The sequence below is a fragment of the Dendrobates tinctorius genome, unplaced genomic scaffold (genome assembly GCF_039654945.1).
Source record: "Dendrobates tinctorius isolate UK_male_01 unplaced genomic scaffold, ASM3965494v1 ptg000075l, whole genome shotgun sequence".
In the NCBI taxonomy this organism is placed as follows: domain Eukaryota; kingdom Metazoa; phylum Chordata; class Amphibia; order Anura; family Dendrobatidae; genus Dendrobates; species Dendrobates tinctorius.
This window is the reverse complement of record NW_027361743.1, coordinates 7,071,306-7,143,394: the sequence shown is the minus strand read 5'-3', so window position 1 is coordinate 7,143,394 and position 72,089 is coordinate 7,071,306. Positions and strand designations below refer to the sequence as shown.

General features: G+C 45.7%; 1 protein-coding gene across 2 annotated transcripts; it reads right to left on the bottom strand.

The window, feature by feature from the left end:
• Positions 1–14,295: 14,295 nt before the first annotated feature.
• On the bottom strand, positions 14,296–61,860 carry CCDC82 (coiled-coil domain containing 82). Of its 2 annotated transcripts, none has more exons than XM_073582948.1 (8): positions 61,743–61,860; positions 51,509–52,061; positions 47,865–48,033; positions 47,271–47,363; positions 46,826–46,950; positions 28,112–28,282; positions 25,962–26,141; positions 14,296–17,990 (listed from the first exon to the last, which is right to left on the bottom strand). In XM_073582948.1, the coding sequence occupies exons 2-8, from the start codon at positions 52,028–52,030 to the stop codon at positions 17,913–17,915; spliced, it is 1,338 nt and encodes a 445-aa protein (XP_073439049.1). In that variant the 5' UTR covers positions 52,031–52,061; positions 61,743–61,860; the 3' UTR covers positions 14,296–17,912. The 2 variants fall into 2 exon arrangements, with proteins under 2 accessions (XP_073439049.1, XP_073439051.1); XM_073582950.1 differs by lacking the exon at positions 14,296–17,990 and adding an exon at positions 18,038–19,442.
• Positions 61,861–72,089: the final 10,229 nt, after the last annotated feature.

The window sequence follows — 72,089 nt, the reverse complement described above, 5'->3', positions numbered from 1 at the left end:
CCAACACTGATTGCAACACCTGTGACTCTTTTATAGCAGAGCCAGCAATCACACCTGCATTATAATCATGTGCACTTAACTAAAGAAACAAGAGTGCAATGACGCTCACCACCACCGGGGGCAAACTTAGAACAAACAACACCACAGTTCAATAATCCTAATGGCCACCGGGGGGCAAAAACCAACCTTAAGCACAGCTTAGAAAAAAAGAAGGTTACCTGTGCTTTTATCAGTCCTGATCCACCATGGATCATGACAAGATCCAGGTGGTGGGTGACTTCTCCTCTACCCTGACCTCAGGGGTTTTTATATTCAGAGAAGAGATGGCAATGGACTATGGAAAGACAAGCCAGTGTTTGATGGGGCCATGATCTGCACTAAAACACCTATCCATTATTAATCCTATAGTTCTATTGTACATAAACACACACCCAGAATAAAGTCCTTTATTTGAAATAAACACATTTTTACTTTATTTAAAAATAACAAACACACATATATATAGTCACCTAATGCCCATTCTATTGAAGCCATGGTCTCCTGTAAAAAAACAAACAAAAAATATATACATCCATATCCCACACCTGTCCGTCCTTCTGTCCCATGGCGTAATGCATGTCTGCGATAAATAGGTTTCAATCTTGATGATGCCAAGATGCAACCGTCCAGACTGAGAACCACTGGGAAGTGAGCTGCTGCGAATGCAGCATCAGTGAGCAACGGTGACCTCATTGCGGTTTTCCACCGGTCACTGAGACTGTGTTCCCAGCCGGGCCCCTGAACTGTGGGGACCTTGGTGAGATCACCGTTAACACCGTGAGAAAAAGTCTCATGGTGCAGCGCTGAGCTTTAGGCATCTTGGCACCGTCCATGTTGAAAACTATTGATCCCAGACATGGATTACAGCGTGGGATAGAACGACGGACAGGTGAGGAACATGGCTGTTTTTTTTTTAACCATACTTTTTATTGAATTTTTAACATCTATAATTATACAATAAAATTATATACACTTTGTTTACAAAATCTCAGATTTAGTTTCATTCATTAGTTTCTTCCATTCTCAAAATGAAAGGATCACAAATAGAGTAACTAAAAAAGAAAAAGCAAACAAAACGTATAATTTCCAAACTACCCAGACATGCAGGATGTACTATTTTTATTTCCAGTGTCCACTTCTATCCTATCATTCTCTTGACCTAAGCAACCCCTCAGATGTTGCACTTCTTTATTTAATCTCTATACAATGTTGTTAGCTGGTATCTCGCTCCACTTTTCCCTCTCAATTATTTTTAGCTTCCCCAATGTTCCACCCAAGTCTTCCAATGTAGACCAACGGGTCTGGGCAATGGGCTTCGTGATGTTATGAAGTTCCTCCATCTTATAATAATTGAGTAAAAAGCCTTTCCATTTTATCATAAGCGATTTTACATATCTCTCCTTATCACGTTCTGCTTCCATCCTTCCCAAATGGAATATGACCTTCACTTGACCGATTATCTCTTTTCAATTTGGAATAGATGCAGATAACCAATGTTTTAACCCCTTTAAAACCAAGGGTGGTTTGCACGTTAACTCCCGGGCCAATTTTTACAATTCTGACCACTGTCCCTTTATGAGGTAATAACTCTGAAACGCTTCCATGGATCCCGGCGATTTTCACATTGTTTTCTCATGACATATTGTACTTCATGTTAGTGGTAAAATTTCATTCATATAACTTGCGTTTATTTTTGAAAAAAAACGGACATTTGTCGAAAATTTTGAAAATTTCGCAATTTTCCAACTTTGAATTTTTATGCTCTTAAATCACAGAGATACGGCACAAGAACAACTTAATAAGTAACATTTCCCACATGTTTACTTTACATCAGTACAGTTTGGGAACCAACATTTTTTTTTGTTAGGAAGTTATAAGGGTTAAAAGTTGACCAGCGATTTCTCATTTTTACAACACCATTTTATTTTTACAGACTACATCACATGTGAAGTCACTTTGAGGGGTCTATATGATACAAAATACCCAAAAGTGACACCATTCTAAAAACTGCACCCCTCAAGGTGCTCAAAACCAGATTCATGAAGTTTATTAACCCTTCAGGTGCTTCACAGGAATTTTTTGAATGTTTAAAAAAAAAATGAACATATAACTTTTTTTCACAAAAAAAATACTTCAGGTTCAATTTTTTATCTTACCAAGTGTAACAGGAGAAATTAGACTGGAAAAGTTATTATGCAATTTGTCCTGAGTACGCTGATACCTGATATGTGGGGGGGGACCACTGTTTGGGCGCATGGCAGAGCTCTGAAGGGAAGGAGCGCCATTTGACTTTTTCCACTGCAAAATTGGCTGGAATTCAGATCGGATGCCATGTCAAGTTTGGAGAGCTCCTGATGTGCCTAAACAGTGGAAACCCCCACAAGTGACCCCATTTTGGAAACTAGACCCCCCCAAGGAACTTATCTAGATATGTGGTGAGCACTTTGAACCCCCAAGGGCTTCACAGAAGTTTATAACGTACAGCCATACAATTAAAAAATCATATTTTTTCCACAAAAATGATCTTTTCACACCCAATTGTTATTTTCCCAAGAGTAACAGGACCCCAAAAGTGAGTATACTGATACCCCATATGTGGGGTTAAACTACTATTTGAGTGCATGGCAGAGCTTGGAAGGGAAGCAGCGCCATTTGACTTTTTTGGTTGGAATTGAGATCAGACGCCATGTCGCGTTTGGAAAGCCCCTGATGTGCCCAAACAGTGAAAACCCCCCAATTCTAACTCCAACCCTAACCCCAACACACCCCTAGCCCTAACCCTAGCCCTAACCCTAGCCCTAGTTGGAAAATGGAAATAAATACATTTTTTTTAATTTTATTATTTTTCACTAACTAAGGGGGTGATAACGGGGGGTTTGATTTACTATTTATGGCGGTTTTTATGTTTGGCAGCTGTCGCACGCTAAAACACGCTTTTTATTGTAAAAATATTTTATGCATCACTACATTTTGAGAGCTATAATTTTTCCATATTTTGACCCACCGAGTCATGTGAAGTTTTTATTTTTGCGGGACGAGTTGATGTTTTTATTGGTACCATTTTCGGGCACGTGACATTTTTTGATCGCTTTTTATTCCGATTATTGGGACGCAGAATGAACAAAAACCAGCGTTTCATGAATTTCTTTTGGGGGGTGCGTTTACACCGTTCCGGCTGCGGTAAAATTGATAAAGCGGTTTTATTCTTCGGGTCAGTACGGTTACAGCGATACCTCATTTATGTCTTTTTTATGTTTTGGCACTTTTATGCAATAAAAGCAATTTTATATAAAAAATAATTATTTTTGCATCGCTTTATTCTGCGAGCTATAACTTTTTTATTTTTTTGCTAATGACGCTGTATGGCAGCTTGTTTTTTGCGCGACAAGATGATGTTTTCAGCGGTACCATGGTTATTTAAATGCGTCTTTTTGATCGCGCGTTATTACACTTTTTGTTCGGCGGTATGATGATAAAGCCTTATTTTTTGCTTCGTTTTTTACTTTTTAAGGGGTTCAATAAAGGGGTTAACTAGTGGCACAGTTTTATAGGGCGGGTCGTTATGGACGCGGCAATACCAAATATGTGTACTTTTATTGTTTTTTTTATTTTCAAAAAATGGATTTATTAGGGAATATTTTTTTTTTATTTATTTAGCGATATTTTATAAATTATTTTTTTTTTTTAACTTTATTACAATGTCCCTGAGGGACATAACTGTCATGTGACAGATCGCTGATCTGTCACATCACAGATCGCTGTGACAGATCAGCGATCTGTCACAGGCAGTGCTGCAGGCTTCCTCATGTCGGCGCTTTGCAGGCCCCCGAAGGTCCCCGCTGCCATTTTGGATTCGGGGACCTGCAGGGAAGGAGACCCCCGTAGCAGCGCTGCACATCGCGCTGCTGTGGGGGTCTCAGGGAAGCAGCCCCCTCCCTCCCGATGCTTCCCTAAACCCCTGGTACACTGCGATCGTGTTTGATCACAGTGTGCCAGGGGTTAACATGTCGGGGGCGGTCCGTGACCGCCCCTGACACATAGTGCCGGGTATCAGCTGTGATAATCAGCTGACACCCGGCCGCGATCAGCTGCATAGTGCTGGGTGTCAGCTGCGATAATCAGCTGACACCCGGCCGCGATCAGCTGCACTCCCCCCGTGAGCGCAGCTGATCGCGCTAGACGTACTATTCCGTCCTTGGGACTTAGGTCCCAGGTCACATGGACGGAATAGTACGTCTAATGTAGGAAAGGGGTTAATAAGCTTCTTTTGGCTATTAAACAGATTGTATGGAATTTTGTGGTTAGTTTTTCCTTCTCTTTTTGTTGTACGCTTTCCTCACTCCTCCAGGAATGGTAACGATATAGAGGAACATTGACACTCGTATTTTCCAATATACGCATTATGTCTTTTCAGAATTCTCGTATTTTAGGGCAACTCCACAACCCATGTAGTGAGTCTGAAACTTTAAGTTTGCATTTTGGACAATATGTCAGACGATTTCTCATATTTTTCGACATTGATATTTTAAAGGCCAAGATTGCTCTATGCATGATCCTAAACCGTGTGTCCCACTTAACCTCACTCAAAATGTTCTTCCGTACTATCTTCTACCCTACTAGGATTTTTTCCCCAATTTGCCTTTCCCTCTATTTTCCTATCCCATGACCTAAATACTTGTACTGTTTCCAATTTTCCCAAAATTTCTTTGAATCCTCTGTATAGCGTAGATATACTGTGTGCCTCCTCCGCTTAATAATAGAGTACCCATTGCGTTTCTTTTCGTTTCTTCCCTTAAACTTCTCAGATATGCCATAATCATTCCTCTGATTTGTTCGAATTTTAGAAATTTTTGTTTACTTAGTGTAAATTTTGATACAATCTCTTCTCTCGTCAACCACCTACTCTCTTCTTCGTGCAATATATTAGCTATTTTTAGTATCCCCTTCAGCCTCCATTCCTGGAATACTTTGTTCTCCCCCTAATTGCCATAACGCTGGATTCACCCACAATGGGAAATCCCTTGAAAATCTCCACGATAACTTTAGTCTTTTTCTCATTTCTTTCCAGGTTGCTATCGTGTTCTGGTATACTATTGAGTTTTTAATTTTGCTAGGCATTAGAATTTGTGGTGTGTGTAATACTGCAACTAGATTCCCCAGATTTGCATAGGATTCTTTCAGGGCAGTGTGGCGCCCCTGAGGGTTCAGTCGACACAGAGGTACTGCACCTCATCTAGAGGTGTGGTATCTCACTTCCCAGGTAAGGTGGAGGCACCTGATAGTACTCTAACACCTGCACCCAACACACACCCTATAGCAGCAGGACAGCCTGGATGGACCCTACGGGAGAAGGATCTCAACCCTGCCTGGGTAGTAAAGGGTGTTGGGAGGTGGGTGGAGCTTGTAGGTTCAGAGCGGAAGAGTAGAGTTTTAGTGAGGTTAGTCTTCCCGTAGGGGAAGAAGTGGACAAACGTGAGTGGAGTAGCTCCTGATCAGAGGAGCTGCTGGAAAGGCAAAGACAGAAGGAAGCTCCCTGAAAGAGGGAAGGGATCCTAGAGGCACAGCGCATCGGCCATACTGCCCGTGGGGCTTGTTCCACGCCGGTTGACATCGGGTTCAGGGATCGGGTTGCAGAGGGGTACTGGCCCCCTAGCCTAGTGGAGATATCATCTGACTCAGCTAACAAGCCGGAGGTAGGAGCACCTTTAGGTACCTCAGCCACAAGCCACAGTTATCTTCACCGGAATGGCAGCCATAAGGGAGCAAGGGAATGCAGTGAGGACGTTACCCGACAAGGTCTGCTGCTGCTGGTCTGGGACATTGACTGTGAGGTGTTGGGAAGGAAGAGGCGAGAAACCAACACAGTGAGACGGCCAGGAAAGGCATACACTGAAGGGAGTTCTGGAGAGGTGTTCTCCATCTGCCTGGGAGTTGACTGAGCCCCTCAACTGGAGGATGCAGCACCAAGCGAGCACCTGTGCGCACCAAAACTGTGAGTAAAGCTTTGGAACTGCACTCAACTGTGTCCTCTGAATCCTTTCCACAAGTCCTACTCAGCACTGCTACATCTATCATCTATCTTCAAACAAAACATCTTCTCCATCACCACTGCCCCGGGACTCAAAAGCTCTGCCTGTGGAGAGCTATTCCAACTCTGCTGCATCACACCATCAGTCCCAGAAGATCTGCACTGCAGTGCTGGTCACCTCTGATCAGAAACCACAGGTGGCGTCGCGTGCACTTTGCAAACTTTATTTTTCATCCCTTGTAAATATCCCCCTATTATTGGATGCACAGGGCCATGGACCGGGTCACCGCTGCGGTGACATTGCCCCTTCGAGAAGTGGCCCGGTACCGAGTATCCCCACTGCCCTGGCGGGCGCTCCAGTGGTGTCAGAGAATTTATTAGTATCTTGCAACCAGTCTATTATGTGCCGGGAGATACACGCCAGGTTGTATCTTCTTATGTCTGGTAGCTTATGTCTGGTAGATTTGCCCCCTCCTCTTTTTGTTGCCATCTGTTGCCATCTTTTTGTTGACAATTGTAGAATTTCGCATTTACTTTTATTTAAGGTGAAGCCTGAAAATCTACCAAAAACTTCTAAGAGATCTGACACTTCTGATAAATCTCTCTTCACATCTGCCATATAAAGTATGTCATCCACAAAATACGAGACTTTGATCCTCATGCCCTCTACTCTTCTCCTTTCAAACACCTCATATTGTTTCAAGTAGCATGCCAAGGGTTCAAGTGCCAAATAAAACATAAGTGATGACAAAGGACAACCCTGGCACGTCCCTTTCTCGAGTGGGAAGTTTAACGAGAGATGTTCAGGGGTTTGAATTTTTGCCATGGGATTTGTTCAACCTCTATCATTCATCTTTGCAGCATATATAATGGTATTTAACTCTTTCCAGCAACTTCACTGAATCCTGCATGTGTTCAACCTCTATCATTCATCTTTGCAGCATATATAATGGTATATAGTTATTTCAACTCACCCTGCTTGTCCCCTTATGCTATTGAGGTCAAGTAACTTTTCAAAGTGGTTTATGATCCATGTAGGCCTGGACACTTGTTTATCTGCTAAATACATTTATTGTGTCCTGCTGTCCTAACTTAGTTTGATTGATTGCTAACGAGTAAGGAGAGGAAAAAAAAAAGGAAGATCTTAGAAGTGGCCTTCTATAAATTCAGAGCTAGCCTGGGGAAAGCATTTATGCAGGGGTGGCATTTATGTACATGTAATCAAAGTACATGTATCTAAGTACGCTGGCAGTTATAACATGGCAGTTCATGTATCTAAGTACGCTGGCAGTTATAACATGGCAGTTCATGTATCTAAGTACGCTGGCAGTTATAACATGGCAGTTAGACAGGGCAGGAGACAGGTAAGACACATAAATATATCTCTTCCCTGTACATTTGGGCAACCCGAAATATTTACCATATGCATTTGTATAATTTATATCCTGGCCGCTGCATTTATACACATTCACAGCCCTGGTATTAACTCTCTACACTCCATCCATATTAGCCCCTCACTCCTTTCCTCTCCTATGTATAGCACTCACGCTCTTTTCACTTTGCTAAATTGCACAGATCCATTCAGTCCCACCATTCAACATCAGAGACGCTCTCACAAATCACTTAACCATCTGCTCACTCTTTCTATCCTCCTTCTCCTAGTCGCAGGAGACATTGCTCCCAACCCTGGTCCCCCATGTTATAGAAAGTCAAACCCCCCAACTGCTACACTCAGAAATCCCTCTAATCTTATTAATATTCCCTGCATGCCATCTGTCTCTCTTAATTGTGCAATTTGGAATAACAAACTCTCCTTCACTCATGACTTTTTCCTTTCTAATTCTCTTAACCTTCTGGCTCTTACTGAAACCTGGATTCAGCAGTCAGACACTACCGCTGCTGCTGCTCTTTCATACGGGGGACTACACTTCTCTCATACCCCAAGATCAGACAATAGAGCAGGTGGAGGCATTGGTCTGCTCCTATCATCAAAATGTACCTTTCAGGTTATCCCTCAAGTACCCTCACTTGTCTTCCCTACTTTTGAGGTCCATGCAGTCAGACTCTACACCCCCTTCTCCATGCGAGTGGCGGTGGTATATCATCCTCCCGGCCCCTCCCATCAGTTCCTGGATCATTTTGCCACTTGGCTTCCACATTTTCTCTCCTGTGACATCCCTACCCTCATCATGGGCGATTTCAACATCCCCATTGCTCTTCCACTCTCCCCATCTGCTGCTCACCTTTTATCTCTAACCTCCTCGTTTGGCCTTTCGCAGCTCACTAATTCTCACACGCATGAAGACGGGAACTCCCTCGACTTGGTCTTCTCTCGGCTTTGTGCAGTGGATGATTTTGCAAACTCCCCTCTCCCGCTCTCTGACCACAACCTTCTTTCATTCTCTATCAAGAACAGCCTGCTCAGGTCACCCCCACTGCCCATATTTATAGAAACATACAGGCCATTAACACCCAGAAACTTATGAAGAACTTGCAGTCTTCATTGGCCCCTATCTCCTCCCTTTCATGTCCTGATTCTGCATTGAAGCATTGCAATGAAACACTTCAAAGTGCCCTGGATGAATTTGCTCCTCCTATACATAGAACACCACAACACAGACGGCGACAACCCTGGCACATCCTGCAAACACGTTTCCTGCAGCGGTGCTTCAGGTGCGCCGAACGTCTGTGGAGAAAATCCAACCTACCCGAAGATTTCATCCATTATAAGTTTATGCTTCGAACATACAACACTGCCCTTCACCTCTCAAAACAAACCTATTTTAACACCCTCATCACCTCACTGTCCAATAACCCTAAACGTCTCTTTGACACTTTTCATTCTCTACTCAACCCAAGAGTGCAGGCCCCTACCACGGAGCTTCGAGCTGACGATCTGGCCAATTACGTCAAAGAAAAAATTGACCAGATCCGACAGAAAATTATCTCCCAATCACCTCATACTATGCACTGTCCTCCCTCCCTCACTGCATCTAGCTCACTCTCTGACTTTGAACCAGTCACAGAAGAAGTAAGCAGGCTCCTTGCATCTTCTCGCCCAACCACTTGCACCAGTGACCCATTTCCGTCACATCTACTCCAGACCCTTTCCCCTGCTGTCACCCCTCACCTAACTAAAATATTTAACCTCTCTCTCTCTTCTGGTATCTTTCCCTCCTCATTTAAGCATGCCATCATACATCCACTACTTAAAAAAAATCCCTCGACCAAAACTGTGCCGCTAACTATAGACCTGTTTCTAATCTTCCCTTCATCTCTAAACTCCTGGAACGCCTGGTCCACTCCCGTCTTATCCGCTATCTCTCAGAAAACTCTCTTCTCGACCCTCTCCAATCCGGTTTCCGCTCTTTAAATTCTACTGAAACTGCCCTCATTATTGTCTCTAATGATCTACTAACAGCTAAATCAAATGGTCATTACTCCATGCTAATTCTCTTGGATCTCTCTGCAGCATTCGACACTGTGGATCATCAGCTCCTCCTCCTCACTATGCTCCGTTCCATTGGCCTCAAGGACACCGTTCTCTCCTGGTTCTCCTCCTATCTCTTGGACCGCTCCTTTACTGTATCTTTTGCTGGCTCCTCCTCCTCCTCTCATCTTCCCCGTACTATTGGGGTTCCTCAAGGATCAGTCCTAGGCCCCCGCCTCTTCTCTTTGTATACTGCCCCTATTGGTCAAACAATCAGTAGATTTGGTTTCCAGTACCATCTCTATGCTGACGACACCCAATTATACGCTTCTTCTCCTGACATCACGCCAGCCTTTCTAGAAAACACCGGCAATTGTCTAAACGCTGTGTCTAACATCATGTCCTCACTATATCTGAAACTGAACCTGTCAAAGACTGAACTCCTTGTGTTTCCTCCCGCTACTAATGTACCTATACCCGACATTGCCATTTCCGTGTGTGGTTCTACTATTACTCCCCAGCAACATGCCCACTGTCTTGGGGTCATGTTTGACTCTGAGCTTTCCTTTGTCCCCCACATCCGATCACTGGCTCGCTCTTGTTATCTGCACCTCAAAAACATTTCTAGAATTCGACCTTTTCTTACTTTTGACTCTGCAAAAACTCTTACTGTTTCTCTTATTCATTCTCATCTCGACTATTGTAACTCCCTTCTAATCGGTCTCCCTCTTACCAAACTCTCCCCCCTCCAATCTGTCTTGAATGCAGCTGCCAGGATCATATTCCTCGTCAATCGTTACACCGATGCCTCTACCTTGTGCCAGTCATTACACTGGCTACCCATCCACTCCAGAATCCAGTACAAACTTATTACCCTCACCCACAAAGCCCTCCATGAGTCAGCACCACCCTACATCTCCTCCCTTGTTTCAGTATATCATCCTATCCGCGCCCTCCTTTCTGCTGATGACCTGAGGTTAGCATCCTCAATAATCAGAACCTCCCACTCCTATCTTCAAGACTATACACGTGCTGCACCAATTCTTTGGAATGCACTTCCCAGGTCAATACAATTAGTCCCCAATCCCCACAATTTTAAGCGTGCCCTGAAAACGCATTTATTCAGACTGGCCTATCGCCTCAACATATTAACCTAATCTATCCCTGTGTGGCACAGCCAAACGTTTTTTACCATAACCAGGTTCCCCGCATCATGTTCCCACATGCTTTATGCATCCATTAGCCCTCTGCATCCGTACTGTTACACACTTAACATTATGGCTGGTCCATACAATCAGGGCAACTGTTACCACCCACCTTTCGTGTCTCCCCTTTTTTCCTCATAGATTGTAAGCTTGCGAGCAGGGCCCTCATTCCTCTTGGTATCTGTTATGATCTATGTGATTATTGTTATGCTGTTATGTATATTGTCTGTACAAGTCCCCTCTGAAATGTAAAGTGCTGCGGAATATGTCAGCGCTCTAGAAATAAAATGTATTATTATTATTGTAAAAAAAACATTTGCAAAGTTTCTGAAATGAGCCTTCTCTGCATCTAATGTAACTAACGCCGGTCTATCACTCCTATTCTCTCCACTTTCTATTGCGTCTAAGGCTAATAATGTCCGTCTAACATTTGTGACTGCACTTCTACCCTTCACAAAGCCCACCTGAGCTGATGACACTAGAGCTGAAAGTATCTCTGTCCACCTGTTTGCCATAAGTTTGAAAATTATTTTAATATCCTGGTTGACCGGTCTATAGTAAGCTGGATCCTCTGCATTTTTCCCATCTTTTGGCATCAAACCCTATGAGCCATATTGGTGCCCCCCAACAAGTAGTATGTCATTACACCACTTAGTTAGAATAGGAGCTATTTGTTTGGTCATGGCTTTAAAGAAATCAACCGTGAACCCATAAGGTCCGGGAGCTTTTCTAGCCGGTAGCCAATAGTGTGTTGTGAACACTTTAGACCTGGCTTCTGAGATTGGGCTCCCTCTGGTGGTTGCTGCTGGTAATGGAGCTGGTCTGGCTGACAGAAGTCAATCACCTGAGGATGATGATAAGAGGTCAGGTGTTACAGACTGGAGAGATTTAAGTGAGCAACCTTCCCTCAGTTGTTGCCGGTGATTTGGTTTGTTTCCTGAGCATTTTGGAAGTCTGCTTGCCTCCTGCTCCGTCCTGCATCTTTCAGATAAGTTATTTGTCTGCTTTAATCTCTTTGCATTTGATCTATTTTTTGCTTTCCTGATTTCTGCTTTGCTGGTGTGAGTACAGCCTTGTCCCCTGCTGGGACCTGTGCTGGACTCTGTTTCATATGTCACAGCTCATGTCAGTCTTTTCCGTATCTCTAATCCCCTATAATATCAGTATATTTGTTTTGCATCCAATTCACACCAGAGTTCTGATTTAGTGGGGGAGAGGTCGTGTGGCCTCAGTATTTTTGAATATCAGACGTGTTGCATTTTTCTTAGGGTTTTTTACGTGATTGCAGACAGTATACTTTCCTGTCCTGTTCTATCGAGACAGTTTGGGCCCCATCATTTGCTTACTCTATTTTCTGCCTGTGTTTTGTGCCTCATCTTGTCTCACCGGCAATATATGTTGGGGGCTATCTATTCCTTTGGGGTTCTACTCCGGGGCAGTTCAGCTTTCTCATTTCTCTCTTTAGGCTTAGTTAATTCTTTGGCTGTGCCGAGGCGTCTAGGGCATCATAGGTACGTCCCATGGCTAATTCTAGTTGTATCGTCAGTTTAGGGGTCTGCAATCCGCTAGCTACCATCCTCTCTGGTTATCTAGCCTATTCCCTGCTATCCTCCTCAGTTACCTAATCATAACATAGTGCTCTTCACCTATTCCTCTGTAACAGGGGCACTTAGCATAGTCAAATGTGTTTCTGTGACATTAGGCATTGAAAGTTTACTCAACAAATCTCCGCCTCTGTCCTCCCTCTGTGACTCTTCTAAGTATAAGTATTTTTTTAAAAAATCCCTCTCTTTGAGATTAAGTTTCAATATATTTTCTTCCCTTTCTACCTCTTGCCAAATTTGCTAGTAGCCTCCCCGCTTTATCCCTAAATCTTCTCAACTCAATGCCCATCTGTGTCTTCCTAAACATTTCTCTTATCTCCGCCCATTTGTCAAAACTTTTTTGCTTTTCTAGTTTTTGCTGTTGGAAGGCTACATATTTTTCCCTTAGTTTATTGCTAAACTCTTCATACTTGATGGTCATTTTTTTTCTTTAATATATGCAAATACGTTATTAATTTCCCCCTCAAAACTGCCTTTCATGCCTCCCAATACGTTTGCGCCTTTAAATTATCTGAAGAATTGTGAAACAAGTATTCTTCCAACCATTGTTACAATACCTCCATAAATTGTTGGTCTCTAAGAAGAAAGGCCGGGGACCTCCATATATAATCTGTTCCTTTTTTATATTGCTCTAATAAATTTAGTAATATTGGTTCTTGGTCTGAAATCACCATTTCCTCTATTTTTGCCTCTTTACTCTTTACGTCAATCCAATAATTCTGTACTCACGAATCAATTCTGGACTAAGTTTGATGTGGGTGAGAGAAGTGTGTGAATTCTTGTTCATTAGGCGATTCCATTCTCCACACATCTGATGTGCCCGTGTCATCTATTAATTCTGCTAGAAGAGTTTTGGATTTCTGCATCTCACGTGTTGTGCCTCCTGCCGGGATTTTACTGCCGCCGTAAAGATCCATCAGCTGGTGAGAAATTTCTCACTTCTCTCCACTTCGTTTCTTGTGGTTTCGGCTCAGTTATTACTACTGTCGGGGGGGGGGGGGGGGGGGGTGTGTGGAGCGCTCTTCTCTCACTCCTCTGCAGCAAGCACAGGAACCGGAAGTCGATATGGTTGTTTTTTAATTTAGCCTTTTTTTTTTTACAGGAGACCATGGCTTCAATGGAATGGGCGTTCGGTGAGTATAACTGTGTTCGTTATTTTTAAATAAAGCAAGTGTTTTTTTTATTTCAAATAAAGGACTATATTCTGACTGTGTGCTTATTTACAATATGACTATAGGATTAGTAATGGATAGGTGTCTTATAGATGCCTCTCCATTACTAAGCCAGGGGTTTGATGCCACCTGACAATACAAAGGTGACATCAACCCCACAAATATGAACCCCACTTTCCACTGCCACAGGGTATGTGGGAAAAGCCGGGCAAAGTGCCAGAATTTGCTCATCTAATAGATAAATACTCCGATAAGCTACCGCCTGCTCTCGCTGTTATTAGCAGCAGCAGGCGTAGGCTAATTGCAGTAGTAGTCCCATCAGCTGACGCCTGTGATCGGAGATAAACATTGACAGCGAGGGAGCTGCAGCTCTCTGATCAGCGGTAATAATCTTACTGCCGATCAAAGGCAGTGTTTGCCACGCTGTCATGCACATGTGTGCATCGCAAACATTGGATGTTCAGACCCCCCATTCAAGTGAATGAGATCCGGGTACTGTTCTGGTACCCGAACCAAAAACTTTATTTTTAACTGTTCGGCCAAAGCCAACCATCCAGGGGTTCGCCCATCACTACTAAACACTTATTAGAAGGCTGCAGCATACTGTAGTTTGTTTCTCTTAATCTGTTCCGCTCACTTTCTCACTTCCATAGAATTCAATAGCTGTGATCTGATCTCTCAGTAATATGGCAGTTCAACCTGCTTTAACCAAAACTAATTTCTAGCTCTTTTTCAGAATAAATGCAAAGATCAAGAGATAATGGGAGAGAAAGAAGAGGTTCATAATTGGAGAAAGAAACAGATAACGTTCATAAGATATATTACAAAGTTTCTTTTATTAGTGTGTACAATGGATTTATGCAAAGTTTGTTGATATAACAGGAGCAGGAGTGTTCTTTCACACCTTTAAAAGATAACAGACAAGAGTGCATTGATGGAGAAAGAAAAAAAAAAATCATAGGAAAATAATGGAATGGAAGATTATGCAATGGCACGTTGTACACAGCATAAAAAAACCCACATTGTACATACTAGATTTTATTTAAACTAATAGATTATATCACTGCAGACTACACACGTACCTTAAGAAAAAAATCATCTATTATTAAAATAAGGCTTTTGTATTAAATGTAATGTATTTTTCGGTTTCTAAGCCCCCCCCATCACCATCCTGGTGTACAAGACCCCGTCATCACCATCCTGGTATACAATGCCCCCACCCCATCCTGTTATACATGTCCCCCATCACGCTGCACACATAAAAACAAACCGTTCTACTTACCTTCCCTCTGCTTCCTCGTAGCGTCCTGTTCTGATGCCAGCAGCTGATTTCATCTTGTAAGCAGTGCATGGCAGTGATGTCACGTGCTGCTTATAAACCGAGGACAGCTGACGGAATACTCACTGCTCCCCACGCCCGGGACTATAGGATAGGAGAGCAGTGAATATTCATTCACTTTAATAGTGGGTACACGTGATCACCCTGTCGCTGCTGGAAGGCGGGTGTGGCTAACACTGTGCCCGCTTTTAAAGAGGATGGATATTCACTGCTCCACACGTTCATAGTCAAGCCCACCTATCGGCGCTGGCTTAAGCGCATAGAGGGGGAAGGGACGATGGGAGTGGGGAACAGTGAATATTCATTTTCTTTTAACAGCGGATACAGGGGTTAGCCACAGCCGCTGGTTCCCGACACCTGCTCATCCACCGCTGCCGCTCCCAATCCACAGCAACATCAGGTCCATCTGGACTATAAGACGCACTCCCATTTTCTTCGAAAATTTTGGAGGATAAAGTGAGTCTTATAGTCTTAATAATACGGTACTTTTTTATTGCCAATGGTTTATTATTATTCATATCACAATCTGTATTAAAAATAAAAAAAGCTTCAATTTTCACTATGGCCACTGAGGCTTTTTTAGATGCTAACTTCCTGTTTCAGGGAAAAAAAACACATGTACACTAGGAGCAATAAAGAGACTCTGGCTCTATCGATTCTTTTGAAACAACTAATGAGCTCATTGTGATAGGAGGGGGAGGAGGTGAGCTGTGAATTGTGGATCCTGTGTTACTAGCTGTCTACAGAGGAGTTACCTGTCATTCTCATCCTGCCTCTGCTGATAATGAGACTGTTGAAAACTCTTCTTGAAAGAACAGAAAGGATAATGATAATTTTATTCCTATAGCCCCAACATATTCAGTAGCACTTTACAATTCAGAGGGTACATTTACAAACAATATCAGACATTACAAAGTAATACATAATTCAACAATTAACAAGAGGAGTGAGAGCCCTGCTCGCAAGTTTACGATCTACAAGGGGGATATTAAAGGTATAAAGTGCTTGTCGTGTACGGTCCAGCCATGATTATAATAAATTAGGGGATTCACATAAGCTACATGAACGGGTCACCAGCCAGTATCTGTATGTATCCAGATGCAAAGTGCTACTGAATGAATGGAGGGCGTGGGGAACAAATGATATAAGGGTCCAGACTCTAAGTAAGATTTAGGAAGGGAGAACAGAGATAAATTAGATTTGAGAGGTGATGTGATGGGCTTCTCTTAAGAGAGGTGTTTTTATGGCACACTTGAAAGTGTGGATGCTGGGATTTAAACAGATTGCCTGGGGTAATAAATTCCAGAGAACTGGTCCAGCATGAGAGAAGTCCTGGAGACAGGTGCGTGAGGCTCGGATTATGGAGAATGTCAGTCTTGGATCATTAGCAGAAAGGAAAGCACAGGTAGTGTGGTAGACAGGGATGAGATGTAGGGTGGTGAAAAGCTTTGTGTGTGAGAGTGATAAGTTTGCTAATTATGCAAATTGTCTCTTCAGAGAGGAAGAGGACTAGAACTCTAGTGCCACCTATTGGAGGTAGCAATCCTAAAAGTCAATGTTGACCCTTTAACGAGCCTAGTTACATGACTTAGGATAAAAGCCAAGCCAGAATCTCCATTTGCAGACACTGTTTCGGGGTACTGCCCCTCATCAGTGCAAAGTGGGAGATCTGGTTTGGCTGTGAGAGAGGCGTCTGACCGATATCCAAGAAGTATCATTTCTCCTTGCGGAGAATGACATGCTAAGCATGTCGAGGTGAGGAAACTTAAAGCCGCAATGCTCCTCCAATAGGTGGCACTAGAGTTCTAGTCCTCTCCCTCTCTGAAGAGACAATTTGCATAATTAGCATATTTCCCAGAGGAGCATTGCAGCTTTAAGTCTCCTCACCTCGACATGCTTAGCATGTCATTCTCCGCAAGGAGAAATGATACTTCTTGGATAGTGATAAGTTTATATTATACTCTATAGCGGATGGGTAACCAGTGCAAAAACTGGCACAGCGTGGAGACATTGGTGTAGTGATTGGACAGAAATATGATCCTGGCTGAGGATGGATTGGAGAGAATTTAATAATTGGGAAACTAATTAAAATACAGTTTCAGTAGTCCAGATGAGAATGAATCACGGTAACAGTAAGAGTTTTGTAGGATGAAAAGGTCAGATTCTGGAGATGTTATTGAGGTTAAGGTGACATGGGCGAGCGAGTGACCAGATATGGGGCGTGAAGGAAAGATCTGAATCAACCTCAAGACAGCGAGTACGTTGCTTGGGACTTATGGTGGAGCCACCCACAGAAATGACAATTTTGGGTTAAGTTGGTTCATAGAGGAATGAAACACATGGAGTTCAGCTTTAGAAAGATTTGGTTTGAAATAGAGGGAGGACAATCCCTGGTATTGAGAATAATCGGGTGTCATCAGCATAACGATGGTACTGAAAGCCAAATCTACTAATGGCTTGTCCAACATGGGTTTATGAGGTCATTTATGAGTCTAAAAAAGTCCCAGTAGCGGGTGTGAAAATTACTAATTTTTTTTTAATAAAGATGGTGATATATATATAAAAAAAAAAGAAAGTTGACAAAGTTTTTATTAAAAATGCATGTAATGCAAAAAAAACCCAATAAGTCACTCTCTGATAATAGCTTCCTTTTAACATCAGTAATATTACAAATTATAACGTATAATACTTTAAGATACAAGTTCAAGTTAAAAAAAATAAAAATAAAGTGCATTTATTTTTTTATCCTAGAAACAGCACCACTTTAGTCCACTGGTTGGATATGGTATTACAACTAATTTACTCGAGTGTGGATAAGCTGGATCACCATATACGCCCGAGGTAAGGAGTGGCGCTGTTTCTTGGAGCAAAAGCAGACTCATGGTCCCTTTAAAAAAAAAGCATTTGAAGGGTAAAATATTTCTGCGCAGGAAAGTAACTGCTTGTCAGGAAGGAAACGTTTCTTCATTAAAACAATTAATCCTATGAAACGAAAATCATCCGCAGACACAAAATACACAAGTGTTCACGGACCATATCCAGAACAGCTGGAGCAGGCACGAATTACATATTTACAGGACTTTCAGACTTCTAATTTAACTTAATAGCCAGTCTTTATTTTCCTCCTGGAAATAATCTGCTTCATTCAAGTAACTTTCAAGATATGAAACTTCCTGGAAGAAAATATAAAGAAATGTGATGAGCAGAAATTGGAAAGATCACAGCAAAAAAATAAAAAGCTTGATTTCCAGTAAAGTAAAACTATAAAATATAGATCTGGAAAATACACATTTAAAGACATTTTATAATTTAACCCCCTCCTGTCATGGACAATTTTCCTTTTTTCCCTCCTTCCTCCTGACATTTTTATTGATACCATTTTGATACCACTCTTGTAGAAATTTCTGCCACAAAAAAGGTCAATCATATTGATTTTTCTTTTCCAGTCTTGTTACCTCTGATAATTTTGGCAAAACCAGGCATGCTATTTTTTCGTTCATCTGTACAAACAATTATATGCAGGTACAAACAAGATGGGAATGTCCAGCCATCATACCGCTCAGGATGGAGATGGGTTTTGTGTCCCAGAGATGAAAGTGCTTTGGTCCGACATGTACATATCAACCCAAGGACGAAAGCAAAAGATCTTGTGAAGATGATTGCGGAAGATGGTAAGATTGTTTCAATATCCACAGTGAAACGAGTACTGTATCAGCATGGTCTGAAAAGCCACTCTGTCAGGAAGAAGCCATTACTCCAGAAGAAAATAAAAATAAAAAAGCCAGATTAATGGTTGCAAATGCACACAGGAACAAAGACCTTAATTTTTGGAGACATGTCCTGTGATCTCATGAAACTAAAATTGAACTTTTTGGGCATAATGACCATCGTTACGTTTGGAGGAAAAAGGGAGAAGCTTGGAAACCTAAGAAAACCATTCCAACTGTGACGCACAGGGGTGGCAGCATCATGTTGTGGGGTTGTTTTGCTGCAGGAGTGACTGGTGCATTTCACAAAATAGGTGGCATCAAGAGAAAAGAAGATTATGTGGCAATACTGAAGCAACATCTCAAGACATCAGCCATGAAGTTAAAGCTTGGGCGGTGATGGAGTCTTCCAATTGGACAATGACCCGAAGCATACTGCCAAAATGGTAAAAAAGTGACTTAAGGATAACAAAGTCAATGTTTTGGAGTGGCCGTCACAAAGCCCAGATCTCAATCCTATTGAAAATGTATGGGCAAAGCTGAAAAGGCTGATGCGAGCAAGGCGACCTACAAACCAGGATCAGTTACACCAGTTTTGTCAGGAGGAATGGGCCCAAATTCAGACCAACTATAGTGAGAAGCTTGTGGAAGGAGATCCTAAACGTGTGACCCAAGTCATTCAGTTTAAGGGCAATGGTACCAAATACTAATGAAATGTATGGAAACTTTTGACTTTGCAGTAATAATAAAAATGCCTTAAAACATTCTCTCTCTATCTCATTATTCTGGCATTTGGCAAATATTAATAATTATGGTAATCCTAATTTACATAAAACTGGAAAATAGGTATTAGACCTACCGGTAATGATGTTTCCAGGAGTCCATCCTGACAGCACCATGGAGCACGTCCTCCTCCTCCTTACAGGGACAGGAAAAGCACACGAGAGGTTAAAAGGTTCCGTCCCACCCCATTTCCCTCAGTGATTTAACAAGTACCACAGCGTGGATAATGCACGTAAAATTTTAATGATACAATCATATTACAATATATGACATAACGTAACATAACCTAACATAAACAGGGAGGGAACTACCCGTGCTATCAGGACAGACTTCTGGAAACATCATTACTGGTAGGTCTAATACCTATTTTCCAGGACGTCCCCCTGACAGCACCATGGAGAGTACCAAAGCACCTCCCTAGGGTGGGACTACCGCCTGGAGAACCTTTCTCCCAAATGCGGTTTGCTGACTAGCCAGCACATCAAACTTGCTGCTGTACAGATTTGATCAATCGAGGCTCCCGCCCGTTCGGCCCATGAGGCCGATACTGCCCTTGTAGAGTGGGCCCTTAATCTATCTGGCGGGTTTGTGCCTTCAGCCTGGTAGGCGTCAGAGATTACTGAGGTAATCCATCTGGCGATGGTTGCCTTAGAGGCTTTTTTCCCCTTATTTTTACCCCCAAAGAGGACAAATAGATTTGGGTCAATACGCCAACTGTTGGTGGCCTCTAAATAGTCAATAACCGCACGTCTCACGTCCAGTGAACGAAGACGCTGCTCCTTCTCATTACGGGGATTGTCATAGAAGGATGGTAACACTATCTCCTGGTTTATATTTTGACAAGAGGCTACTTTTGGGATAAAAGCCGGATCTAATCTCAAGATTATACGGTCTTCTCTGATCTGGAGATATGGGTCTCTAGAGGACAGGGCCTGGATTTCCCCTATTCTCTTGGCCGTGGTAATGGCTACAAGGAAGGCCGTTCTGTGAGTGAGAGTTGAGATGGTCATTTCCTCACTGGGGACGTAGGGATCCCTACATAGGAATCTGAGTACCAGGCCAAGGTCCCAAGGCGGGGTGAGCTGCCTAATCGTGGGGCGAAGACACTGCGTGGCTTTTACGAATCTTGCAACCCAGGGAGAGAGGCTAACGGGTAATCAAAATAGGAGCTTAAGGCCGAAATCTGGACTTTTAAAGGCTGGGCTTAAGACCTTTATTAAACCCTGACTGTAAGAAGTTTAAGATACTAGGGAGGTCAGGGGTACCCCCCACGAGGTCGGACCTGCCACCGTCCAGACAGAATCTCTTCCAAATCTTCCGGTATATTGCGGACGTAACCGGCTTCCTGCTGGCCTGTAGGGTAGATATGACCTGATCTGATAAGCCCTTTGCCTTCAGGATGTTCCTTTCAGGATCCAAGCCGAGAGGTGAAGCCTTGCTAGATTCGGGTGGTGGATCGGGCCCTGGTGGATGAGGTCTTTCTTCAGAGGTAGTTCAACCGGACTTCCCACTGCCATAGCTCCTAGTAGGGGAAACCAGCTTCTCCTTGGCCAGTATGGAACCACCATTATCACCTTTGCGCGGTTCTCGCGGATCTTCCTTAGTACCGCCGGTATAAGCGCTAGTGGTGGGAACGCGTAAGAGAGGGGTTCTTCCCAGGTCTGGCTCAGGGCGTCTACGCCCTCTGGGTGGTCTGCCGGGGTTCAGGGAATAAAATCTGGAGACCTTTGCGTTTCTTTGATTTGCAAACAGATCTATACTGGGGGTCCCCCAACGCTGACACAGTTGATGAAAAATCTCTTCGTCCAGTTCCCACTCTGTCGAGTAGACCTGTTGTCTACTTAGGTAGTCTGCTACCGCATACTGGGACCCCTCTAGGTGGACTGCTGTTACAGAGAGGACTGTTCTTTCAGCCCAGGAGAATATTCTTCCTGCTAGAGCCTGGAGTGGTTGGTGCCTCGGCCCTCCTTGGTGCTTCAGGAATGACACTCCTTTTATGTTGTCGGATAATACTCGGACGTGTTGATTCTTCAGGATCGGTCGGTTCTGCCGCAGAGCTTCCCACACCGCGTAGAGCTACCTGTAGTTGGAGGATTTGTTCCCGATTTCTGCCGGCCATCTCCCCTGGAAGATCTTCCCTTTTACGTGGGCTCCCCATCCCCACGTACTGGCGTCTGTGTTGAGTACCACGTATGGAGAGGTTGTCCATAATATGCCCACCTGGAGATTCCTGGCCTGTGTCCACCACCGAAGTGATTCCTTCACTAGTCCTGACAGCCTTATGGGTCTGTCGAGTGAAGACCGACTTCTGTCCCATACTGCGAGGATCTACTTTTGTAACAGTCTCGAGTGGAACTGTGCCCATCTGACACATGGAATGCAAGCCTTCATTAAAACCAGAACCTCCATTGCCGCTCTTATGGAGGAGCGGTGCTTTAAGAGGTCCCTGGCTCTGTCCTGAATAGTCTTCTGCTTGCGTCTTGGTAGCAGGGATATCCTGTCTTGTGGTTCTAAGAGAACCCCAAGGAAGACCTTCCTGCACTCTGGTCTGAGGTCTGACTTCTGCCAGTTGATCACCCAGTTGAGGAACTCCATTAGAGTAGTTGCTCGGTCCCTGTCTCGGACGAGCGCTTCTTCGGATCCTGCCACCAGGAGGAAGTCGTCTAAGTTCGGTATGATGACGATACCTTGACTTCTCAGGAAGGCCACTACCTCCACTACCAGCTTTGTGAAGATTCGGGGGGCCAAAGCCAGCCCGAATGGAAGGCATTGGAACTGGAAGTGGAAGGTCCGGGTTGGTAATCTGACTGCAAATCTTAGTAGGTTTTGGGATGAGGGATGGATAGGGACCTGATAGTACGCACTCTTCAGGTCGAGGGTGCACATGACAGCGTCCCTGTCTATTAGCTGTATTGCAGACCGAATAGATTCCATCTGGAACCTCTTGTACCTGACACAGGTATTCAGAGGCTTTAAATTTATAATAGTCCGGGCTTCGCCAGATGGCTTTGCAATGGAGAACAGGGAGGAGTAGTGTCCCTTTCACTTTCCTGACAGAGGAACCGGTACTATAACCTTTGACCTGATCATGTCTTGTATATCTGCCCACATTGTGGAGTCCGCCAGGACTACAGTGGGGGCAGTATATTTGTCGGGGGGAGGTGAGTAGAGCTCTATACTGTAGCCCTCCGTGATGGTTCTGAGGACCCACCGAATGTGGGTGACTCGGGACCAATTTGTTGCGAAGCGGCGAAGTCTTCCCCCAATACCTATGGCGTCATTGCCTCCTAGACCTGGAGGTTGACGAAAAAAGGGAGCTTTTGTTTCTCCCACCCTGGTCATGGGGGCTTCTGTATGAGCCTCTATTGGACCTGACCTGGGCCCTAGAGTCGGTCTGTCTCCTATAGAAGGGGCCTCTTCGAAAACGCTGGGGTCGCTTAGGTTTTTCTTCCGGGAAACCTTGATTTTTGTCGGACACTAGCTCTAAGATATTATCCAGGGTTGGTCCGAATACTCTTAAGCCTGAGAAAGGAATGGAGCAGAGCTTCGCTTCTCCTGACCAAGATTTAAGCCAGACTGCTCTCCAGGCCGCATTAGAAAGGGAGCTGTTTCTGGCTGCAAATCTCACAGATTCGGCCGACGTATCTGATAGGAACGCCTTGGCCGACTTCATGAGGGGAAGGGAAGCTAAAATCTCGGACCTAGGAGTCTTGTTGGTAAGGTGTTCCTCCAACTGCCCCATCCAAAAAAACATAGATCTGGCCACCGAGGTGGCTGCTATGTTAGCCCTGATAAGGGCCGCCGACGTCTCCCAAGTTCTTTTTAACAGAACGTCCTCCTTTCTGTCCATCGGGTCCCGGAGACTTGATGAATCCTCGAACGGGATGGCGGTCTTTTTGGTGACCATGGCTACAGGAACGTCGATCTAAGGGACTTCCTCCCATGATCATGTTCCTCAGGATCGAAAGGCAGTCGACCTTTAAAGTCACGGGATAGTACAAGTCGGCGTTCCGCCTCCTTCCACTCCTCGCGGACCATTGTCTTGATGTATTCACTTACAGGGAGCACTATCTGCGTTCGAGACACGAGTCCCCCAAACATCAGGTCCTGTCTAGATTGCGGCTGAGGAACTTCCTCAATCTGCATGGTGTTCCTCACCGCCTGGACCAATTCGTCCGTGTCCTCTAGTCTGAACAGGTATTTCCTGCCCTGATCCTGCTTATCCGCGGGGATCTCTCCTTCTTCCTCTGGATCCGAGTCCCGGAAGTCTGACCCCTCATCGGAGCTTGGATTGGATAACTCTGCCTCCCACCTTGGACACTTTCGGCTTGGCCCTGGACTGGGGGACTGCCGCTGTGCAAAGCTGACTCTGGAGGCCTGAACTTCCTCCCGTATCAGAGATCTCATCTCGGATAGGAGGGACGGCTGCTCATCTCCTATCACCCGTGACGTGCAGGGCCCACAGAGGGTTTTGGGTGTCTGGCAGCTTTACCTTGCATACTGGGCATCTGACCGACTTAGATGTGGCCTTGGTCGAGTCTTTAGCCACTGTCGGGGGGGCTGCTGGGGTTCCCTTATCCTATGACAAAGGATAGGGTAGTCAGGCCCTTGTCCTGGGCTGCGGAGGATGGTATGGGGAGGGTAATTTTTCGCCAGTCACACTTACCCCTCCATTCGCCGGTTCGGTATCCATCCTGTTGTCCGCGCTTCCAGAGAGACTTAGGGCTCATGGAGCGCGTGCCAAGACTCAAAACCGGCGCGTGACATCACCGGAAGTGACACATATCCTTCCACGGTAGGCCGGGAGTCGCTCCAGCCACTTCCGCCTACCCCGACGCTAGCCCCGCCTCTTCCTGAGGTCGGCGCGGGGGACCGGCCCTCGCCACTATGGCGGTCACGACTGGAGCCGAGAGCCTCCCACCGGGAGGAGCGACTCCCTCCAGGAGCATCGTCCCGCTCCTGGCCTTTGGGGCAGAGGGGACTCCCCACGGGAGAGTTTCGGCCCTGGGCGTCTTCACAGGGGGAAGGACTGGACTGGCCACTCGATCCCCCTGGCCCCGCTAAGCACTGCTGCGCTTCTTCTCGCATGTCCCTCCATGCAGGGACAGGAAAAACACTGAGGGAAATGGGGTGGGACGGAACCTTTTAACCTCTCGTGTGCTTTTCCTGTCCCTGTAAGGAGGAGGAGGACGTCCTCCATGGTGCTGTCAGGGGGACGTCCTGGAAAGGTTTATTCTGATTTCATGTCAGATATTGAGAAAAACATGCAGATGTGTCTTTTTATAAACAGTAGTGTATGTAAACTTCTGGTTTCAACTGTAGATATATACTTTTATACATTTTTTAATGGCAGACAGATTTCATGTGATAAGCAAATGTTGCACGGGGTGCTGATGACTATTAGAAGTGATAGCTGCCATGAGGAGTTAATGAAATGACGGTGATACTTCAGAACTAATCACCCAGTCAAAAATGGCATATTTTGCTCTTATTTTATTCCTGTAGCTCTTTTTTCTTCTGTAATCCATCATATGGTTCCAGAGATATAAGCCCTTTCATTTGGAACTATTTTTTTTTATGGTCTTTACTAAGGGGGTGTTGTTCACAGAGTAATAATGGAGGGCAGCTTAAAGACACGCCCCAGAGGATCCCCTTAGCTACGCCCCCTTTTAAAAGACCATCAAAATTAGCACTGAATAAAAGGTTCATATTAGTTAATACTGTTCCAGCTTTGCTACATCAGCATGGCATCATATCGACAGCCTGACTTCCCCTAACGAAGCTGCACCCAGCAGCAATACGCGTAGGGCTCCCCACACTGCCCTTGTCCCGGGACTATCTTCCTCTGACTTCCTGACCCTTGACGCTCCATGCTGGACTGCTCTCTATGGTGATTCCACTTTTCCCATTTATATATTTTGGCATATAATTTCTGCCTCCTGCATTTTCCTCCAGTTCAGCCCTCCTCCCTATCCTTATAATGGATGTTTTTTTGCTCCCTCTCTACCAGGGTTACCTACAGTGCCCTTTGGCCTTCATTAGGTCTCTTGGAGTGAGTGTTGGTATATTATTTTCTCTTATCCCTATAGTGGATGTTCATCTCACTCCCTCCCTTACAAGACCACTTACAGGGCCCCCTGGTTTTTTCTGAGGCCGCTTGGAGTGAGCGTTTGTATGTTATTGTTTTTCTGGGCACGCCCAGATTTGGGGTCATGTCTTATGTATTATTATGTACATTTAGGCTAACATCTTGTTTTTTCAACCATGTGGTTTCAGTCTGTTAGTACTTATTGTTACACTTACTTGGGACATCTGGGGGTGTGCTTTGCCTTTTAAATGCTTTTATTGTGTTTTTTTTTTTGTCTTCCAATAAAATTTATATACACTTTTTCATATACCCCTATTGTCTTTGGTGTGCGCCTAATATGCTGGGTTCTTTGTTCTCCTTTTTGAATTATGCTTCTACCTGTGCATTGTGCAGCACCCCTTACATATTTTTGAAAATTGATCATTTTGCCCTTTAGTGGTGCCCCCTACCCCCCCCTTTTTTTCTTCATATCGACAGCCCGACTCCTCCATTCTGCTGCACCAGCCCAAGCTCTATGTGCACCTGTGTCTGCTGTACAAAATCAAGATGGGTTTTTGGTCACTTACCGTTCCCAGAAAGTTCTCAGCTTCCATCTTTGATAAAGCCAACTCTACAATTTCATTTGCGGACTCTCCCTTAGTTTCTTCAATAAAAGGAATGCAGCGCTGGTACAGGAAATATTTGTAATGTCTGAGTTGGTGATAAGCTTCAGTACGATTGGCACAGACTTTACCAATCACCAGTTTCTAAAAGGAGAAGAGAATATTTATTTTTCAGAGAACAAATAGGTAAAGTTTTACTAAAGCCATCTACAGCAAAAATGGAGAAAAGGTCGTAGTCAGCGGATGCACCATAACTATCACGGTGGCGCACACTGTTGGGACAGATGCGGCGCTGCTGCCTCTTTTTGACACTTTTTCAAAAGATGCAGCAAGACACAGAGGGTCTGATCATTATTTGCAATTTACTGGAGTCAAGTTTCTTTGTCTTGTGGTAGTTGCTGTTATTTTGCACCAAATTTAGAAACATGGTGCACATGGGTTCATGAATTTGTTGCAAAATCAAAATAGCTCTGATTTTTTTCTTACCAGTCTTTGCTACTTTTAAGACCAAGAAATCACAAATCCATTAACAGATTAATTACCACGAAGAAAGAAGAAAATTCGGCACCACTGCTGCTACCTTGATGTGTGCACTATAGTGTGGCACAAACTCACACACCTGGGCTGCACGCCAGCTGCCCACAGAACGGGTGCTCAATCCAAAGAAAAACATGCATAACTACGTTGTATGAAAAAGAACAAAAGGGATGGCATTCACCGTTCTGAAGAAGTGAATTTATTTTCAGATAAAAAGCATAGGCTCGGGAGAGATGTGTGAACTGTGGACAACGGCCGTTTCACGCCAACTGCGCTTCAACGGGACCTGTGAAACGGCCGTTGTCCACAGTTCACACATCTACCCCGCTTCTTCCATGGGGGTATCAATACCCCCAAGGAAGAAGAGGGATAGTGAAACGGCGTATCGATACCCAAATGGAAACGGCGAAACGGTGTATCGATACCCCCATGGAAGAAGCGGGATAGCGAAACGGCGCTGTCGGGGTGGGAGCACATCTCCAGAGGCTTTATGCACACGTCACTTTGTAAGTAATGCAGACATTTTTGTTTGCTTTCTTTGCACAGCTAATTTAATTTTGCTTAATCCACACATAGCGTGGTTTGCACAAATTATCTGGTGAACTCTGCAGATTCATCTGAGTTCCTTTTTTTAGCACATTTACTATAAGGGCGTCTGTTTTCACACATGATTCAATCACGTGTAACTATGCAACATAGGAACATTTCACTCATGTCCTTTTCAATTAGGTGTGACTATACATTTATATTTATTTCTATGCTATCGGTTATGATTTATCATACAGTGCACTTTGCATAAGATTATTGTAATAATAATTTCATAATCGTTACATTTGTGTATCATAAATTACTATTGTCTCCTGTCATATACAGTTGTGGCCAAAAGTATTGACACCCCTGCAATTCTGTCAGATAATACTCAGTTTCTTCCTGTTGGCCACAACTGTATAATATAAAAAAAAATTTTTTTGCATATATGTCATGCATTATTTTTATCTGTGCATTTTTCATCTACATTCATGATATTTATCTAGTCCTGGATTTTTGAATGCTCCTTTTTTGTGTTCCATTGCTTGGAGAATTACTATTTTTTTTATATATATGCTCCTAATAAAGGTGTTTTACTTAAAAAAAAATTATTTTTGGCAACATATCGTCTCTCTCCTTGGTCATAATCTGAGGTTGTGTGTTTCGATTTCTAAATCCATTAACAGGTAGCAAACCTAACTTGAACACTCCTCCACAAATCATACTCCAGGGAAACAACACTGGGTCAAGATTTGCCAAATTTTATTTATTTTTTTTTTTAGATATTTCCTATTTTTAAGTATGGTAAAGTGATTTGTGGAATTTAAAACTACAACTTATGCTGTAAAAAAAAAAAAAAAAAAAGGCTGTGTAGACACAAAAATAACAATGTCATGCCTCCTGGAAGACGCGCGGGGGGGGGGGGGGGGGGGGGGGACTAAAAGTCCAGAAATGAAAAATGGCCCGGTGACGAATTGGATAATGTTCCCGGACGCCCACGCGGTCTGTCGCTTCAGTGGGATGTAGAATATTTGGCTTTATACTGTTACCTGCCAGTCGTTCTGCAGGAAGTCGTCAGATTCTAGCGTCTGGTTGTCGTAGGCTTGTCCCGATAAGGTCACCAGGTGACCGCAATATCGGTGTAAGTCGCAGGCTTCACAGCTCATTTCCTCGGCCGTTATCTTCCTCACATGAAATTCGGGATAGCTGTTTATCCTCTCCTGTAGCAATTAACGGAGTTTTATTCATTCAGAAGGTTTTATTATCGCACAGGGACATAGGAAGTAATTTTGAATTTATTAAATACATTTTTTCTGTATTTGTTAATGCTATAGACACAGTCAACATTAAAATTGCCATATCAAGAAGGAAAAGCCACGGAGTTATGAAAATCACAAAACTGATTCACAGGGGGCCGGCTGGCAAATTTTAGCATGGGGAGGGCAAACACACATCAGTGGCCCGACAGTACTGGCGGATCCTTATGTGCCCATTTGCTGCATACAGGATTGCAGTTGCGGGCGGCCGATGCAGACGGTAAATAGGGTTGAGAGCGCGCCTGCACTGACACTGTGTGCACGCTCTCGCTGGACTCCTGCAGTGTCAGTGTGGACGTGCAGAATCAGAGAGCCTCGTCAACCAAGCTAAGGGGAGGCCTGTGGCACGATGAGGGTAATACATGACTGGTAGGGGATATACTGACTACAGGCATCGGACGGTATATACAGGATACTATGTTGTGATGATATACACCATGTGTACAAACATCAGACAGTACGGCAGTCACATAGCATCTCTGATGTCTGTGTACATAGAATTATTATTATTGGCCTTCAGCTCGATCTCGAGCCACAGCGATATGATGGATGAACGATCTGCAGGAAGACCAATATTGTGGAAGCCTAGATGGATCCACCAGGTTGTTCTCCGCCATCATCTTGATAATATCAAGCCATCAGGCTGCTGGTCTTCCTCTTCACCTTGTTTTTTTGGATCGTGTTAGTATAGATAGAAAAATATTACAATTTCGGAGTCCTCAGTGACGGATACCTTTTAATAGTTAACTCACAAGATGGTAACAAATGGCAGCTTTCCAGACTCCTCCGCTCCCTTCCTCAGTAGGACAGGGAGAAAACAACAGTAGCAGTAAATATTAGTTCAGAGATAAGGAATGTGAAAGTTTTATGGTCCTCTAATCCCGGCTTGGTCCAGGGCTGCGATGATCCCAAATGGTCTGAGGAGCACACTCCCTGATATAAAAAGACATAAATCCATGCCACATATTCATTCCTGCTCTGAATGTGTCAAAGGTCCTGTTTTCTCCCCTTCCCACAGATAGTTCTGCTTCCTGTCACTTGTCTTATTAATGCACCGCTCTGTGTCCTGTGATAATCTGGATAGTTATAACATCTGATGTCGGTATCACAATATATCATCCAATCATATGTTATCCTGTATACTGGATATCGTGTGTGTGTGTGTGTATATATATATATATATATTATCTACTATATAATTGTCTACTTCTGTCTATCTCTAATGGAAATCCCACCTCGCTGATTGGTCGCGGCAGTTAGGCCGCGACCAATCAGCGACAGTTGCTTAGTCATCGCGGAAACACGGCTGCATTGCTTATTGTACAGGCACATTACAGCGGATAAAGGCATCACTGCTGTGTCGCTCATTAACCAGGCACAGTCCTGTACATATTCTGGAGTACAATACATTAGGTAACAGTGACTGCAGCTCTGGGTGTAACTGGAGTACAATACATTAGGTGACAGCAGAAAAGTGAATGCAGCTCTGAGTGTAACTGGAGTACAATACATTAGGTAAGATCTGAACAGTGACTGCAGATCTGGCTGTAACAGGAGTATAATACATTAGGTGAGAGCAGAACGGTGACTGCAGCTCTGGGTGTAACTAGAGTACAATACATTAGATAACAGCAGAACAGTGACAGCAGCTCTGGGTGTAACTGGAGTACAATACATTACGTAACAGCAGAACAGTGACTGCAGCTCTGGGTGTAACTGGGGTACAATACATTAGGTGACAGCAGAAAAGTGAATGCAGCTCTGAGTGTAACTGGAGTACAATACATTAGGTAAGATTGGAACAGTGACTGCAGATCTGGCTGTAACAGGAGTATAATACATTAGGTGAGAGCAGAACGGTGACTGCAGCTCTGGGTGTAACTAGAGTACAATACATTAGATAACAGCAGAACAGTGACAGCAGCTCTGGGTGAAACTGGAGTACAATACATTACGTAACAGCAGAACAGTGACTGCAGCTCTGGGTGTAACTGGGGTACAATACATTAGGTGACAGCAGAAAAGTGAATGCAGCTCTGAGTGTAACTGGAGTACAATACATTAGGTAAGATCTGAACAGTGACTGCAGCTCTGGGTGTAACAGGAGTATAATAAATTAGGTGAGAGCAGAACGGTGACTGCAGCTCTGGGTGTAACTAGAGTACAATACATTAGATAACAGCAGAACAGTGACAGCAGCTCTGGGTGTAACTGGAGTACAATACATTACGTAACAGCAGAACAGTGACTGCAGCTCTGGGTGTAACTGGGGTACAATACATTAGGTGACAGCAGAAAAGTGAATGCAGCTCTGAGTGTAACTGGAGTACAATACATTAGGTAAGATTGGAACAGTGACTGCAGATCTGGCTGTAACAGGAGTATAATACATTAGGTGAGAGCAGAACGGTGACTGCAGCTCTGGGTGTAACTAGAGTACAATACATTAGATAACAGCAGAACAGTGACAGCAGCTCTGGGTGTAACTGGAGTACAATACATTACGTAACAGCAGAACAGTGACTGCAGCTCTGGGTGTAACTGGGGTACAATACATTAGGTGACAGCAGAAAAGTGAATGCAGCTCTGAGTGTAACTGGAGTACAATACATTAGGTAAGATTGGAACAGTGACTGCAGATCTGGCTGTAACAGGAGTATAATACATTAGGTGAGAGCAGAACGGTGACTGCAGCTCTGGGTGTAACTAGAGTACAATACATTAGATAACAGCAGAACAGTGACAGCAGCTCTGGGTGAAACTGGAGTACAATACATTACGTAACAGCAGAACAGTGACTGCAGCTCTGGGTGTAACTGGGGTACAATACATTAGGTGACAGCAGAAAAGTGAATGCAGCTCTGAGTGTAACTGGAGTACAATACATTAGGTAAGATCTGAACAGTGATTGCAGATCTGGTTGTAACAGGAGTACAATACATTAGGTAAGAACAGAACAGTGTCTGCAGCTCTGGGAGTAACTGGAGTACAATACATTAGATAACAGCAGAACAGTGACAGCAGCTCTGGGTGTAAATGGAGTACAATACATTACGTAACAGCAGAACAGCGACTGCAGCTCTGGGTGTAACTTGAGTACAATACATTAGGTGAGAGCAGAACGTTGACTGCAGCTCTGGGTGTAACTGGAGTACAATACATTAGGTAACAGCAGAACAGTAACTGCAGCTCTGGCTGTAACTGGAGTACAATACATTAGGTAACAGCAGAACAGTGACAGCAGCTCCAGGTGTAACAGTAGTATAATACACTAGATGGTGGCCCGATTCTATCGCATCGGGTATTCTAGAGTCTCTGTTAAAATAAAAAATAGTTATATACTCACGTTCCGACGGCCCCCGGACTCTGTCCCGCCTCTCACCACACTCCCAGCATCTTCCGGTCCCAGTAATGCTTAGCGAGAAGGGCCGGAGATGACGTCGCTCTCGCGAGAGCGCGACGTCATCAGCACTGTTTCGCGCTAAGCATTACTGGGACCAGAAGATGCTGGGAGTCTGGTGAGAGGCGGGACAGAGTCTGGGGGCTGTCGGAAGGTGAGTATATCACTATTTTTTATTTCAACAGAGACTCTAGAATACCCGATGCGATAGAATCGGGCCACCATCTAATATATATATATATATATATATATATATATATATATATATATATATATAGTTGAAGACAAAGAAAATCACAATAATATTCGGATAAGGGGTATACCCGAAAGCATTAATGCACAAGCAATTATGCCAACACTGTGGTCATTATTCAATAATATCTTGAAGAGATCTCTTATCCAAGAGACATTATCTGTCACACATTTTTTTTCATTGTTAAAGAAAGTATGTATTATATATACACATATACATACACACATATATATATATATATATATATATACACATACACACACACACACATCTATAATATAACCGGCTAAGCGTCACTCTGTCCGAAGCCTTTATAGACTGTACAAGCGCGACGCGCCTGCGCAGTCTGGCTCCAGACAGAATGAGGCAGCGCGGTGAGGAGTGTGTATGGCGTCGGAGATGGCGGTACGTGTACACACTGCATACCGCTATGTCCGGCGCCATACTTACATACTTACCTGACCGGGAGGAGCGTTGCCGCGGCGCTTCTCTTCGGCCGGAGACCGGGGCGGGAGTGCGGCTGGAATCGTGCATGCGCATAGCGCGATCCGGCGCCATTTTACTGAAGACACACTTGCAGTGTGTCTTCAGCAATATGGTGCCGGACAGCGCTATGGGCATGCGCGTACTCCGGCGCCAGATTTTTTTTATGTATGTGTGTAGTTTTAATAGGAGTGAGGGTACCATGCATACCAGGATTGGGGGATGAGGGGTACCATGCATACCAGGATTGGGGGATGAGGGGTACCATGCATACCAGGATTGGGGGATGAGGGGTACCATGCATACCAGTATTGGGGGATGAGGGGTACCATGCATACCAGGATTGGGGGATGAGGGGTACCATGCATACCAGGATTGGGGGATGAGGGGTACCATGCATACCAGGATTGGGGGATGAGGGGTACCATGCATACCAGGATTGGGGGGTGAGGGGACCATGCACACCAGGATTGGGGGATGAGAGGACCATGCATACCAGGATAGGGGGATGAGGGGTACCATGCATACCAGGATTGGGGGGCGAGGGGACCATGCATACCAGGATTGGGGGATGAGGGGTACCATGCACACCAGGATTGGGGGATGAGGGGTACCATGCATACCAGGATTGGGGGATGAGGGGTACCATGCATACCAGGATTGGGGGATGAGGGGTACCATGCATACCAGGATTGGGGGGTGAGAGGACCATGCACAACAGGATTGGGGGATGAGAGGACCATGCATACCAGGATAGGGGGGTGAGGGGTACCATGCATACCAGGATTGGGGGGTGAGGGGACCATGCATACCAGGATAGGGATGAGGGAGTACCATGCACACCAGGATTGGGGGATGAGGGGTACCATGCATACCAGGATTGGGGGATGAGGGGTACCATGCATACCAGGATTGGGGGATGAGGGGTACCATGCATACCAGGATTGGGGGGTGAGGGGAACCATGCATACCAGGATTGGGGGGTGAGGGGACCATGCACACCAGGATTGGGGGATGAGAGGACCATGCATACCAGGATAGGGGGATGAGGGGTACCATGCATACCAGGATTGGGGGGCGAGGGGACCATGCATACCAGGATTGGGGGATGAGGGGTACCATGCACACCAGGATTGGGGGATGAGGGGTACCATGCATACCAGGATTGGGGGATGAGGGGTACCATGCATACCAGGATTGGGGGATGAGGGGTACCATGCATACCAGGATTGGGGGGTGAGAGGACCATGCACAACAGGAATGGGGGATGAGAGGACCATGCATACCAGGATAGGGGGGTGAGGGGTACCATGCATACCAGGATTGGGGGGTGAGGGGACCATGCATACCAGGATAGGGATGAGGGAGTACCATGCATACCAGGATTGAGGGGTGAGGGGACCATGCATACAAGGATGAAGAATGGAGTGCCATGCATACCAGGATACACACACAGACACACACACACACACTGCCATGCATACACACACACACACTGGACTGATCAGAATCCTGAACCTACAGGACATGACATATAATATATTCAGGGTTGATTAGTCCTGTAAAGGATTCTGTACTGTCTGCGCGCGCCCTATCTGAAGCAGAGAGCGATTATGGCAGCAGCTTGAATGTTCAGGCAAATCGGGCGACACTGGAGCCGATTAACTCACACCAGGGGTGTATGTACATAGAAATCATGGGGCCCAACAGCAAAAGATCTAATTGCCCCCCCTCATACCCCCACCCAAAAAAATAGTTGGTGGGGTCACGGAAGACCCCTAGATTCCCATTTCACAGCACCCATAAAACACTGTATGATACCCCCACAGTGAATTCATCCACTGTACCCTCCGCACACACAGTATGACAACCCTGCTGTACCCCCCCTTCACTTCAACTGCCCCGGCAAAGTATGGTGACCCCAACACAGAATGATTTCCAACTGTGACCCCCCAAACAGCCCTCCATGCAGTATAATGGGCCTACATATATCAAAATGGCCCCACACTTCTTCATACAGAGTATTACTGGACCTAACACAAACTATATTTTTGCTTGAATACAGTATAATGGCCCCAACATAGCCCTCCATAAAGAATAATGGCCACCACATAGCCCTCCAAATAGTATAGTGGCCCCCACATCACCTTCCATATAGTATAATGCACCTCAAAGCCTTCCATATAGTATAAAGCACCCCATATTCATTCATATAGTATAATGGGCCTATTGCCTTCCATATAGTATAATGCACCCCCATAGTTGTCCATATAGTGAACTGCACTCCCCATAGTTCTCCATATAAAATAATGGGACTCACATTGCCTTTCATATAATATAATGCACTCCATAGCCCTTCATATATTATAATGCACTCTCCATAGTCCTCCATATAGTATAAATGCACTCCCCATAGCCCTCAATATAATATAATGCACTCCCCATTTCCCTCCATATAGTATAAAGCACTCCCCACAGCCCTTCATATAGTATAATGCACCCCATATCCCTCCACATAGTTTACTGCATTCCTCATAGTATAATGAACTCCCTATAGCTCTTCATATGCATTCTTCATAATACTCCATAAAATAAAATGCACCTCCATGTAGCATAATGCACCCCATATCCCTCCATATAGCATAATGCACCCCATGTGCCTCCATATAGCATAATGAACCCCATGTCCCTCCATATAGTATAATGCACTCCCCACAGCCCTCAAAATAGTAACATGCACTCCCCACAGCCCGCTATATAGTAAAATGCACTCCCCTTAGCCCTCCATATAATATAATGCACTCCCCATAGCCCTTCATATAGTATAAAGCACTCTCTTTAGTTCTCCATACAGTATAATGGGTCTCACAATGTACTTACGGATTTAAAAAAAAAAAAAAATACAATACTCACCTCTCCTCCTTGTTCCCCCCGCTGCTCCGTTCTCTTCAACGAGCATTCTAATGCTTTATTTTCGCTGCTCGGTACAGCAGGCGCAATGAAATGACGTCATTGCGCCCGCTGTGCTGAGATGTCACATCACAGACACTAAGTGAGAATGATGGAGGAGGGAGTGGACGGCTCCCTTTTTCATTATTGCTTTCAACTATATACACATCCAAGGTGCCAATACAGTTGAATGTGCGATGTTGGGCGTGGGATGTCCAGTGCCGATGCTGGTCCCTCCCCCCTCATTCACGGGTCTCATAGTGGCTGCATGGTCTCACCATTGGCAGTAGCCACAGACTCACACCACCAGCAGCAACTTGATCTGTATGAAGGTATAAACTGCTGCAATAAATCACACTGACCCTCCCCTCCACAGAGCAGCTACAAAACAGGGTCCTGACTATTGAAGCCTTTAGTGTTTTCATCCAATATGATACCCCTTTGAGGGAACCCATAAAGTATAATGCCAATAAAAGTCCCTCCCAACTCCCACAGTCTGATAGTGAATTCCCCACAGTACCCTCCACACACACACAATATACTCTACATTCCCCACTCCACACAATATAATACCCCCCACACAGTGTATTGTCCCCCACACAGTATAATATTATTATTATTATTATTATTATTATTTATTGTTATAGCGCCATTTATTCCATGGCGCTTTACATGTGAGGGGGGTATACATAAAAACAAGTACAATAATCTTAAACAATACAAGTCATAACTGGTACAGGAGGAGAGAGGACCCTGCCCGCGAGGGCTCACAATCTTCAAGGGATGGGTGATAATACAGTAGGCGAGGGTAGAGCTGGTCGTGCAGCGGTTTGGTCGATCGGTGGTTACTGCAGGTTATAGGCTTGTCGGAAGAGGTGGGTCTTCAGGCTCTTTTTGAAGGTTTCGATGGTAGGTGAGAGTCTGATATGTTGTGGTAGAGAGTTCCAGAGTAGGGGTGATGCGCGAGAGAAATCTTGTATGCGATTGTGGGAAGAGGAGATAAGAGGGGAGTAGAGAAGGAGATCTTGTGAGGATCGGAGGTTGCGTGCAGGAAAGTACCGGGAGACGAGGTCACAGATGTATGGAGGAGACAAGTTGTGGATGGCTTTGTATGTCATGGTTAGGGTTTTGTAATGGAGTCTCTGGGCAATTGGGAGCCAGTGAAGGGATTGACAGAGGGGAGAAGCTGGGGAATAGCGGGGGGACAGGTGGATTAGTCGGGCAGCAGAGTTTAGAATAGATTGGAGGGGTGCGAGAGTGTTTGAGGGGAGGCCGCAGAGCATGAGGTTGCAGTAGTCAAGGCGAGAGATGATGAGGGCATGGACTAGGGTTTTTGCAGATTCTTGGGTGAGGAATGAACGGATGCGTGAAATATTTTTGAGTTGAAGTCGGCAGGAAGTGGAAAGGGTTTGGATATGTGGTTTGAAGGAGAGATCAGCATCAAGGATTACTCCGAGGCAGCGAGCTTGTGGGACTGGGGAGAGTGGGCAGTCATTTACTGTAATTGATAGGTTCGTAGGGGGGGTCACGTGAGATGGGGGAAAGATGATGAATTCTGTTTTGTCCATGTTGAGTTTCAGATATCTAGTGGAGAAGAAGGATGAAATAGTGGACAGACATTGAGGGATTCTGGTTAGTAGGGAGGTGATATCTGGTCCAGAGATGTAGATCTGTGTGTCATCAGCATAAAGATGATACTGAAAGCCATGAGATTCTATGAGCTGTCCCAGGCCAAAGGTGTAAATAGAGAACAGCAGGGGCCCTAGGACTGAACCTTGTGGGACTCCGACAGATAGGGGGCGAGGTGAGGAGGTGGTGTGTGAGTGGGAGACGCTGAATGTCCGGTCTGTTAGGTATGATGAGATCCAGGAGAGGGCCAAGTCTGTGATGCCGAGGGATGAGAGGGTCTGTAATAATAGGGAATGGTCCACTGTGTCAAAGGCAGCCGACAGGTCCAGGAGGAGGAGGACAGAGTAGTGCCGCTTGCTCTTGGCAGTTAAGAGGTCATTGGTGACCTTAGTAAGGGCAGTTTCAGTGGAGTGGTGTGACCGGAAGCCAGATTGTAAGCGGTCGAAGAGGGAGCAAGAAGAGAGATGGGAGGACAGTTCAAGGTAGACGTGTTGTTCCAGTAGCTTGGAGGCGTATGGGAGAAGTGATATAGGGCGATAGCTAGATACAGAGGATGGGTCAAGAGAGGGCTTTTTGAGGATAGGTGTGATGGAGGCATGTTTAAAGCTTGAGGGGAAAACACCAGTTGTTAGTGATAGGTTGAAGAGATGGGTTAGGGTTGGGATGAAGACTGTGGTGAGGTTTGGGATGAAGTGGGATGGGATCGGGTCGAGTGCACAGGTGGTGAGATGTGATCTTGAGAGTAGAGTGGAGAGTCGATCTTCTGTAATGGTGGAGAAGTTGGTTTTGAAGGTGGAGGGCTGGGAAGTCGGGAGGAAGGGCTCTGGGGGTTGTTGACCAAAACTGTCCCTGATGTTATCAATTTTCTGCTTGAAAAATGAGGCAAAGTCTTCAGCTGAGATGAGTGGGGAGGGAGGAGGTGCTGGGGGGCGGAGGAGAGAATTGAAGGTGTTGAATAACTGTTTAGGGTTGTGAGACAGGGAGGATATGAGAGATGAGAAGTAGGTTTGTTTAGCTGTGGCGAGTGTGGTCTTGAAAGTAGTGAGGGACTGTTTGAATGCGATGAAATGCTCGTTGGAGTGGGATCTTTTCCATCTGCGCTCAGCAGCCCTGGAAGCTCGCCTCAGCTCTTTGGTCAGGCTGGTGTGCCAGGGCTGTCTGTTGATTTTGCGAGTTTTGGTATGTGTAAGTGGGGCAGCGGATTCCAAAGCTACAGCTATTGTGGTGTTATATAGAGCGGCAGCGTCATCCGCATTGTGTAAGGAACTTATATCTGTAAGAGGGAGGAGGGATTCGGAGAATGAGTGTAGGTCAAGGTGTTTAAGATTCCTGCGAGGGTGTGAAAGTTTGTGGGGTGGGGATTGTAGACATGGAGTGAAGAGGGAAGAGAATGTGAGCAGGTTGTGGTCAGAGAGAGGAAGAGGTGAGTAAGAGAGGTTAGATAGGGAGCAGAGGCGGGTGAAGATGAGGTCCAGTGTGTGGCCATCTTTGTGGGTGGCTGTAGAAGACCATTGAGTGAGGCCGAAGGAGGAAGTGAGAGATAGAAGTTTAGTGGCAGCTGAGAGGGAAGTGTCAATGGGGATGTTGAAGTCGCCCATGATGATAGTAGGGATGTCCGCGGAAAGGAAATGAAGTAACCAGGTGGTGAAGTGGTCAAAGAAGGTGGTGGCTGGCCCTGGGGGGCGGTAGATGACAGCCAGTTGGAGGTTGGAGGGGGAGTAGATGCGCACAGAGTGCACCTCAAAGGAAGGGAGGGTAACAGAGGGTGGCAGTGGGATTGGGGTGAAGGAGCAGGTATCTGACAGGAGAAAACCAACTCCTCCACCATGTTTGCTGCTGGGGCGGGGGGTGTGAGAAAGGTGGAAGCCGCCATACGAAAGTGCAGCAGGAGAGGCTGTGTCAGAAGGGGTGAGCCAGGTTTCGGTGATGGCGAGGAAGGAGAGTTTGGTAGTAACAAAAAGATCATGGATGTAGGAAAGCTTGTTGCAGACAGAGCGAGCGTTCCACAGAGCTCCTGTTAGTGGGACTGGGGAAGCGGGGGCTGGGTGAATGGGTATAAGGTTGGAGAGGTTACGGAAGGTTGTGATAGAGCGTGGATGGGAGGTAGAAATGACTGTGGGAATGTGGTGAGGAGGACCAGGATTTGGAGAGATATCACCAGCAGTGAGAAGGAGCAGAGAAAGTGTTAGCAGGTGGGAGCAGGAGAGGGCATGAGGGGGCTGTCTGTGTTTGGAGACAGAGGATTGTATGTTAAGGAACAGTTTTGAGGCGGAGGTGAGGTGGATGGGGAGGATTGAAGAAGAGATGAACAGTTCCTTACTAGGAGTTGGGATTAGGGGAATTAGCAGAAAGTGAAGGATTATTGGGGTGAAAGTGAAAACAAACAGAAACATTGTTTACAGTGACTGTGTCCAGTTACCTTCAGTTCCCTTCTGGTTCAATTCTGGTTTTAATTCTTAAATTAATCTTCACACTTCTAGCACACACTTATAGCAATCACAATGCAGACTGAAGTCTATGCAGACTTGTACTCTGCAATATATGTACAACTAAGTGCAGTCAGGTGTGAAGCAGAGAGGAGTGGTCTCTGCTCATCTTGGCCAGACAATTAAGAGTGGACCAGATGTAATAATAGTCTCCACACAATATAATGCCCTCCCTCCACAGCTCTATACATAGTATAATGGCCTCCGCAGAGTATAATTGCCCTCTTACAGCCCGCCCTCACTGTAGAATGGCCCACACACAGCCCCCCCAAGCATTGGGACTGCCCCCCCAACTTACGGACCCCATAGTGGCCATATTGTCCGTCAGTATTAAAGGTACATTTAAAGGTACAGTGCTGGCCTGTGGCCTTCAAAGCATCAGAGGTCAGTGCAGACATCTTTGATACCACACCCTTGCCATGTCATGACCGGGGGCAAGAATGGAGCGTTCTGGACTGGCATGTGAGAGAGAGAGTGCGCAGTAAGGCTGAGGCGTTTTGGGCTTACACGGCTAACTTCCCACAAGGAGTATTTGATTTTGCAGAATTTAAGCATCATTTCTGCACCTAAATTAGGTTACTTGCGTTTTTAATTGCATTTTTGACACCGCGGTTTGTGTCACTCTTTGGTATATCAGGCCTTAAATAAAGCTGCTTGGTTTTTGATGCTATGACAACATGTTATTGGCACAGTCTTGTGCGGATTACATGCGCTTTTCATGCATATCCGCAATTACGATTTTCTGCAACTAATTAAAGTCTATGGCAAAAATCTCCACATAAAAAAAATGTTGCGAGCTTCAAAAATGCACCACAGGTCAGTCTATGCAATAAACAAAGGCCAGCTTTTGTGCAGCACCACCGTTCCCGGCGAGTAATGGGACTTGTATCATGTACCCGCTGCAGACAATCAGCGGCTGCCTTTTGGCCGCAGTTCACGGAATAGTAAAGGCTGCAGAGGGGTTGGCGAGGAGCGGTAAAACAACAAATTGTATAGTTTAGCCACATCACTGTGATCATCATGTAACTGCCCATAGAGCATGGGGGTCATTAAGGCTGAGGCTGCACGGTGACCGCAGTTCTCCGAAAAGTCACGCCATAATAATAATAATATCTGTGCATCTTGTCTGCGACTTTTGGTCTGTGACCAATGTTAGAGCTGTGATTATGCTGTAAAGTAATGCAACCAAGTTGCTGTCAGGTTCCCTTTAAACAGGAGATTTCTGGTCATGAGGAGGTCATTATACTCCCTCCCCCCCCCAACACAGGAGAAGTTTGGATGGAGGTGACAGGCAGGGGTCAAAATCAGTCTTAAACTGTGGTTTATGGAGAGCAGAGGTGAGAAACCACAGGAGACCAAATAGAGAAGGGGTCACTTGTCAGGACGTTAACCCTTACCTCCCCTCCTGCATACAGCTTATTTTCCTCTTTTACAAAAAGGAGAGTAAAAGGCTTAAAAGGGTATTCCCATCTCCAAGATCCTATCCCAATATGTAGTAGGTGTAATGATAATAAAATTAGCAAATATCTCCAATTAGAAATCTAGTATAGTTTTTCTGATTTGCTTTGTCTCTTTCCTCATGTGAAGGTATTGCAGGACTTTATGTATCCATGGTTACAACCACTAGCAACTAGCTGTCACTATAACAATGGCCGTAACCATAGATTACTAAGGTCCTGCACATGAGGAATGAGACATAGCGAATCAGAAAAACTATATTACATTTCTAATTGGAAGTATTTGCTAATATTATATTACTAGATGGAGGCCCAATGCTATCGCTTCGGGAGGGCGGTAACGTCACGATGGGGGGCAGGCTTTGCGGCGCTGAGAATCTCTCCCCCCCCCCCCCCATGTGCTCACCCACCTATCCACTCTCCCTTTCCCCATGTGCTGACTTCTCCCATCTGTGCTCTCTTCTTTGACCTGTCTACACCATGTGCTATCCCCCTTGTCTGCTGTCTCTCTCCTTCCTGTGCTGTGTTTCTCCTCTCGTGTGCTGTCCTGTTTGAGCTGTCTCCCCCCTGTGCTCTGTCTCTCTCACCCCTGTGTCTGACCGTGTACAGAACATACCACAGCTCCTGAGCAGGGGAGGAAGCAAAAGACAATACTGACATTACAGCAGGGGATCTGAGAGGATACATTTTGTGATGTAAAATATTGTTTAAAAACAGTCACTGAATTATTTTACCACACAAAATGAATCCTCTGTGATCCCCTGCTGCAATGTCAGTATTGTCTTTTGCGTCTTCTCCTGTCCAGGAGATGTGGTATACTTCGTACATGGTCAGACACAGACAATTTTTAAAATGAACTTTCGTTCTTGGGAAAAAACCCCTTTAATGTGACCGGCTTCCTCTGCCTGTAGACACGTTGCGCATCTACCGCCGGGATCAGCCGAATGATTCACTGCGCCTGCGCGGAATTTGTGCAGGTACAGTGCAATGGTATTCCGCTGGTGGTACCGCGCAAGAGGCTGCGTGAGTGTGTGTGTGTGGTGCGTACAGCGTATAAAGTGTGTGTGTGGTGCGACGGTGTTCCGCTGGTGGTACCGCGCAATAGGTTGGTACCAGCAGCAGTTTCCATATTGAGACACCCATCACTTGGGTGTCCCAATATGGCGGTCGGTGAACGTCCTCCGCTTGGAATTCTGGGATACGGTGACATCTGAACAGAACAGGAAATGAAAACATTACAAGGCAATTATATAAATAGATTATACCTACTACATATTGGGGTAGGATCTTGGAGATGGGAATACCCCTTTAACCCTCTGACACACAGAACAACAGGAGCTTCTGATGACAAGGAGCATTGAGGAACAGAGGAGGAGGACAACTGCAGAAAACATTGTAAGGAGACGACACCACCTATTTACTCTATACACTACATTGAAACTGCCCTCTGATCTGTGCTCTGGCTGTTAATGGAGGTAGTTAGGGTGCCGCTAATTACAGTCCAGCCCCACTCAGCTACTTCTACTTTTGAACGTCTCCTGCCTCTCTCCGTACTCCGCTCCCGCTCAGTTTTGAGCTGCTCCGGCCAATCAGCAGCTCTACTCTCCCGCCTACACTGCCTGCTCCACCAATTACAAAAAAGGGGAAGGAGCTTAAAAAAAAATCTAAATTTTGATTTTGTAAAAACTAAAAATCATGCTGATCTCCAATGGTGAATTAATCACCTCAGCCCTAGTCATTACCCATGTGGACCAGTCGGATTCGAAGAATGGCCCATACTGATCCATTCTGTACTGAAGGTGAAAATAGATGTTACGTACCAAGGATAAGATGTCAGTGTCTACACAATCCATCAGAACATTTGGCTGCGAGACAGATGTCCAGCTAATGGTGTCCTCTAACCTCACGCCTCCGCTCTCAAAGGCCATCCTGGTGCAGAAGAAGCTGGAATGACAATCTACCCTCTTCAGCAGAGTCCTGCTTTTGTCTTGGACAAGGAAAAGATAGCCAGATATAGGTCTGGAGACCACATGGGCAATGCCATGAAGAAGCCTGCACGAGGAGGCCGATTGTCTGTGAGCAGCCTGAGTGGCATTGCGTCTGGACTGGTCTTCCATTGAGCACATCTGGGACATCATTGATAGGTGATTACACAGGAGCTGCCAGCGGTGCATCTTGATGATTAGCCCAAGGGCATTCAGCACAACAGAACCTTCCTCAGACAACCAATAATAACCTCAGTGATTGCATCCAATCTGTAAGTGATGGGATTTCTGCACATGGCGCTCATACTCCACACTGAATGCATGGAGATTTTGAAAAAATTGTTTCCGTTTTCTCATCATTTGCATATCAGTAACATCTCCACCCTGTGATTTCCAGAATTCCATGACTTTTCCTTCTTGGTGTTGCAATTTCAATTGGTGAGGATTGTATATTTATATAAAACAATAAATATCTAAATATATTTCCATTTTCTACAATTCACTTGTTGGCTTTACTGTGTAGACTAGGTCAGAGGAAGCAGAAGGAGGAGGACGACATCTTGACTAATGTGCAGTGGCATTGTAAAGATGAAGACCTAAGGTAGGACAGCAAATTTCATAGAGACACAGATAGGGCTCTATGTCCAGCTTCCCCATCACTCACTGGCCCCTATGGGGAGTGGGGAGTACGTCATCAGTTCCTGGGAAATATACAGCGCCTCACAACATTTTTTGAATACTGTAATTTTCCACAATTTTTTGATGTTACACCCACACTTACTGTACATGTATTTTATTGGGATTTTATGTGATATACCAACACAAAGCACAAAGTATTTCTGAAGTGTAAAGGGAATGATAAAAGTTTTTCTAAATATTTGAAAAATATAAATCTGCCAATAAAGTTTGTGAAAAAAAATGTGGAAAAGTTCAAGGGTTTGAAAACTTTTTCAAGTCACTGTATTAGTGTATTGACATTTCTCTAGCAATTGCTGTGACGTTCTTGGTTAAGGAAGGAGGGCCTCAAACTGTCTCTGGAAGTGGGACCCTAGCCATCACAGTCCTTGGGGTTCTCTTGGAGGTTGAGAGGCCTGAATCTCCGACCTTACTTGCCCCTGTTAGACCCTAATCTGTCCCCTCCCCCACTTCATGATGCTTGGGACAGAAATATAAGGTAAACAAGACACAAAGACAAAATAGGGATAATCAGACAAAAGCACTAACCAACAATAGGGAGGAGGATAGGGACAGGGAGGAATAAACTAAATGGGAACAGGAACCAGGAGAAAAACACACACGTACTACAGAAAACCACAAAACACTATTACAACAACTCTACTCCAACCACTTAGCTTTAGCACACAGCACAGGAAGATGAATCTTTCACCAGCAGGGACAAGAAGGTCTAACCAGTTTTTATAGGAAAAGGTAATGACCAGATCAGAAGCAGTTGAAATGGAGCTGCATGTTTCTGACCAGCAAAGAAATGGTCGTTAACCTCTTCAACACCAGAGGAAACTAAATCCATTTCATATGGAAAGCAAATCACACCATCTCTAGTGAAGACCTGCAATTCATTACCTGACGTGACCGTCCGACTCCAGGTCTTCCAGGGGGATGTGACACTTAATGCCATTTCTCCCTGATCCTGTTTTTTAAGGGTTATTTTCAACACAACCACCCATGTCCATATTTCCTATTAAAAAAGAGGATGAATGAACTCATGGAGATCAACATCCAACACTGCGGAGACACCATCACATGTTTCTCAACGCAGTGATTCTAGAGCAATGCCCCCATCCCTTATGGGAAATATGTAAAAACATCCAAAACACAAGCCGCGGAGACACCATCACATGTTTCTCAACGCAAGCAATGACCAGCCAGGTCTTTCCCCGGGAAGGAACAACCACGGGAAGGACACCACCACAATGAAGGAAACCACCTATGCCAAAACATGGTATCCATCCACAGACAGCTGTTTCGGGGTATTTGCCCCTCATCAGTGTGGAGTAGGAAACTGGCCAGTAGGAGCAATGCCTAGTAGAAGACTGTGAAAAATGAGGATGAACGAACTAATGGAGATCAACATACAACACTGCGGAGACACAATCACATGTTTCTCAACGCAGTGATGCTAGAGCAATGCCCCCATCCCTTATGGGAAATATGTAAAAACATGCAAAACACAAGCCGCGGAGATACCATCACATGTTTCTCAACGCAAGCAATGACTAGCCAGGTCTTTCCCCAGGATGGAACAACCACGGGAAGGGCAGTCTCCAATGAAGGAAACCACCTACACCAAAACATGGTATCCATCCACAGACAGCTGTTTCGGGGTATTGCCCCTCATCAGTGTGGAGTAGGAAACTGGCCAGTAGGAGCAATGCCTAGTAGAAGACTGAAAAATGAGGATGAACGAACTCATGGAGATCAACATCCAACACTGCAGAGACACCATCACATGTTTCTCAACGCAGTGATTCTAGAGCAATGGCAAAGGTGGCTTCCTTCATTGGAGACTGCCCTTCCCGTGGTTGTTCCTTCCCGGGGAAAGACCTGGCTAGTCATTGCTTGCGTTGAGAAACATGTGATGGTGTCTCTGTGGCTTGTGTTTTACATATTTTTGCATATTTCTCATAAGGGATGGGGGCATTGCTCTAGAATCACTGCGTTGAGAAACATGTGATGGTGTCTCCGCAGTGTTGGATGTGGATCTCCATGAGTTCATTCATCCTCATTTTTCACAGTCTTCTACTAGGCATTGCTCCTACCAGCCAGTTTCCTACTCCACACTGATGAGGGGCAAATACCCCGAAACAGCTGTCTGTGGATGGATACCATGTTTTGGCATAGGTGGTTTCCTTCATTGGAGACTGCCCTTCCCGTGGTTGTTCCTTCCCGGGGAAAGACCTGGCTAGTCATTGCTTGCGTTGAGAAACAAGTGATGGTGTCTTCGCGGCTTGTGTTTTGCATGTTTTTAAATATTTCCTATTAAGACCTATGGACATAAAAATTAGATTTTCTCCTTGCACCCTCTGCCTCTCAAGATCCCGAGAGTGGAGCCCATTTGGCCCTTCCATAATATGAGAGAACAGTAGTATCACCAGAGTTCCCATGCAGCTGCTGAAAAGGGCTGTGCAGGTCCCCCAAACCAAAAACAATCAATGTCAACTGAAGTATATTCACTATGTCGTCTAACAAAACATAAAGATTGGTTTCCTGCACATATCTGGGTTTTTTGTGGTGTATATGTACATTTTTTTTAAATGTGGGCAATGTTTTTTTTTCATCTCACAATATTTATTACCAATTTTGCAATTCTCACATCGGTGACTGTTTTCTTTTTAAAACTCTAAGTTCCCGTTTCAGTAAATCCAGATATATAGGGTACTAGAATCAATGAGCAGATTCGGACCCTATCTTTCCTATTGAAATATCTATTCAGTGTGTGCAAAGGTCATTGTGAAGGGGTCAGCTGTCACATCAAAATTTGTGATTGGTGGATAATGTGTTATGAGCGGTGTATAGAGTTATCTGTCATTGTAACCTGTCTCTGATGATAATGAGCCTGCTGAAATCTCTTTCTGAAAAAAAACAAAAACAAAACAAAACACAGGAAGTGGGTGTCTAAAAAAAAAAGCTCCAGTGGCCCATGTAAAATTTGCACGATTTCTATTTCATATATTTTTTTTTACAGACCGCTATATGAAAAACATAAATTAAAAAACAAAAATACATGCAAGGCAAAAATAGGTCATTTTCTGATAACTTCTCATTAAAGACTCCATGTGTAAAGTACCTTATATCTCTTAGACCATCGACAGCTTGCGGTCAGTTTCTCTAGACGTGGTGTTATGATACGTTGGTCCAAATGATTCAGCGATTTCAGCATATCTTTGGCGTATCTCTTTTTTCTTTCACCCTCTACAAAAAAACAAAACACGATATAAATGCTAAAAAAAAAAAATCGGTGGAAAGATTGGTAAGAAACGGCTGCACCCTTGCATGTTTTTTCAATACACAGTAGACACGGAAAGCTGAAACCATCCCCAAGTGCCCTGCAGAGCGAGATAATCGGGAGCGCCGCTGCCCTAGAGGGAATTAGTGGATGCAGTGTAACCCCAGAGAAGCATTAACTTCATTTTCAGGATTATTTGGGGTCCCACAGGCAATGATAACAAAAGCTAGCGATACACCATCACCTCGTGGGATAAAAAGACCCCTTAAGCCTTTACTCTACTTACTGTACAGTGTTGCCAAAAACTTCTCATCGGTGATGTTAATTAGGAACGCCTTAATCACTTTCTGAAGATGAAAGGGCAAATCGTGGCCGGCAGCTGGAGAGGAAAACACAGACGTATCTTTTAGTAACATACAGCAAGATCTAATTACGATATCCCTTTATACTTGTGCTAATTACTTGCACAAGTCAGTGATCTAGGAGCTCTGCTGGCTACTAAGCTTGTATGTCACAACTTGATTTACAATGAACTTAGAGGGATGGAGACTCTCTTGCTCCTGTGATAAAACAAGCAGGGAAATAAGGTCACCTCAGAAAGCAGCCCCTGCTGTCCTGTCTGTATACTCACTTGTGTTTCCTGCTCCGGCCAAGAGATGTGGTATGTGCCGGCCATGAACTGGAGCAGCTCTACATGGTCGGACACAGCAAGTAAGACAGTACATAGCAGGGGCACATTTATAAGATCTCAGCACAGGAACTTTTTTTTTATCACATCGAATTGTGGAACTTATTATTATTCCAAGATCTATTGATTAAAATGTACCTTTTGTAACTACACACGCTATATAATTCAGTGCTATAATACAATGACGCTTACACAGAGAAATGTGATGTTTCCTGAACAGTTCCTTATAGCTTGAGGTCGGATTTTCTGCACCATTACTTTCCTCTTCATCCTGCACTATGAAGTCTGACATATCATCGCTGTCATCATGATCGCCAAGTGATTCTGGGGTCAAAGGTGCAAATGCATCATCTGGACTTTCCTGCAAATTACATATTAAAGGTTATAGGGACTAATTAAGGCCACCAAACACATTAAAGGCTGTGTGTATCTTCATTACAACATTTGCACCATTCTGTCAGCAACTCTTTTAATTGAAGTGAGTGATCTGCAGAAATGTTACACATCTGTCAGATACCCTGCACCTGGCTTTATCAGTGTTAGAGAGAGCAGCAGGAAAGGGGAAGGTTAGTACACAGATCTCTAGTGTGGAGAGGAGAGAGAGCATGTACTGTCTCAGGGAAGGCAGACAATGCAGGTTTTAGATAAAGAGGGAAGCAAATGAAGAGCAAATTAATGCAAGACAGACATAGGAAAGAAGCTGTTATGATGAACTACTGAAAACCTCAGCACCCTGGATACATAGCAAGCTCACATCCAGTATCCTGTATTACTGAGAGAGACTCTACCACAAGAGGACCTTGGATTAAGCTACAAACAGTATATCATGGGGTCTGAAAATGAAAGAGAACGAAAATCGCTGCAGGAAATTAAGTGTGATTATATTGAACCCACCGACCGCACCGCCGAGGATCATCTAATCTATCAATTTCTGAAAAGATCATATGATTACACTTCCTGTGACCAAAAATGGCGGCCACAACAAAACAGAAAAATATCTTCAAGTAAAAAGTATATAGGGTGCAGTAATCGGCAACTAAAAAGCGTACTCCATCCCGTACGTGGCTTATATACAGCAACCACTGGGGCAGGTCTCATCTTAGCGGTGGGGGTGCAGATCTCATACTGATGACATATCCTACAGATGGACAACCCCTTTATAAAGTCCCTTTATACAAACTACCATGGCTCAGACCATCAGAAATCAGATATAATCTGTGGGTAAATCTATCGGTAAGTGCTCTGTTTGTCTGCAGTGCCACTAGAAGAAGGGACAGCGAAGAGATTGGCTACAACACTCACATGCTCTCTCTACAGGAAGAAGAAGCATAGAGTCTAGAGATGGTGCCAATCGATCTGCAGGACAGGATCTCCGATAACTGCTTCCTACTTCCCGGCATCTTTGGCTTGTTTTGTTTTGCCGGCCTGGCGCAACGTTGTGGCGTGATGCACATAAGACGTTGTACTAGGCTAATAATCAAATGAAGAGCCGAGGGCCGTTAACAGGGGTGGAAACCACTTTAAGCATTACACAGTGTCCATATATATATGGATATAGCACAGGTTCTCCAAAGCGGGAGGCGCTCTTTCTAACCACTATGGCCAAGAGGTGAAGATCCTGGGCAGAGGCCCAACTCTGGATTCACTGACAAGGTTATAAAAACAGATTATTGAAACGAAACACCTGTAAGCGAATTGATCTCATAACTGCAAGGTTATAAGCAATGACCAGATGACTTCTCCTGCCCTATTCTCAATGAATGACTTTCCCCAACCGTTACTGCAGCTGTCTGGGTGTTTTATGCACTTAATAATGCAGAAAAATTTGAAGAACGTAGTTTTATTCTGCAGGCTCGAAGAAGGATAATTCTGGGAAAGGAAATGCCCCAATGGACTAGTCCGGCCTTACTTACATAGAATGTTAAGAGTTGGAAGGGACATCCAGAGTCATCGTGTCCATCCCCCTGCTCAGTGCAGGATTCACTAAATCATCCCAGACAGATGTCTGTCCAACCTCTTGTTTGAAGTCTTCCATTCCACTTCTCGTGGCAGCCTGTTCTACTCATTGATTACTCTGTCAAAAAGATTTTTATAATATCTAATCTGTGTCTCCTCCCATTCAGTTTCATCCCATTGCTTCTAGTCTTTCCTTGTGCAAATGAGAATAAAGATGATCCTTCTACAATGTGACAGCCCTTGAGATATTTGTAGACAGCTATTAAGTCTCCTATTTTGCAAGCTCCCAGATGCTTTAACCATTCCTCGTAGGACATACTTTGCAGTCCACTCACCATCCTGGTAGCTCTTCTCTGAACTTGTTCCAGTATTTCAATGTCTTTTTTAAAATGTGGTGCTCAAAACTGGACACAATATTCCAGATGAGTAATGACCAAGGAGGAGTAGAGGAGGATAATTACTTCACGTGATCTAGATCCTATGCTTCTCTTAATACATCCTAGAACTGTTTGCCTTTTTTGCTGCTGCATCACACTGTTGACTCATGTGCAGTCTGTTATCTATTAGTATAATCAAGTCTTTTCAACACGTGCTGTTGCTTAGTTCTATTCCTCCCATTCTGTAGAGGTAATTTTTGTTATTCTTGCACCAGATGTAGAATCTTGTGTTTTTTCCTGTTCGTTACCCATTGGTCAAGCTTATATAGATCCTTCTGAATTCTTTCTCGGTCTTCTCTAGTGTTAGCCATCCCTCATGTTAGCTATCCCACATATGTCGAGCCACATGTTAAAACTACATTTTTCAAAAGACTGCAGCAATAGTAAAGGTCCAACTGATCATCTGGCCATCCATCCTTCGGGGGCCATACAAACTGCACTATAACTGTGCCCGCAAGGTACGTCCTCACGCTGGCACTGATGTCAGGACATAATGTTTCATTGCACGTGCCTCAGTGTTCTGTAGGCCATGGAGCATGTGCCCACAGTGCAAAAATAAAAAAGTGTTGGTGGCAATCAAAACACAGCTGCCGAATCAGCACTGCGGTCCCCGGCAATCTGGTATTACAGTAAATTGCCCTCAGACCTAAGTCAAATAATTATCTCCAGAACAGAAAAGGTCTCAGAAATGCCACCCAACAGAGGTAACAGAAGTTAGTCTGACCAAATAAAGAGCCTGGCAACATATCTAGGGATTCAATGTGTGCCTAGTCCCCTAGTCATGTTGTAAGGTTTTTTTTTTCTTTGCAGGGGAGATTTAAATTGCATCCTTTTTGGGGAAAGTCTCAAATTGTTTCAGGACACATCTGTGTCCAAAGAGAGGAGAAAGTCACCATTTTTTCCAGATGATTGGAGGAACCTGGACCAAAGTTTGACAGAAGGGGGAAAAAGGAGAAACTTTTGTCACATGAATCTATTCAAATTAAAAGGATGGTCTAGTCTAAGAAGAAAAGTCTGCAGTCACTCTATGTGACTGCCGAATCGTGACAGTGAGCATTGTGCACACTATCACGATTGCCCTGTATTCCCCGTGCGGGTGGGAAGTTATGTGAACACATGTATGTGATTTGCATACTTGTGGTCAGGTGTCTATTAGACTCAACTTTGCTTCTTGATATCATATCAGAGGTGAGTCAACTCGGCTCGTGACAAGTATGCATATCACTTACATCTGGTCACCCACCCGCACAGGGAATACAGGAGAATTTTGCCGGTGTGCATATCACTCACTGTCACGATTCGGTAGTCTGCAGACACATGGAGTGACAACAGACTTTTCTTCTTAGGCTGGACAACTCTTTTATGGATCTTGAACTACTAGTATCAATGAAGATATCACTAAGGCCATGGTAAAAAAAAAAAAAAAAAAAATGGAGGACATACTGTTCCTTCGGTGGCCTCGCGACTGGTGGTCCGTTTTCGGGACTTCTGTTTCGCAGCAAGCTTCTTTAGTGCCTCCTGTCTCTTTCGTTTCTTGACTTGGGCCTTGATCTCCTTATCAGATGACTCTTTAGCGACTTCTTCGTCACTGTCATCCTCCTTAATAACACAGCTTCGCCTGAGATTTACTTTTTCTCCGGGTCCATCACTGTCAGAGCTGCTGTCACTCTCTATCGTGGCCGATTTGCTCTTGAGTCTGGGTTTTCTGATGTGGCCTTCATCTCCATCTTCTTCAGGAAGTGTGGCTTTATCAGCTGGATCTTCTGATTGGTCAGTGCTGCTGTCTTCGCTTTCTTCATCCGATTGATCCAGTTCTTCCTCCTCTGATGTAAAAGACTCGTCAGAGTCCAGGATTTGACAGATGTCGTCTCGCTTGGTTCGTTTCCAATCCACTCGAGATTTCAAGGTTGTCGCCACTGACTTTCTCTTCTGCCTCGTGTTATAGGTCTTGGAGACATTTTCCATGCTTCTAGGAGGACCTTGATGATGAAGAACACTGGCCAAAGAAAAGGAAAATTATTTTTTTTATTACAAAATTTAGCTTTAAGGCATAAAAAAAATGTAAGATTGTTTCTCTTCTAAAGTTCTGTATAAAGTATACTGTTGTTGACCACCTAATTGTTATGATTGAGTCACCGTAGGAGGCAAAAACAGAAATGCTAGCTAAGTCCAGAAAACCAGAGAAGTTGGCAGCTATCGGATTGCAGACCCCTGAACCTATCAACACAACTAGCAGTAGCCGTGGGGGGTTCCTACGATGCCCTAGACCCCTCGATCACAGCCAGAGAATTAAATAGGCCTAAAGAAAGAAAGGGGAAATCTAAACTGCCCCAGAGCAGACCCCAAAGCAATAGGCAGCCCCCAACATATAATGACGGTGAAGCAAGATGAAAATACTAACACAGACAGAAAGATAGACTGAGCAAAGACGGGGCCCAAGCTAACTAGATAGAAAAGGACAGGAAGGCTGCTGTCTGCAATCCGTGAAAAACCCTATGAAAAATAAGAGCCAACAGACTGACAGAGAAAAAGGCCCTGAAGACGCTAGGCTTCAAAAAAGCTATGTCAGTACTCAGGAATATTCTGAAGACAGAGCTACAGGCAAAAGGAGATTCAGCTCACCCCAGCAGGGAATGGCAGAATACAGAAAAGCAAGGAAAACAAAACAAAAATGCTAACAGGCAAAACAGAAAACTTAGCTTTAGAGGAGCAGGAATCAGACTGGTGTCCTAGAAGTCCACAGAGAAATCACCCGCAGGGCAGAAGGGCGTCGGCAGCCTTATATCCAGTCCGTGACTCCACTCAGCCAGTCATCCTCAATAGGCTCAGGTGCCTGATAATCAGGCTCATTACCTTCCTTTACCAGAATAGGGAGTTCACCAGACCTCAGTGACGAAGGGGAAAATGAACTCACAACACCTAATGTGGTCGTGTACGACTACTGACACACTGCGACTACTATGAGTGATGGTGACAAGTAGTTCAATTGTACACATTATAGAAGTTTTTAAAAGGCACTTTAAAGGGAATCTGTCACCAGATTTTTGCTATGTAATCTGAGAGCAGCATGATGCAAGTGCTGAGTTCCTGATTCCAGAGATGTGTCACTTATTGGGCTGCTTGTTGATGTTTCAATAAAATCAGTGTTTTATCAGCAGGAGATTATCACTACAGGACTATGTGTCTTGTGTTTCCTAGTCCAACCATGCCACCGCCACTGATGACTAGCTTTCTGTCCATATACAGTGTACACAGAAACCTGCCAGTGTTGTGAGTGGAGTTATTTAGGGCTCAGCATTCAGAGCTCTGCAGCAAAGAAAACTGTGTTTTCATCAAAATGACAGCATGCAGATCAGCAAGTGACACATTGCTGGAATCAGGGTCTCAGCCCCTAACATCATGTTGCTCTTGGATTACAGAGTAAAAACCTGCTGACAAATTCCCTTTAAAACAGTCTTTCCAAAATCTCTATCTTTGGATAAATTGAAACTTGCTGATCCCTGTTGGTCTGACAGCTGGGAACCTCAGCGATAAAGAGAATGGGGCTTAGAAACCCCAACAACAGGGCCCTGTTCAGCCACATCTTGAATGGGAGAAGAGGTTTGCATGCTCGGCCTCAACACAATTTATTGCTTATGGCACCTTCAATAAAAGACAAAGTTTCCCTATTTCAGCAGTCATATTGAGTGTGAATGGAGCTGAGGCCAAGCATGGTCCTTTCCACTGCATTCTGTTTTGGGATGGCTATGGGTTATGGCAGTTGCACCCCTCCCAATGATCAGCAAGTTATCCCCTATTCTACCACGGATGAATAAATGATCATTTTGGGAGAACCAACCCCTTGAAGGGTGATGATGTACAGTACCAGTCAAAAAGTTGGACACAGCTGTTCATACATTGATTTTCCTTGCACTTATCAGGATGTGCACTATGTAGATACAGACTTACGGCAGCAAAACCACAAAGAAACACATTTGGAAACAAGGAGTAAAAAACACATGAGGCAAACCAGGATATGTGTTCAAGGGAATCTGTCACCAGGTTTTTGCCACCTAATCTGAGGGCAGAGAACGTCAAAGGGCTGTAAAGCTGTCCTCAGAGTATAAGGTGGGGGACTCTGAGGAATCTAAGGTTTAAGAAATCTGCCACCAGCTTATTCTACTCCAGTGGTTTCAGTTTTTGGCCCTATTTTCTTCAAAGCCCTGAAAAATATTGGGTAGATTTTATCATCCCAATAAATAAATTTTCTGGCATCAATAAGTGTTTAATAAAGTTACCGTATACACACTTTTCTAAAAAAACGGGTCATAGCAAAAACAGGTGGGATCAACCACGACAGGACAAAATTTACCATGATGCCCAGTGGAAATCTTCTAGAAGGTGGAATATCATGACGGTCGGAAGAGTAGAAGGAACAAAGCGAAAAGGAAGACCACCGTGGCTTGGTACTATCAAGATAGTGGTGGAGAAGACCCTGGTGGACCCATCTAGGTTAGCAGAAGATGTATCTTCCTACAGAACGTTCATCCATCAAGTCACCATGGGTCAAGATGGAGCTGAAGGCCGTTAATAATAACCCACCAGAAAACTGGGGCACATTGTAGCTGAAAATCTCATTTTCTAGAGCGCGGACAGCCCAAAGATGCTCGTAATTTATTGCGAGGCACGCACCTGGTCATACATTTGGAGCACCTTTCTTCAGTGTGTCCATAAGTAAAGGCCCTTTTACATTTAGCGATGCACCAGCGATCCCGACCACGATACGACCCGGTCAGGATCGCTGCTGCATCGCTAACTGATCACTAGTGAGCTGCCGCACAGGCAGATCTCACAGCGATGCAGCAGCGATACAGCGGTCGTTACTTACCTTTCAGACGCGGCGATCGTGACGTCCTCCCGCCCGCGTCCACACGTCGCTCGTCGGCGCCACAGGAAGCGCCCGACGAGAAATGGAGCTGCGCGATCAACGACAGACAGCGGGGGAGCCGGTCGGAGGTAAGTATCACACATAGCGATATTGCTGATGCGTCACCAAATCGGTGATGGTTTAGCGATATCGCTATGTGTAAAACCCCCTTAACGCTGCTCTGGATAATTTACCCAAGGTGTTTTTTTTTGTTACGCATTCCTTTTATTTCTGGTGGTATAGAGCTCGATAGGACAGACTTTCTCTCCGGTAATTATTTTTTGCACCGTAGGTATTTCTTTTCATCTTATTTTTGCTTTCCTTATATATTTTCCTAATGATGATATGTGCTATATATCCGAATTACCAGCTTTTAATGATGTGCTTCTATTTTGTGAGACGTTCTTCGACAGAATCCGTGAAGTCGCATCGACACTTTACAGTTTCATTGTTTAAACTGCGGCCTGAAACTTTCTTTGAACAACGTTTCAGGCCGCAATTTGCCGGAGAAATCAACACAAGTGAAACCATTAGTTACAGTGCCTACAAGTAGTATTCAACCCCCTGCAGATTTAGCAGGTTTGATAAGATGCAAATAAGTTAGAGCCTTCAAACTTCACACAAGAGCAGGATTTATTAACAGATGCATAAATCTTACAAACCAAAAAGTTATGTTGCTCAGTTAAATTTTAATAAATTTTAAACATACAAGTGTGGGTCAATTATTATTCAACCCCTAGGTTTAATATTTTGTGGAATAACCCTTGTTTGCAATTACAGCTAATAATCGTCTTTTATAAGACCTGATCAGGCCGGCACAGGTCTCTGGAGTTATCTTGGCCCACTCCTCCATGCAGATCTTCTCCAAGTTATCTAGGTTCTTTGGGTGTCTCATGTGGACTTTAATCTTGAGCTCCTTCCACAAGTTTTCAATTGGGTTAAGGTCAGGAGACTGACTAGGCCACTCCAACACCTTGATTTTTTGCCTCTTGAACCAGGCCTTGGTTTTCTTGACTGTGTGCTTTGGGTCGTTGTCTTGTTGGAAGATGAAATGACGACCCATCTTAAGATCCTTGATGGAGGAGCGGAGGTTCTTGGCCAAAATCTCCAGGTAGGCCGTGCTATCCATCTTCCCATGGATGCGGACCAGATGGCCAGGCCCCTTGGCTGAGAAACAGCCCCACAGCATGATGCTGCCACCACCATGCTTGACTGTAGGGATGGTATTCTTGGGGTCGTATGCAGTGCCATCCAGTCTCCAAACGTCACGTGTGTGGTTGGCACCAAAGATCTCGATCTTGGTCTCATCAGACCAGAGAACCTTGAACCAGTCTGTCTCAGAGTCCTCCAAGTGATCATGAGCAAACTGTAGACGAGCCTTGACATGACGCTTTGAATGTAAAGGTACCTTACGGGCTCGTCTGGAACGGAGACCATTGCGGTGGAGTACGTTACTTATGGTATTGACTGAAACCAATGTCCCCACTGCCATGAGATCTTCCCGGAGCTCCTTCCTTGTTGTCCTTGGGTTAGCCTTGACTCTTCGGACAAGCCTGGCCTCGGCACGGGAGGAAACTTTCAAAGGCTGTCCAGGCCGTGGAAGGCTAACAGTAGTTCCATAAGCCTTCCACTTCCGGATGATGCTCCCAACAGTGGAGACAGGTAGGCCCAACTCCTTGGAAAGGGTTTTGTACCCCTTGCCAGCCTTGTGACCCTCCAGGATCTTGTCTCTGATGGCCTTGGAATGCTCCTTTGTCTTTCCCATGTTGACCATGTATGAGTGCTGTTCACAAGTTTGGGGAGGGTCTTAAATACTCAGAAAAGGCTGGAAAAAGAGATAATTAATCCAAACATGTGAAGCTCATTGTTCTTTGTGCCTGAAATACTTCTTAATACTTTAGGGGAACCAAACAGAATTCTGGTGGTTTGAGGGGTTGAATAATAAATGACCCTCTGAATAAACTTTTCACAATTTAAAAAAACATTAAACAAAGAAATAACATTCTTTTTTGCTGCAGTGCATTTCACACTTCCAGGCTGATCTACAGTCCAAATGTCACAATGCCAAGTTAATTCCGAATGTGTAAACCTGCTAAATCTGCAGGGGGTTGAATACTACTTGTAGGCACTGTAAATGACCTTCGGTTCATGCTGAAAAACATAAAGATGTTCCGTTCTACAGCATAATTTACTAAAAAAAAGCTTTCATAAAAAATTGCCATTTTTGCAAAGGCTAAAACGACCGCTTAGTGCTCTTGCAAGACTGCAATGCGGCGCCCACATAAACCCACGGAGGGCTGTGTGCATGCGGCATCTTTTACACGCCGAGCTCTCCAGGAAAGCGTTAACGGATGTTTTCCGGAAGTGGTTTTCACAACGCCGAGCTCTCCAGAAAACTGCTAACAAATGTTTTCCGGAAGTGGTTTTGCGGCAGTTTTGCCATTGTGCTTGCGGCAGCTCCGCCACCCGCTTCTTTCATTCTATACTGCAAGGTGGCCACTTTCTCAGTTTTTTTCACTCGGATTCTAAACAGAATTTGACTGATAAAGACTTTGTGTGCACATATAAAGATGAACCGTTTAATCAATTTCATCCCACCACCAACCTAAGGGCTCATACTCATATGCAAAAAACTCGGACGAGTCTCGCACGTCAATACCCGGCACTGCCGCCAGCACTTGGATTGGAGCGTTCAGCGCTGAAAGCTCTGATCCGAGTGCCGGCGGCAGTGCCGGGTATTGAGGCTTGTCCGAGTTTGTCGCATGTGAGTATGAGCCTTAACACTCAACTACTCCAGCACTGAAATTAACTTTTTGGACACCATCATTAAGCAACAGAACAATGAAATAGAGACATCCCTGTATCAGAAGCCAATAGACCGTCCAACATACCTTAAATGGGACAGTTTCCATCCAAAACACATAAAAAACTCTATTGTCTACAGCCAAGCCATCAGATACAATCAGTGGTTAGCACTGCAGCCTTGCAGCGCTGGGGTCCTGGGTTCGAATCCCACCAAGGACAACATCTGCAAGGAGTTTGTATGCTCTCCGTGTTTGTGCGGGTTTCCTCTGGGTACTCTGGTTTCCTCCCACATTCCAAAGACATACTGATAGGGAATTTAGATTGTGAACCCCATTGGGGACAGAGATGATAATGTGTGCAAACTGTAAAGCGCTGCGGAATATGTTAGCGCTATATAAAAATAAAGATTATTATTATTTACAATCGTATATGTTCCAACCCCATAGATGGAGCCGAACATCTTGGAACCGGGTGCCTCTAGTAGTCACCTACAATCCAAATATGGAGGTGCTAAGGGGAGCTGCACGGAAATTACAACCTTTACTACACAAAGACACCTTATTACAATTCATATTTCCAGACCCCCCCCTGCTGTGTTTTAGGCAGCCCCCAAATCTAAGAAGCATCATTGTCGGAAGCTCCTTGTCCTCTCCAACAGCTGCAGGAACCTTTCCTTGCAACCAGAAAAAATGTAAAACCTGCACATTTATAATGACCACGGACACGATAAAGATCCCCAACTCACATCAGGACTACAAGATCCCAGGTACTTTCAGCTGCATCACATCTAATGTGGTGTACTTAATTATTTGTACTAAATGTCCAACTGGGGGTCTGTATGTAGGGGAGACAGGGCAAAAACTGAGAAGAGGATGAATTCTCACCGCCACACAATAAGAGAAAAAAGAATGGTTCTAACTGTGGCAAAACATTTTTGCATCCCCGGTCATAGCATGATGGACATGAAATTACTTGTATTGAAAAGTAACTTCAAATCTCAGAGAGAGAGAAGAGTCTGGGAGTATAAGCTCATGATGACCTTTGACACTGCAGGTATGAATGTGTCACATGGATTTATGTCTTTTTACATCAGTTAAAGAATTTGCTCCTCAGACCTTTGTGGGGGCATCACACAACACAGAACCAGACCCCAATCAGAGGACAATAAAACGTTCACTCCTTATCTATGAACTGTTCCAATATTTATTTCCATAACTGTCTATCAGTCCCCCATGACAATTCTGCTTCACGTCACTTGTCTTAGCTATTGCATTTTTTCTGTATTGTGTATAAATATATGATTCTTCAGATTTTGTATTAGTCTAGCCTGATGAAGAGACCTGAGTAGTCTCGAAAGCTTGCAATGTGTTACCATCTTTTCAGTTAGCCATTAAAAGGTATCAACCACTGAGGACTCTCAATTCTGAATATTTTTGGGTGCACATAGTAATTTGGCGGCAGATTTGGATATTTTTCGCTCCACACCTATGGGCACAGTGTCTTTAAGACACCGTCGCAGGTGCCAGAGTTTTTGTTCACAAAGCAGTTTGGAAAAAGCAGTCCGGACCCCAGACGATCCGTACATCGTGCTCACTACTTGGACTGTGGTTTGCGGATATATGAAACTGGTCTAAGAGACGAGCACAGTGCAGCTCACCTCTACTATTTCAGCTGCTGCCTATGCAGAGCGCAGCAGCCAATGACAAACTCACCTCCGCTGCTGTACTCTGTATAGGAACTGACAGCAGCGACCAAAACAGTGATTTTGGGCTGCTTTTATTTCTTTAGCTCACCGGCTGCAGGAAGTGGTGCTGAATCATTTGTCAGTGGGGGTCCTAAATTTTGTATAGAATTGTCTGGCCATGAAATTTTCCCAACACTGCGCCGCTACTTCCAGCTGTTAGATAGGCTGCAGCTTGTCCAAGGGTCTATGATGTCACCATTCCACCAGTAGCTGATTAGCTGCGGCCTGTGATTGACTGCAGCGGTCAGATGACTTGAGTAAGCGCGCCAGATTAAATAATAAAAAAAAGAAAGCTTCACACGTCCAAGACGTTTATTTTTGCTCAGATAATACCTTAAGATAAAAATAGAAGTTTATTCAGCGCTGTGAGCGGAGTCAGGCCGAGTTCAGACAAGCAAATGAAAAACCATCAGATTTTCATGCAGAAAAAAACGGATTGTTTCCATCCATACAGCAGCCGCCATTTATGTGCTCCTATAGACAGCTGGGAATAGTGCAGGCTGCGAATCTTCTGGTGGAGACAAGTGTCCCCCAAAACAGCCCTGATCAATAATGGGGTCCGTGCCATGTCGGATGATTACATGGACAGGGCGCCTCTGTATTATACGCTCGTCTGAATGAGCCCTAAGGGCGTCCCCCACATGATCTCAGCACGCTGATCGCCCCGGCCCCCCAACACCCTGCTGATCGCCCCGGCCCCCTGGAGATGGCCCCGACCCCTCACCCCTGGAGATGGCCCCGGCCCCAAACAACCTGCAAATCACCCTGACCCCTGCAGATGGCCCTGGCCCCTCACCCCCTGCAGATCTCCCCGGCCCCTCACCCCCTGCAGATCTCCCCGTCCCCTCACCCCCTGCAGATCTCCCCGTCCCCTCACCTCCTGCAGATCTCCCCGTCCCCTCACCCCCTGCAGATCTCCCCGACCCCTCACCTCCTGCAGATCTCCCCGTCCCCTCACCCCCTGCAGATCTCCCCGGCCCCTCACCCCCTGCAGATCTCCCCGGCCCCTCACCCCCTGCAGATCTCCCCGGCCCCTCACCCCCTGCAGATCTCCCCGTCCCCTCACCCCCTGCAGATCTCCCCGTCCCCTCACCTCCTGCAGATCTCCCCGTCCCCTCACCTCCTGCAGATCTCCCCGTCCCCTCACCCCCTGCAGATCTCCCCGTCCCCTCACCCCCTGCAGATCTCCCCGTCCCCTCACCCCCTGCAGATCTCCCCGGCCCCTCACCTCCTGCAGATCTCCCCGTCCCCTCACCTCCTGCAGATCTCCCCGGCCCCTCACCCCCTGCAGATCTCCCCGGCCCCTCACCCCCTGCAGATCTCCCCGGCCCCTCACCCCCTGCAGATCTCCCCGGCCCCTCACCCCCTGCAGATCTCCCCGGCCCCTCACCCCCTGCAGATCTCCCCGACCCCTCACCCCCTGCAGATCTCCCCGGCCCCTCACCCCCTGCAGATCTCCCCGGCCCCTCACCCCCTGCAGATCTCCCCGTCCCCTCACCCCCTGCAGATCTCCCCGGCCCCTCACCCCCTGCAGATCTCCCCGGCCCCTCACCCCCTGCAGATCTCCCCGGCCCCTCACCCCCTGCAGATCTCCCCGACCCCTCACCCCCTGCAGATCTCCCCGGCCCCTCACCCCCTGCAGATCTCCCCGGCCCCTCACCCCCTGCAGATCTCCCCGGCCCCTCACCCCCTGCAGATCTCCCCGACCCCTCACCCCCTGCAGATCTCCCCGGCCCCTCACCCCCTGCAGATCTCCCCGGCCCCTCACCCCCTGCAGATCTCCCCGACCCCTCACCCCCTGCAGATCTCCCCGGCCCCTCACCCCCTGCAGATCTCCCCGGCCCCTCACCCCCTGCAGATCTCCCCGGCCCCTCACCCCCTGCAGATCTCCCCGGCCCCTCACCCCCTGCAGATCTCCCCGGCCCCTCACCCCCTGCAGATCTCCCCGGCCCCTCACCCCCTGCAGATCTCCCCGGCCCCTCACCCCCTGCAGCGCATATCCACATTTGCATCATGATCATTGAAGCTAAACAGTAACGTTTTCCTCTCTGCAATGCAAAATCTCCGACAGTCACATCACACAGGGAAAGCCCCACACGTTTCCCGTCCGTGCCGCCCACCACTGCTACCACGTTCACACTGCTGCGCGTCTTCTTCGGTTCGAGTGACGCAGGAGAGAGAGCGCGGCAGGCAAGGGGTTAATAGCGATAGGAAACACTCACGTGACTCTCAGACCACCGGCAATGAGGGCTGTGCTGTACGCGGACCACGCAAATCCCCCGGGCGCGTCAATCAACGCCAGGCCACGCCCCCTGCGTGAGCGTACTTTCGGTTTAGAGAGGGCGGAGACCTGAGCAGGAGTGGGCGGAGACCTGAGCAGGAGTGGGCGGAGACCTGAGCAGGAGTGGGCGGAGACCTGAGCAGGAGTGGGCGGAGACCTGAGCAGGAGTGGGCGGAGACCTGAGCAGGAGTGGGCGGAGACCTGAGCAGAGCATTTCGATTGACCTCTTGGGTTAAATAACTTCATATTTGGGTAGATTGGATTATTATTACCGATTTGACCCATGCACAATAGACTTATTTTTACCTGATTTATTGTATAGCGATCTTTTTTTCTGTTTTTGGAGAGGACCTATGAGCGCCTTCCGCTGTCACAGTTACGTAAATCAGCCCATCTTCACTATTTAACCCCTTCTCCTCCAGTGCCAGTAAGCTTGTAGCCTTCCTTGGGTGGCAGTAGTGATACCTGCCCATGACCGCTGCAGCCAATCACTGACTTCAGCGGCCACTTGCCCATAAGACTGATCATTACGAGAGCCATTTGAGCAGGGATCCGTGGGGGGGGGGTGACTGGAATGGTGGAAAATACTAGTGGGCCCCCTTTTCTAATTTGGAAAATCTCATTGACGACTTTGAGATGCAGCCGCTTTTCTTTTTTTTTCTGGCCATAGCTGAAAAATAAGTGAGGTGGAATTAAAAAATGTAAAAACTATTTGCAGTCGTTTGGGTTTTGTTTTTACGATGTTCATTTTGTAGAAAAAAAATAAAATTTTGCTCCACTAGTCAGTACGGTCACGGCGATATCTTATTGTATAGGGTTTTTTTTGCTTGTTTTACTATTTGAAGGGAACCTGTCAGAAATGGTGACCTGGTGCCACTGGAAATGCGTCTGGCAGCCTAAAATGAAGTTATATTCCCAGCGGTCGCAGGTTTCCTCCAGTCATCGGGGCGGCACTGGGTCTGTGAACACTCAGTACACGGTGAACATCAGGGGCATAATGGTGGCGGTCATGACCGGGTCCATGTGGGTAAGGGGCCCGCCGCCGACAGCACAAACTTCAACTGCAGTGTATTACGGTGCAGAGACCCGTCGGGTCCGTGCTCTGCCATACACGCTGCCATCCAATCAGAGGCCAGCAACTGACGTCAGGGTGAACGTGACTGGTGCCCAGCACATGGCAGCGACGTCATGCAATCCCGTTGTTGGCACGCTAAACTCAGTTGCTGGCTTTAGAATAGGACACTATTTGTTAGGGGAGCGGAGGGAAGGGGGGTAGAATCATTTTTTTTCTATGCATTAAAGAACAGCAGCAGAATGGTGTACATACAGTGCCTTGCAAAAGTATTCAGCTCCCTGGAACTTTTCAACCTTTTCCCACATATCATAAAGATACCAAATATAAATTTTTGGTGAAGAATCAATAACAAGTGGAACACAATTTATTGGTTATTTTAAATTTTTGTGGAAATTCAAAAACTGAAAAGTGGGGCGTGCAATATTATTCGGCCCCTGTAACTTAATACTTTGTTGCACCACCTTTTGCTGCGATTACAGCTGCAGTCGCTTGGGGTATGTCTCTATCAGTTTTGTACATCAAGAGCCTGAAATTCTTGCCAAATTCTTCCTTGGCAAACAGCTCGAGCTCAGTGAGGTTTGATGGAGATCGTTTGTGAACACTGAACAGCAGTTTTCAGCTCTTTCCACAGATTCTCGATTGGATTCAGGGCTGGACTTTGACTTAGCCATTCTAACACCTGGATACGGTTATTTGTGAACCTTTCCATTGTAGATTTTGCTTTATGTTTGGGATCATTGTCTTGTTGGAAGACAAATCTCCGTCCCAGTCTCAGGTCTTTTGCAGACTCCAACAGGTTTTCTTCAAGAATGGTCCTGTATTTGGCTCCATCCATCTTCCCATCAATTTTAACCATCTTCCCTGTGCCTGCTGAAGAAAAGCAGCCCCAAACCATGATGCTGCCACCAGCATGTTTGACAGTGGGGATGGTGTGTTCAGGGTGATGAGCTGTGTTGCCTTTACGCCAAACATATAGTTTGGCATTGTTGCCAAAATGTTCGATTTTGGTTTCAACTGACCAGAGCACCTTCTTCCACATGTTTCGTGTGTCTCCCAGGTGGCTTCTTGAAAACTTTAGACAACACTTTTTATGGATATCTTTGAGAAATGGCTTTCTTCTTGCCACTCTTCCATCGGCATCAAGGACACCGTTCTCTCCTGGTTTTCCTCCTATCTCTCTGACTGCTCCTTTACTGTATCTTTTGCTGGCTCCTCCCCACATCTTCCACTTACTGTTGGGGTTCGTCAAGGATCAGTTCTAGGCCCCCTCCTCTTCTCTTTGCACACTGCCCCTATTGGTCAATCAGTAGATTTGGCTTCCAGTACCATCTCTATGCTGATGACACCCAATTATATGCTTCTTCTCCTGACATCACGCCTGCCTTTTTAGAAAACACCAGAGATTGTCTAAACGCTACGTCTAACATCATGTCCTCCCTATATCTGAAAATGAACCTGTCAAAGACTGAACTCCTTGTGTTTCCTCCCTCTACTAATGCACCTATGCCCGACATTGCCATTTCAGTGTGTGGTTCCACTATTACTCCCCAGCAACATGCCCTCTGTCTTGGGGTCATACTTGACTCCGAGCTTTCATTCGCCCCCCACATCCGATCACTGGCTCAAATCTGTCCTGAATGCTGCAGCCAGGATTATATTCCTCATCAATCGTTACACAGATGCCTCTACCTTGTGCCAGTCATTACACTGGCTACCCATCCACTCCAGAATCCAGTACAAACGTATTACCCTCACCCACAAAGCTTTCCATGGCTCAGCACCACCCTACATCTCCTCCCTTATTTCAGTCTACCACCCTACCCGTGCCCTCCGTTCTGCTAATAACCTGAGGTTAGCATCCTCACTAATCAGAACCTCCCTCTCCCAACTCCAAGACATTACACGTGCTGCGCCAATTCTTTGGAATGCACTTCCCAGGTCAATACGATTAGTCCCCAATCCCTACAATTTTAAGTGTGCCCTAAAAATGCATTTATTCAGACTGGCCTACCTTATCAACACATTAACCTAACTATCCCTGTGTGGCACAGTCAAAAGTTTTACCATAACCAGGTTCCCCGCATCATGTTCCCTGTCATGATCACGTGTGTCAGGACGCAGATGTTACCGCAAGGCGGACCCATAACACATGTGACCCTGGATACACCGCCTCCAGTGGGGCGCATTTAAATAATAAAAATGTGCAGGTGGATACGCCGCCTCCACCTGGCGAATTTAGGTATTACACGTTATACATACAATATCTGGAAACACCGCCTCCAGTAAGGCGCATTTAAATAATAAAGGGGGGAACCTGGGTAACTTTAACAATGGTGGGCCCTGCAATAGGGAAAAGGGAATTGGAGACCTCCTGAGCTCCCCTGAGCCAGTGTCCCTGCACTCCTAACGTTCCCTATGCCGGTTTCGCACCGGGCGCCGCACGCGTACCTCAACGCCCTAGCTCGCCCTGACCCTAAACCCTCACTAGGGAATAGGTCGGTGCGGAAACTAATCCCACCACTGCACTAATAGCACACATGAGGAAAGAGACAATACAGGGGAAACACCACTTAGCTTTGCTCTGTTGCGTGCGCTCCTAGCAACAGAGCCCTCCACCTGAGTGCATCTTCTCCTCCACCTGGATCCATCACCATAACAGGACCCTTCACCTTAGTGCAGCCTTGGCGCAGAGTCCAACACCAGTTGCAGCTGCTTATTACCAGAGTCCCAAGGAAGTGTTCAGCTTCTGCCACGAAGTCAAGCATGCTTGAGTCCAGCTCAGCAACCAAGTCCCACATGGTGAGTGCCACTCTCCATAGTAGCCACTCCACCAGCCCATGCAGACACTTCCCGCTGACACCATCACTGCGACTCCACCACGCCATGCCAGCCCTTCGTCCAGACACCATAGCTGACACTCTTCCCCCCTGGCTAAGCTGCACAGGACTCCTCACCAGCTCCATCCTTCCTCCAGGCTCTCCCCCAGAGTGAAAACAATCTCACAATATCACAGGCAGTGATTGCACACCTCTAGCACACCTTTATAGGGTGTAACACCTGATACATGATTAAGGGCACAAAACCTAAAGTGCAATATCAAAACCACCACCGGGGACAGTCAAGACACCTTGGAACTTTCCAAAGTAAAAAAAGTTCACCCAGTGCAATTTAAGACTGTCAGATCATGACAGTACCCCCTCCTTAATGAGGGGCCTCTGGACCCTCAAGACCACCCCTCATTAGGGAAACACCTACAGCGGGGACGCCCAGACCCTGAGTTCACCCCACCATTACCTGACACTTCAGGTTTATGACAAACGCACCGTTTGTATTGGCAATAAAGTTCATTTTGGAGGCACCACTCATCTCCACAGCGCCGACCTGGGGAACGAGATTATGTATGTGTATGTATGCTAAGAGCTGATCAGACTCCACAACACATTTCCAAGATGTTTTTTGGTGGCACACATACACGCTCGTTCACACACAGGTCCGGACCTGAACGTTTATTGCACACATTCGTTTGTCATTTTTTGGTGAACTCACTCTGGACTTGACAACAGAGGCGTCCCCCTGTGTCACCACACTCACACCCCCACTATTCACCAAGGGACACCACCCTCCAACCCCTTCACCATGAGGTCTGCGCCTCCAGGGTTGGTCAATGGCGAGGGCAGAGATTTGTCCCTACTCCCCCGCAGCACACCTGCTGCACACACCAGGAGGAGAAGGGGACCGGGAAATGGAGGAAATATACTCTCGCTGGTCGCCTCCACACGACCAGGAGGGCGGCTTCTTCGATGGCATAGAAGATATGGCGTAAACCCCGTGGACTATCACACCAGTCAGCTCACCACAGGGGCGTACCCCTTCACCTCGGGGAATACCAGGCAGCTCCGTGGGGCACCATTCCTCCCACCTGCCTGGGTACGCCCGCATGCATGAACCAGTCCCGCTCCCCAGCAGCGACTCTAGGGGGTTTTAGTACCATAGCCGCAGGAATATGGAGGAAAATATATATACTCGCTGGTCGCCGCCACACGACCAGGAGGGGGCGGCATTGAAGATTTGGCATGAGCCCCGCGGACTATACACCAATCTGCTCACTACAGGGACGTACCCCTTCACCTCGGGGAATACCAGGCAGCTCCGTGGGGCACCATTCCTCCCACCTGCCTGGGTACCTCCCCGTGCGAGAGCAAGTCCCGCTCCCCAGCAGCGACTCTAGGGGCTTTTGCCAGACCGCAGCCGCCATTTTTGATTCTCTGGTTATCTGAGCAGAGGCCCCAGACCCCGATAACTGCTGCTGCAGCGGCTTAAACACACCATGCCGCTCCCCACAGCACTTCAGTGAGGACCGGCAGCAATTACCACAGGTCTCCACATGGCCAAAGCTCACCAGAAAAAAAAAGTAGGGCTGGTGATAATGTCATGGTCACGTGTGTCAGGACGCAGATGTTTCCGCAAGGCGAACCCATGTGACACACGTGACCCTGGATACACCGCCTCCAGTGGGGCGCATTTAAATAATAAAACGTGCAGGTGGATACGCCGCCTCCACCTGGCGAATTTGGGAATTACACGTTATACATACAATCTGGAAACCCCGCCTCCAGAAAGGCGAATTTAAATAATAAAGGGGGAACCTGGGAAACTTTAACAATGGTGGGCCCTGCGATAGGGAATGGGGAAAAGGAGACCTCCTGCACTCCCCTGAGCCAGTGTCCCTGCACTCCTTACATTCCCTAAACAGGCTCCGCACCTGTCGCCGCACGCGTACCTCAACGCCCTAGCTCGCCCTGACCCTAAACCCTCACTAGGGAATAGGTCGGTGCGGAAACTAATCCCACCACTGCACTAATAACACACATGAGGAAAGAGACAATACAGGGGAAACACCACTTAGCTTTGCTCTGTTGCGTGCGCTCCTAGCAACAGAGCCCTCCACCTGAGTGCATCTTCTCCTCCACCTGGATCCATCACCATAACAGGACCCTTCACCTTAGTGCAGCCTTGGAGCAGAGTCCAACACCAGTTGCAGCTGCTTAGTACCAGAGTCCCAAGGAAGTGTTCAGCTTCTGCCACGAAGTCAAGCATGCTTGAGTCCAGCTCAGCAACCAAGTCCCACATGGTGAGTGCCACTCTCCATAGTAGCCACTCCACCAGCCCATGCAGACACTTCCCGCTGACACCATCACTGCGACTCCACCACGCCATGCCAGCCCTTCATCCAGACACCATAGCTGACACTCTTCCCCCCTGGCTAAGCTGCGCAGGACTCCTCACCAGCTCCATCCTTCCTCCAGGCTCTCCCCCAGAGTGAAAACAATCTTACAATATCACAGGCAGTGATTACACACCTCTAGCACACCTTTATAGGGTGTAACACCTGATACATGATTAAGTGCACAAAACCTAAAGTGCAATATCAAAACCACCACCGGGGACAGTCAAGACACCTTGGAACTTTCCAAAGTAAAAAAAGTTCACCCAGTGATTTAAAACTGTCAGATCACTTCAGATCATGACATTCCCACATGCTTTATGCATCCATTAGCCCTCTGTGTCTGTACTGTTACACACATAACATTATGGCTGGTCCGAACAATGAAGGCAACTGTTACCACCCACCTTTCGTGTCTATCTTTTTTCCTCTTGGATTGTAAGCTTGCGAGCAGGGCCCTCATTCCTCTTGGTATTTGTTATAATCTATGTGATTATTGTTATGCTGTAATGTCTATCGTCTGTACAAGTCCCCTCTGAAATGTAAAGTGCTGCGGAATATGTTGGCGCTATAGAAATAAAATTATTATTACTGTATATACTCGTGTATAAGCCGACCTGTGTATAAGCCGACCCCCCTAATTTTGCCACAAAAAACTGGGAAAACGTATTGACTCGTGTATAAGCCTAGGGCGGAAAATGCAGCAGCTACTGGTAAATTTCAAAAATAAAAATAGATACTAATAAAAGTAAAATTAATTGAGACATCAGTAGGTTAAATGTTTTTGAATATCCATTGTGAATCAGGAGCCCCATATAATGGTCCATACAGTTCATGATGGGCCCCATAAGATGCTCCATACAAAATACACCCCATATAATGCTGCACAAAGGTTAATAATGGTCCCGTAAGATGCTCCATAGAATAATATGCCCCATATAATGCTCCATAAAGGTTACAGCCCCATAAGATGCTCCGTAGCAAATGCCCCATAAGATGCTCCATAGATTATGCCCCCATAAGAAGCTCCATAGATTATTCCCCCATAAGATGCTCCATAAAATGCTCCATAGATAATTCCCCCATAAGATGCTCCATAAAATGCTCTATAGATTATTCTCCAATAAGATGCCCCATAAAATGCTCAATAGATTATGCCCCAATAAGATGCTCCATAGATTATGCCCCCATATGCTGCTCCATAGATTATGCCCCAATAAGATGCTCCATAGATTATGCCCTATAAGATGCTCCATAGATTATGCCCCCATAAAATGCTCCATAGATTATGCCCCCATAAAATGCTCTTTAGAATATGCCCCATAAGATGCTCAATAGATTATGCTATGCCTCCATAAAATGCTCCATAGATTATGCCCCCATAAAATGCTCCATATGCTGCCCCATAGAATATGCCCCCATATGCTGCTCCATAGAATATGCCCCCATAAATGCTCCATAGATTATGCCCCATAAAATGATCCATATGCTGCTCCATAGAATATGTCCCCATAAGATGCTCCATAGATTATGCCCCATAAAATGCTCTATAGATTATGCCCCCTAAAATGCTCCATAGATTATGCCCCCATAAAACGCTCCATAGATTATGCCCCCATAAAATGCTCCATAGATTATGCCCCCATAAAATGCTCCATATGTTGCTCCATAGATTATGCCCCCAAAAATGCTCCATAGATTATGCCCCCATAAAATGCGCCATATGCTGCTCCATAGAATATGCTCCATAAGATGCTCCATAGAATATGCCCCCATATGCTGCTCCATAGATTATGCCCCCTTATACGGCCCCCATATGCTGCTCCATAGACTATGCCCCATATGCTGCCCCATAGACTATGCCCCCATATGCTGCCCCATAGACTATGCCCCCATATGCTGCCCCATAGACTATGCCCCCATATGCTGCCCCATAGAATATGCCCCCATATGCTGCCCCATAGAATATGCCCCATATGCTGCCCCCATATGCTGCTCCATAGACTATGCCCCCATATGCTGCCCCATAGAATATACCCCCCATATGCTGCTGCTGCAAAAAATAAATGCCATACTCACCTCTCCTCGCTGGGGGCCAGGTGCTGGTGTGGCCGCTGGCTCAGGACCCGGCACCTGGGATATTCACCTGTCCCGGGTCCATCGCTGCTCACCGCTGTCTGCCGCTTCCTGTGTCAGTGACTGTTTAGCCAGCAGAGGGCGCAGCGCGCACTAACCACGTCATCACGCCCTCTGCTGCCTAAACATCACAGACACAGGATGCAGCAGACAGCGGTGAGCAGCGATGGACCCCGGACAGGTGTATATTGAATATACTTACCCCACCTGGCGCGGTCTCCCTTCCTTCAGCAGGCACGTGGTACCACTCATGGGCCCAGGGCGACCCCGCAGCGTTCTGTGCTGCCCTGCTCTGATTGAACTCAATAGAGCCGCGCCGCTTATTAATGACAGTAGCGGCTGATGCTCCAAGTGGACCCCTCCATGTGACGGGGCACGGGGCCACGGCCCTCTCTGCCCCCCCGGTAGCTACGCTACTGGTCAGGGCAGTTTTGAGCGTCAATTTCGGCAGGAAGGTCTCTATATAATCTCTGGGTCACTGGCTCCGGACCGGTCTGACTTAAGATCTCTTCGCTGAAACATCTCCAGCCCACCGGCCCTTGATGATGATTCTTCTATTCGTCGTGGTGTTTAGTTTGAGGGGGTCACACAGCTGACGCGGGTGCACAGGAATTTTAATATTGGTATAATATTTGGATTTATGGTTTATTAACCCCTTCACTACCAAGGGTGGTTTGCACGTTAACTACCGGGCCAATTTTTACAATTCTGACCACTGTCCCTTTATGAGGTCATAACTCTGAAACGCTTCCGTGGATCCCGGTGATTCTGACATTGTTTTCTCGTGACATATTGTACTTCATGTTAGTGGTAAAATTTCATTCATATAACTTGCGTTTATTTATGAGAAAAACGGAAATTTGGCAAAAATTTTGAAAATTCCGCAATTTTCCAACTTTGAATTTTTATGCCCTTAAATCACAGAGATATGGCACACAAAAAAGTTAATAAGTAACATTTGCCACATGTTTACTTTACATCAGCACAATTTTGGAACCAAAATTTTTATTTGTTAGCAAGATATAAGGGTTAAAAGTTGACCAGCGATCTCTCATTTTTGCAACACCATTTTATTTTTACGGACCACATCACATTTGAAGCCACTTTGAGGGGTCTATATGATAGAAAATACCCAAAAGTGACACCATTCTAAAAATTGCACCCCTTAAGGTGCTTAAAACCACATTCAAGGAGTTTATTAACCCTTCAGGTGCGTCACAGGAATTTTTTGAATATTTAAAAAAAATTAACATTTAACTTTTTTTCACAAAAAAAATTACTTCAGGTTCAATTTTTTTTATTTTACCAAGTGTAACAGGAGAAATTGGACTGCAAAAATTATTGTGCAATTTGTCCTGAGCACGCTGATACCTGATATGTGGGGGGGAACCACTGTTTCGGCGCATGGCAGAGCTCAGAAGGGAAGGAGCGCCGTTTGACTTTTTCAATGCAAAATTGGCTGGAATTCTGATCGGACGCCATGTCGCGTTTGGAGAGCCCCTGATGTACCTAAACAGTGGAAACCCCCCACAAGTGACCCCATTTTTGAAACTAGACCCCCTAAGGAACTTATCTAGATATGTGGTGAGAACTTTGAACCCACAAGGGCTTCACAGAAGTTTATAATGCACAGCGGTACAATTAAAAAATCATATTTTTTCCACAAAATGATCTTTTCACCCCCAATTTTTATTTTCCCAAGGGTAACAGGACCCTAAAAGTTATTGTGCAATTTGTCCTGAGTACACTGATACCCCATATGTGGGTGTAAATGACTATTTGGGCACATGGCAGAGCTCGGAAGGCAAGCAGCGCCATTTGACTTTTTTGGCTGGAATTGAGATCAGACACCA

Excerpts from the sequence above, each read along its gene's own strand:
- CCDC82 (XM_073582948.1), bottom strand. The coding sequence starts at position 52,030 with ATGGAAAATGTCTCCAAGACCTATAACACGAGGCAGAAGAGAAAGTCA. Across the intron at positions 47,364-47,864 it reads GAAACATCACATTTCTCTGT|CTGCCGGCCACGATTTGCCC; the intron begins GTAAGCGTCATT and ends TTTCCTCTCCAG. Across the intron at positions 28,283-46,825 it reads GATGGTCTAAGAGATATAAG|GAGAGGATAAACAGCTATCC; the intron begins GTACTTTACACA and ends TAATTGCTACAG.